General features: G+C 57.9%; 1 protein-coding gene across 3 annotated transcripts; it reads right to left on the bottom strand.

Annotated features, from left to right (window-relative positions):
* Positions 1-1373: 1373 nt before the first annotated feature.
* ADGRB2 (adhesion G protein-coupled receptor B2) lies at positions 1374-30332 on the bottom strand. 3 transcript variants are annotated; one of them, XM_065897800.1, is made up of 30 exons: positions 29534-30332; positions 18567-18650; positions 18150-18314; positions 16775-16939; positions 16005-16169; positions 15755-15922; positions 15579-15680; positions 15313-15419; positions 14309-14503; positions 14067-14135; positions 13881-13989; positions 13228-13558; positions 12758-12863; positions 12521-12564; positions 12119-12245; positions 11557-11660; positions 11339-11441; positions 10499-10649; positions 10254-10323; positions 9811-9877; positions 9595-9680; positions 9193-9291; positions 6924-7095; positions 6519-6614; positions 6136-6175; positions 4877-5496; positions 2490-2525; positions 2128-2223; positions 1972-2028; positions 1374-1559 (listed from the first exon to the last, which is right to left on the bottom strand). In XM_065897800.1, the coding sequence occupies exons 1-30, from the start codon at positions 30321-30323 to the stop codon at positions 1374-1376; spliced, it is 4710 nt and encodes a 1569-aa protein (XP_065753872.1). In that variant the 5' UTR covers positions 30324-30332. The 3 variants fall into 3 exon arrangements, with proteins under 3 accessions (XP_065753872.1, XP_065753866.1, XP_065753880.1); XM_065897794.1 differs by having other exon boundaries at positions 2128-2226; XM_065897808.1 differs by lacking the exon at positions 9193-9291.
* Positions 30333-63106: the final 32774 nt, after the last annotated feature.

Consider the following 63106-nt stretch of genomic DNA (forward strand, 5'->3'; position numbering starts at 1 on the left):
TCCCCCATCCAGGCTCCTATAGCACCTAACCCCTCCCTCTGACATGTCCACCTCCAGAGTCAGTCAGCTCTCCAGGGGCGTGCATCTGTGTCTCAGAGTCTCTGGGGAGGGGCCCAGAGGTGCCCATGCTGCTAAATGACCAGGCCGGCAGCTGCACCTGTGGCCTCTGCTCCCGTGGCTGCCTGACCACAGAAAAGCCGTGGCAACATGTCTCCACACTGATTCTACCCTTCTTTGCCTGGATTCCTGGGAACTGAGAAGGGTTCACTCACTCAGGCTTATACAGACTACGCCCTAGAAACTGCCCTCTGGCACCAAGCCAGCCCAGTCCCTCCACCCCACACCCACCCTGAGCCCTGGAACCTGAGCTCTCCCTATGCTCCTCTGCAGCCATGAAGGTCAGGTCCCTGGAAGCTGAGCTCCAGCTTCCAGTCCTACTAGGAGGGTACTGAAAAAGGTGAAGTCGCAGCCCTGTCTCTGACTGTGGCCTTGAGCAAGTCACTTCCCATCTCGGGCCTCATTTTCTTATCCATAAAATGGGCCACCTAAAACTTTCCTGCAAGGTTGCTGTGATGGGTCCAGGCCGAGGGTGTGGAGCTCCTAGCACAGAGCACAGCAGGAGACCAGGTGCCTTAGACAACAGGTAATACTAAAAGAGCTACTTCTGTGCCAGGCACTCACTCGCTAAGCTAACTTTACGTGTGTTAATCTGTTTCATCCTCGTAACAACCCTATGAGGTAGGTACTGTCACCATCCCCATTTCACAGATGGGGAACCTGAGGTCACTCTGCCTGGCCTCTGGGCCCCAGTGAAAGGCAGCCATGACCATCACAGCCCATGGGGCTCCACCCTACATTCCCAGTCTGCTTACCTCAGGCCCCAACAGGGGAAGGGTTGTGTCCAGGGTCACCCAGGGAGTCAGGGGCAAGGATGGAGTCAGAGCCTAGGCCACCCCCTCCCAGTTGGAGTCAGCCTGTCCCCATCACAATTTGACAAGACCAAGTGAGGCGAACCAAAGAGATGGAGGAACAAAGTTGGGGTCCCAGGGCTGGGCCTTCCCCTGGGGAAAGCAGGCAGCTCGGCAGCAATATCCACAGAGTGAAGTTTATTCCCAGGAAAGTCCCCCCCCTCCCCCTCCCCAGCCCGGGACAGGCACAGACAGCCTGGGGGTGAAGGTGGGGCTCCAGGGGCTGAGGGGCCTCTGAGAAACAAGGAAGGGCCCTGGTCCCCCGGCCCAGCTGAGTCCACTGTGCCTCCCTGCCCAGCCCTCGGGAGAGGGGAGGGGGCGCTGGCTCCTGGGTAGTTCCAAAGTGGAGTGTGAAAATAGAGAGATATATAATATTTATACGCAGTGGGCAGTCCGGAGTGGCACTCACACCTCTGTCTGGAAGTCGCCATCCGGTGGTTCTGTGGGCTCCCAGGCTGCTGCCCGGTGCAGGGCCAGCCGTTCTCGGGGCTTGGGGGGCAGCGAGCCCAGCGTCATAGACTTAAAGGTGCTCCAGCTCTGATGTCGCCGCTGTTGGGACAAGCCGGGACGCTCCCCTGGACTGGGCTTCTCCTGTGCGGGGGAGAGGGAAGGGCCCGTGGAGATGGGCCAATACCCTCATCCACTGTACAGAGAACCAACTGAGAAGGCCCGGGGAGGGCCAGTGATGCCCAAAGTTACCGAGCAATCGGGTGCCAAAGTGGGGCTCAAATCCAGACCCGCCTGGCTCCAGAGTGGGGTTCCTCATCCCTGTGCTCAGAGCGGCCCCCTGAGACCATGTCTCCTGCTGCCCACCCTCCTCAAGATCCTGATGGAGCTCCCACCAATACCCCCCATCTCCTAAAAACCCCAGACTACTGCTTATGCCATGGGCAGACCCTTGGTGAGGCAAGCTGAGGCTGCCCAGGCCGGGGAGGAGGGCAGGGAGGGAATGAGTACCTCGCGGCCCACCTCACCCCACCCCACCCCAGCCTGGGGCACTTACGCTGGACACGCTCCGTTCGGCTGCCCCACCTGAGGACACACTCCACCGCTTCTCCCTCTGCAACGGGGGCCACGGGTCAGGGTCTGACCCCAGGGGCCACTGTCCCAGGTTGGGCCCCGAGCTCCGGGCAGGGGTAGTCACAAGAGGAGCCCTCACCTTGGCCGTGGACTGGCTGCGGTAGCGGTCGAAAGTGTGGAATTTCTGGTTGAGCTCATGGTAGAGTTCCGAGTGCCGTTTCCGGGTGTGCATCACCTTCTGGGAGCCACAGGGCGTCAGGGCAGGTGCTCCCCACGGGATGCTCAGCATCCTGGGTCCCCACATCCCTGCCTGCTGCCGGCCCCTCTGGGACAAGGCCTGGCTCTTTCTTCACCCCAGAGCTATGGGCTTGGGCAGTTGAGGGACTGTCATGGGGTCAGGCTCTGCACTGGGGCTTGGGCTAATTGTAAGAAGGGACCCTCCAGGGACAAACCGCCCCCCACAATCCCAAACCCAACACACACATACACTGTAGCACTTACCTCAAAGTCCAGGTCTGAATACCGTAACTTCTTTCTCTGGGAAGGAGCAACAAGGAAGCAGTGAAAGAGAAAAAAACTTTTTACCATGTGCAGGGGGTTTAGAGTGAGGAAATCTGCTCCCCCGCAGGGTCTGCCCACTGTACCTGCCCCCAGCCCAGGCTCAGGAGCTAGGAACCCTTTAAAGGACAGCCCTAGAGGTTGTGGAAATGGGCTTAGGGCCTGGGAGATGAGCCTCCAAGGCGCTACCCCACCACAGGACTGCCAGGGGCACACACAGGCTGGCACACGCGTAGACATGCACCTGCACGTGGACCAGATGTCACAGCGCAGACTTCCAACACGGCGGGACACAGATCCCCACATGGGATCACAGAGCAGACCCTCCTTCCTCTGTGTCCTGGATTCCACCCCTCTGTCCTGCCCCATCTTGCCCCATCCTCTCTGCCACCAACGGGCTCCTCTCTCCCTGGAAACCTCCACTTGTCCTGCAAATACAGGACGCAGGGTTACAGAAATCTTCCTTTCACCGCACTTTGCCCCTTTTCCTGCCAAACTTGGCCCTGCCTCCCTGGCCTCCCTCCCTCATGCCTCTCCCGGCTCTCACTTGCCCAAGACCACCTTCAAGGCCCCAGTGGCCTACGCAGCATTCGGTGCCACTCAAGAAGGAGGCCTTAGAGTCTCAGAATGTTGGCACAGGAGCTCTCACGAGGCCAAGTCCAACCTTCTCAGGTTACACTGGGGAAACTGAGGTCCAGGGTGAAGGGACTTGCCCCACAGTCCTCAAGGACGCCACTAAAACTGCCATCTAGATCTCCCCAGTCCCAGGCCTGCAGACACGCTCACCACCACTGGCGTTGGTGACACCTCTCTCCTGGTCCTTCCACCTCCCTGCCTGCTCTTTCTTCGCCATCCACCCTGGCGTCTCCAACTCTCGGCCCCCGCACTCTGCCCTGCCCTTCACCCCCCCCCACACACACACACACACGTGTCCTCCCCGTTCCCAGCCACACTGCACTTTCTGGAGGCAGCAGGACTCCTCTCCCTGCTCCCTGACGCCCGCGGGCAAGGCACACGCGGCTGCGCCCAAGAGAATAAACTCTAAATCCCCCCGCCCCCAACACGCTCCTCCGCCCCATCGCAGTTGCCCGCACCAGAATTCTGCACGTCATCCTTGACCCCTCAAGACTCCGCCGTGTTTTCTGCTACCTCCCACACAAGGAGCCCAGGGCCGGCCCCTCCTCAGGGGCCCAAGCACGGACAGGTGTCCCCAGAACAAAACCTGCCACCATGCTGAGCGCTCCCCTCCCCAGTTCCCGTGTCAAGTTTTCTTTGTGACGCCTTCCTGTTTTTGCCATCTGCGGCAAGAGCAGGCACCAAATGTTCAAGAAACATTTTGGGAGAAAAACTAAACTTGCGAACCTTCTAGCTGCTAACTTCGTTTTCTCGTGGGGAGGATGGGGAGCCGGTTTCTGGGGCCGAACATGAGCAGCCAGTGGTGCCTGAGCCGTGATTCCCGACCCTGTCCTCATCCACACCCTCCTCATCCCTCCAACGAAAGTTCTAGAGTTCTACAGGGGGCCACTACCAACTGCTTGTGGTCAGTGATTCCCTGCAGGGAGCAGGCCTGAGGAGGTCAGAGAGAAGGTGGGGCAGCCACAGAAAACACACAGGCAGGGAAAGAGAGGGGCTGACATTTTCTCAGGAAGAGAGGGGCAATTACCACAGGCCTACGGGCAGTGCCTGAGGCTGATTTCAGGAATGATTCCAGTAGCAATCCCCAATCATCTAGCACTTTCTACCTGCTCCACACAGAGATAAATGTTTTATATCAATGAGTCCTCGCAACAACTCTTCCAAGAGGCTGCTCCTATGTTATCCCCACTTTACAAATGGGGAGACTGAGGCTCAGAGAGATTAAGGCGAAGAGCGATTACGTGAGCCTCAGGGAAAGATTATGCTCCGAATCTCACTGCTGATCAGCAGCGTCCAGATCTGAACTTGGGGACTCGGAGACCCAGGCTCTCAGCCCTTGTGACGTGGCTTCCCTAGCAATATAGCACCGGGCCTGAGCCACAGGCCCCTTAAAGGAGGGCCCATCCTAACTGGTCACCCCAAAACAGGCACTAAAGCAAGTGTGAGCACCTTCGAGAAGTGCACCCTCAGCGCGTGGCGTCCAAGCCCATCTGAGGAGCTCAGAGGAGCCAGGATTCCCCTGGAGCCGCCATGGGCACAAACGGAGGAGAAACGCACAGCAGATATACTCCCCAGGACTTTGTATGAGGAGGCTGCCGGCTGTCCCTTCCCGGCTGCTGCCAGACATAGTCACAGGCACCCGGGGTCAGGCCTCCCACCCCCCCACCCCCTGCCCGTGCCCAGCAGCCCCTCACCTCCAGGGAGCCCAGCTTCATGGTGGAGCCGGGCACGGTGCGGGGCATGGTCCGGCTGCGCTCCCCCGGCTCGGGCACTTGACGGGCGCTGGGTGTCGGCGGTGGTGGTTGGAAGGTCATCCCGTAGGGGTTCTGTAGCGACCCGTAGGCAGGGCCCAGCCCCAGTCCCGAGTGGTCCACAGACAGGAAGCTGGGGTAGCCTTCGGCATGGCCCAGGGCCTTGGCAGCCCGCCGGGGGGTGCCCTCGGGCCGGGCCCGCGGGGCATCCTCGCCACCTCCGCCCCCGCTGCCGGGCTGCAAGCTCAGAGTCCTCCGGGGCAGCACCATGTAGTCCCCGTCGGAGCCCGGCTCCGCAGGCTGCAGCCACGTGAGGTCCAGCTGCCGCAGGCCACCCTCCCCACACATGTACACGGGGTTGGCCTCCTGGGGGGGCGGTGGCTCCCCCAGCCCTGGTGCGGCTGCCATGGGCACCAGGAGATTGCCAGGCAGCGGTGAGAAGCTGAGGCTGCCCTCGGGACCCACGAGGCAGGACTTGGGCTCCTCGTCCTCGTCCAGGGACAGGCGGGACAGTGTGCCCGTGATGGTGGACGGGTTACAAGTGTTGACCTCCTTGAAAAGCACTGGGGGCAGGAGCGGAGGGAGGTAAGTCCGGGGGAGGAGGAGCCCCCAGATGCCCTTGCCCAGGCTGAGCAGGTACCAAGCCCCTGAGCTTGGACAGTGGGGGAAACTGAGTCCTGGTGTGATGGCTGGGTGGTTAACACAGGGGTTAAGAAGGTGTCTATCCCAGAGGCCCACAGCCAGGGAGGGCGAGGAACGAAGCCAAGGCCCAGCTCACACTGTGCCCGTTTGCGGGTCCTGACCTCTGACCCGACAGCCCCAAGGCTGTCAAAAGAGACTTGCTCCTCCCCGCCCCCTGGGCAGCTCCTCCCCAGGAGACGGAACTTGAAGGAGGTTCCGCTAAGAATCACGGACATGACACTTTGTGCCGAGCACCCAGCTAGGCACTTGACGTCCCCCAGCTCACGTAAGGCTCCCACCCACCCGGGAGGACAGGCTTCTCTCCGCTGTAGGTGTGGAAGCTGTTTGCCCGAGTCATACAGTGAGTGGCGTTCACAGCCTTGAATCCAGCTCAGGGTTGTCTGACTCAAAAGCTGGACCCCGCGGCCAGACACCTGTCAGGCCCTTCCTTGGTGCGGCAGGGGGCCCTCCCTTCCTGCCCCTCTCTGGGGCCATGCTCGGCTCTGCCCTGGCACACTCACCTGTCTGACAAGCCAGGTCCACGTCTTTTTCAAAGTCTGACTATAGGCAGAGAGGAAAAGAGCAGACAGGCAGAGAGAGGATCCATGTATCAGGGTTGGGGGGGGGGACGCAGGCCCCTCCCTACTCTCCCAGAGGGTCTGCCTCCGCTGGGCACACTGCCCAACAGAGCAGAGGGGCCCCAGGCGTGGTCTCCTCCAGCCGCACCTGACAGTGGGAAGACTGAAGGGGGGAAGGACTTGCCCAAGGCCACCCAGCTGTCAGTGGCTGAGCCTGAATCAAACCCAGTCTCTGTTCCCTCCCTGCCATAGATGAGGCAAGTGAGGGCTCTAGGGCAGGGGGCACTCAGAACCCACCTGTGCCCTGCCCGGGCCTCCTCACTCACCAGGATCTGCAGCTGCCCGTTCTTACACGAGTCGGGGGAGTCTTCGCTCTCATCGGCCCGGCACACGCCCATCTGGCACTTCACCACGTCCTGGACCTGGGGGCAGCAGGCGCCTGCTAGACCTGAGGCTGCCACAGGGCCCTCGGCCATGGCCGGCCGTGCCTCCCACCCCAGGCACCCAGGCGGGTGTGGAAGGAAAGAAGCGCATCCAGCCTAGGGGAGGGGGGAAAAGGAGCCCCCGGGGGCCGAGGCCAAGGCCAAGGCTGCCCAAGCTATCAGCGTGCACACCAAGGGCTGCCCAGCTGGGGACCTGGTCGGGCCTCAATCTTCCCCATCTGCGCCGTGGGGAGAAGCGAGAGACTGGCATGGTGTGGGGAGGACAGGGGCAGGAGAGGCCCAGCCCACCTCTCGGCGCAGAAAGCAGTGCACAGCCGTGATGACGAAGCCCTGCGCGGAGTTGAAGACAGCAAAGAGGGCCTGGAAGAGGACGGAGCGGCGGTCTGTCATGGCCAGGACGGCGGACATCCAGGTGAGCGCCAGCAGGGGCAGCACCACGCAGGAGCTCCAGAGCGAGGCCCTGAGGACAAGGCAGAGGGTCCGTCAGGGCAACACTCCAGGGGACAGGCTGGGCTGAGCCTGGGCCTGCACTCAGCCTGGGGCCCTTAAGCTGCCCAAGACTGGCAGGGCCCCAAATGCCAAGACCTCAGTAATGTCCCCAAGCAGGGAGGCTGAGGAGCCGGAGGCAGAGAAACAGAGCAAAGACCAAGAGCAGAAAACTGGGGGACAAGGAGAGGGAGAGGGACAGACACACAGACACAATGGGACTGAGCCTGAGGCAGCATCAGCGGACAGAGACAAAGAAGGTGGAAAGCAACAGTGGGAGAGAAGAGGACGAGGGAGACAGATACAGACGCTGTGAGTTTCAGCCACAATTTGCACAGAATCACAGGCCTGGGCCACATCCCCAGAGAGTCTGGGAGGGGAGGAGAGGAAGAGGGACAAAGAGAGACGACAGACATGGTGAGAGAGTGGATGAGACGGGCAGAGACACACAGGAAGGTTAAATCGGCAGAGAGGACGGAGGACATCACAGAGCACAAATCTTTGGGGAGAAGACATGGAGGGGGGAGGGCGGGGGGGACCAGGGCAGCAGAGGCTCCTCCCCTTCAGCTTCCCAAGGAGGAGGTGCCAGGCTCCCAGGGCCTGCTCAGAGCTGGGCAGAAAGATCATAGCTGGGGCTGGGGGTCAAAGCCAGGGTCAGGGCCAAACCCACACATCCCTGACCTCCTTGACAAGGGAGAGCAGAGAAAAAAGGCAGAGGGGCCCGGGCATCTGGGCACCAGTGCCAGCCCGCCCCCACCAGCAACAGCCCACGAGCGCACAGTAGGGCAGCCTTGCCCTACTGGGCCAGGTGCCACACCCTGCCCACTCTGCCTCATGAACACCGCCAGTGGGAGAGTCAGGCAGGGGTGGGCACAGCTCTGGACAAGGCAGAGAGATGGGCAGGCGGCCAAGACCTGCCCTAGGAAGAGCGGTCCAGGGCTGTTCAGCCCGGCAGGGGGCGGGCACAGTGGTCTCCACAGGCCCCGGGGGGCAGAGCCAAGACTAAAGAGAGGACCTAATCACAGCCACGAGGGCTACTGCTGATTAACCACCAATTCTCTGGCAGACCCTACACCAAATACTTTTCATACATTAATCACACTGTGACCAAAACAACTCCAGTAAACAGGCATGGGGATTATTATCCCAATTTACAGATGAGGAAACTGGAGTGTGCCCAGCTGGGCAGACAGAGACAGAGCCGGGATGCAAACCCCAAGTGGCGCCTCCGAAGCCCCAGCTTTTAACCACTAGTTCTGCGAGACTGGGTCAGAGAGGCAGATGGGAGCCCGAGAGAAAGGGCGCTTTCTGCTACACAGAGGTTCCCAGAGGTGGTGCCAGCCGCCTCCAGAGGCAGTGAGCTCCCTGATCCTGGAGGTGTGCAAGACAGAGCTGGGCCCCCACTGCTCAGGGAGGGTCAGCTGGATTTCTGGCCCTGAGTGGGAGGTGGGGCCTGAAGCCCTGAAGTTCATTCATTCATTCTACTCTTGTGCGGCTGGGATTTTAAGAGTCTCAGCAGCCCGAGGACAGCTCAGTGAAATAGTTCCCTACCTCCGAGATTCTCTGTCCTCCAACTGATTGTGAGATTCAGTGCCTCTGAAATTCTAAGTCTCAGATTCTATGACAGATGATAAGACTCTATGATTCACTCATTCGAACATTCTCAGCTTCTGATTGTCTTATTCTAAGATTCTACCATTCTAATTCTAAAGTTCTATGGGCTCAAAAATTCTAAGGGTGGAAGATTCTATGAGCCTCTGTAGGTTGGGGCTATAAGGAGGAGTGTGTGTCTGTGCCTGGATAAAATGTAAGCCGGGGCTGGGTGGGGGGCAGGGGCAGGGAGCAAGGGGTGGGCACGGGAATACGGCATTTTCTGGAAGGCACAGACATTCATTCCCGTGGCCTCTTTGCCATCACGGTGTCGAGCCCTTGAGAGTGCATGGCAGTTGGCGGGGCAGGGCAAGCTTTCCAGGGCACTGGGCTGATATCCCTCCTCCCCCCACCATGGGCACTGCCCCCCCTTCTTTTGCCCCCACCCACCCACCCCCTTTCCCACGGGGGCACAACTAACATGGCGTTCCTGGCCGAGGCCGAGCTGAGCAGGGGGCTGGGGACCACTCCACACGCTGAGCAGGGGAGGAGCAGGCTGGCCCAGGGGCACCGCTCCGACCTCGGGGGCGGCACAGACATGGGAGAAGGGGGGAGACACACAGGAAGTGGGAAGAGATGGGGCAGTGTGAGCCCCGAGTGGGGTGGGAGGGGGAGGGCAGATGAGAGAGAGAGAGGTGGGTTAGGGTGGGCGAGGGGCTGCAGCTGAGCAAACCGGATGCCCACCTTGCCTGCACCCTTGATGCACCAAGGTCAGGGAGCCCCGGTCGCATCATCAAGCCCTGAGTCTCCAAGAGTGGCTGTGGCCCACCCTCCCTATAGCATTTCCCACAAGGCCAAGTCCCAGCGGCCCCCCTCCCCTTACCCGGCCCTCTGCTTCTTGGACTTGTCTGAGATGCCATCCCGAGCCATGAGCTTGTTGAAGACGATGATTCCGATGAGCATGTTCACCTGGGGGCCCGGTGGAGCGGGGTAGGGGAAGACAGGATCACCAGATGCCCTCCTGGCAGGGAAATCCCCAGGTGGAGGAGGCAGACCCCCTTGGGCCATGCCCCTCCCAGGACGCTGCAGGGGCACATACCAGGACAATGACAGCTGCTGGGCCCACGAAGGCATAAAGCAGACCACCCTCCAGAGAGAGCCAGCAGCTGGGGAGGGGGGAAAGAGGGGGTATCAGACAACCAGTGGGCCCGCCCCCATGCTCAACCACCATCCCTCAGGGCTCCCTGAGCTGCCAGGTCACGTTACGCATGGGGCAGGGACCCAGACAGGGTGACAGTGAGCCACTGACTGTTGCTGAGCCCCTCTAACAAGGGTCCTGGGGCCACCAAGGCTGATCCCTGACCTAAATGGTTCTGAGATTATCCAATCCCCGCACAGCCTTTTATAGTCAGGGAAACAGGCTGAGACGGGAGAATTTGCCCAAAGTCCCACAGCAGGAGTGGGCCAGGATCACAGCCCGAGAAGTCTGGAGCCCTATCAGGTCCACTGACTCCCGCTTCCCACCCCAGGAGGCCCACGTACTAGCTGGATGTACCGTATCCTTTGGTGCGGGTAAAGCCGACCGACACGGCCACCACCAGGGCAGGCAGACCTGGGGGAGCGGGGGAGCCAGAGTGAGATGGCCGCCCGTCCTCAGGGTCCTTCACCCTCCCAGACCCCCAGCCCAGCTGACCCGTGTGCCCAGAGAGCAGGGCCGGGGCCGGTAGCTCTCTTGCTGCCCCTGTCCCCAAGGCCCAGTGACAGGGTCCAGCACGAGCCCTGCTCACCCCAGCCCAGGCAAAGGAAGCGCTTGCGGACGAGGCGGGTGCGCATCCGTCCGATGACAGCCAGGTAGGACTGCCAGGCCTCAGTGAGCACCCAGCAAAAGGACGAGAGGAAGAAGAAGTGCAGGAAGGCGGCTGTCATGGTGCACACACCCTGCAGGGAGAAGGAGAGGGAGGGAGTGGTCCTGAGCAGCCGCCAGGATGGGAAGCGCCGGGCTTCCCACGTCCGCTGCTGGGCGCTGCCACAGCCGCCCACCTGAGCTCCGCCTCCCACAGAACCCTGCCAGGCACCCCCGTCTTCCTGCACCCACACACAGCACGACACAGGCCCGGTGACACGCACACGGCACTCGGCATCCAGGAGGCGGGCGGGCAGGCTGCCCACGCACTGACGGGGCTGGCAGGGAGGGGGACAAACAGGAGTGCCTGCCACGTCATGGCCGGGTGGGCCCCGCGTCTGGCACCAGCAGGGCTGGCGCTGTGCAGAGAGGGCCGAGGGGGCATAAGGGACAGCCAACACAGATCAGACGCGGGCATGTGGTACAGGAGGCTCCGCTGGGGCTCCCACGTGCCCGCAGACACGCCCAACACACGTGCGCACAGGCACTCAGCTCACGTACACGTTCACAGATGTACACAGACATCCCTCACTGGAGTACACACACCCCCTCTCCAGCTCCCTCATGTACGCTCACACACACTATCTCCCACACACACCCTCACCCAACACCCAGCTCGAGTGTCTACACACATCCGGCACTTAGTTTCATACACACGAGCACATGCGCCATCCCCCCTTCGCCCCACTCTCACACCCCGGCCCCCCTGTGAGCCTGCACCTGCCTTGCTCAGCACCCGCGACTGGCCCACGAGGATCAGGATGTTGGATGCCAGGATGGACAGGCAGAAATTCAGCAGGATGATGGAGCGTTCCGATTTTATAAACCTGGTGGGGCACAGTGGGCAGAGACAGGGGAGCTAGCCGCCCTGCCCAACTCCGGGTGGCCGGCCACCTCCCGCCCCGCCCCCTCGTCCCCCCAACCCCCCACCGTCCCACCTACCTCCAGAAGGCGGCATAGATGGCAAGGAGGGTGAGCAGTGCCATGCAGGACACAGCACAGCCGATCACAAGGGGGACCGAGGGGGAGCCTGCCAGCTCCAGGGTCTGGGGCAGAGGGGCAGACCGTCAGATGGGTCACTGGGAGAGGGCAGCTACAGGGGTGCCATCGCCCTCCCCACCTCCTGTCTAGGACAGACTGGCACCTGCACCTGTGTCACACCCACACACATAAGGGGACTCACCACTGCCTCCACACGTGCACAGAGCAGACCCAGTCACGTACGTGGACGTGTATTTATGCTGTCACCCGCACTCTTCCACACACAACCAGACACACGTGTGTGTGTATACACATGCAATCACCCACCGCCACACACCCCTGGGCACGTGGCATCGGTGTGAGCACCATCCCAGGGGCACAGACTTCCACGTGCAATCCCACAAGTACACCCACGCAAACGCCACGTGGGATCACCCAGATCCCCGCCAGCATTGTCACAGATGGCCACTGGCACCCAGGAGCCTCTTCTCCGGCCCAGCCCAGGCACTTCCCTCCCACTCACCAGGTCCCTGGGCGGCTGGGCCAGCACAGCAAAGGTGGACAGGTGCTGGCACTGGCAGCGAGTGTGGGCTGCCTGGGTCTCCAGGGTCTGGCAGCTCTCAGTGTCCCAGTCCCCTGAGCTGGCATCTCTTGGGTGGAGGAAGAGGTGGAATGAGCCCCAGCCCAGCTCCACGGCCCCACCCCCAGTGCTGGCCACTGCCCAAGGACAGGTGAAACCCAGAGCAAGGCCACATCCAAGAGGCAGGCAGGCAGGCAGCGGGAGCCACAGGGTTTGCCCTTGATCCCTTAGGCCAAGGATGGTGCCAAGGCACCCTCCCTCTGGCCTTCCAGGCAGGACATCCCCTCGTGAGGGAGGAGTCCCAGGGCTGCAGCCTTCCCCACACAGAGTCCCTGCCCAACTCACGCTCTGGAGTAGTCCCAGCTGGCACAGTGGGGATCCGTGGTGCCCTGCGGAGCAGAAGACCTAAGTGCAGCGTGGGTGGGAAGCTGCCCACCCATGACCACCCCCATCCTGCCATGGCAGGCCCCACACAGGTCAGCGGTTCAGCCTGCCATCAAGGCAGACCACCTCCCCATCAGACAAGCCTTTGACTGCCCTGGCTGGGGCATACCCAGGGTCCCTGCCCAGGGCCCCACTCACGTTGATGATATAGGAGAGCTCCACGGTGATGAGGGGCTCAGCTAGTGGCTGGGTGGGGGGCCTCACAGTCACTGTCATCACCCTGGATGTGACGGCCAGCGGGGGCCTGGGGGCAGATGCTGAGGTCAGCTCCTGCCAGCAGGTGCCCAGACCAAGTCAGGAACCCTGAAGGTGCTTTGGATCGAGGGCAGGAGGCTACCATGGTGCCAAGGCCGGGGAAGGCCTAGAGTTCAGTGGGGCCCAGGACTTTGGGTGAGGTCTAGAGCTCAGTCCAGCACCCCCTGCACCCCCTCTGAAGCCTCTGGGAGCTGCATGGATGTCTTGGAGAAGCACCTGTGTCCAGAGCCAGGCGAGGGGTCCCTGAGGCTGCAAATGGATCTCTCTGTGGCCAGCATGGGCTCAGCCCTCCTTCCCTTACCTGGGTCTCCCTGGATCCACAGCAGTCCCATCCACCCCTCCCAGGGACTCACCTGGGGGGCGGCAGGATGAGGCCGAGGGTGCGGTAGAGCACAGCACCAATCACAAAGTAGGAGGAGGACTCCTCAGGGTCTGCTGGGAGGAGGCGCTGGTGGGAGTGGCCTGGGCCAGGGGGCACAGTTCCTGGGCCTCTCCCCCTGCCAAGGCTGCCTGCTGTCCCGGATGCGGCCGGCTTCCCTGGGGAGGAGAGGCTGAGCACCTCCTTGGGTAGGAAGAGGCGGTCCTCTGAGTACCGCACCCAGTCCTTCATGCCCCGGCGGCCACGCATGGGGAACGTGATGTCGCTGGACACAGCCGAGACGGGCTCTCGCTGAATGCTGATCACTGCAGAGGACAGACAGAGACAGAAACAGAGGGGAAGGTCACAGGGGAAGAGATGAATGTGGGGGAGACAGACAGCAGGAAGGCAGATGCAGACACCAAGGTTGGTACAAAGAGGCAGACATGTATACAAAGAAACAACAAAGAGACGGAGCATGGGAAGAAACGTGGAGACCGAGATACAAATAAGGGGTTAAACGAGGGAAAGGCAGGGCCCAGAGAAAGAGAGGAAGATAGGAAAAGCCCCCTCAGAAACCATCCCTCCCCCAGGGCGTCCTGGGTTTGGCCACATCCAGCACCCCCTCCCCTGCCTGCCTCCTTGTACCCAGGTTATCTGTGACAATCAGAGAGCTCTGAAAGGCCTTGAGAGCATCGCCCACCAGGTGAATGAAGTCCTCCACGACCCGGAGCAGGTGCACAGAGCCAGGGGACACCTGGGGACAGACAGGGCGTAAGGGACCAAGGCAGGGGTGGGCCATGGGGGAACAAGCCTGGAAGCCCAGCCCCTTACCTGCTGAGCATCATCCCACTTGTCCTTGTTCTCTGCATCCACCATGAAGCTCACCACCTGGAAGAAGCGCTGGGGAGAGAGCAGTGGGTGTTGGGAGGTCCCAGCCCCAGGGAGAGTAGCTTCCCCGCCACAGCCATACCTGCCACCCCCCCACAGACTCTGCTATAGGGGCCCGGCCTCCCCCTTCAATCTAGGGCTTCTGAACCTTCGGCCCTCCTTCCTCTTGACAGGGTAGAGGGTACCTGCACGTCATCAGCCGAGGGCACATAGGTGGCTCTCTTGAAGGTGTCAGTGACATTCCTCAGAATGTCCACGGAGAAAAGCAGGTCCCCACTGTAGTAGGTGCGCCGGGCCAGCAGCTCCTGCAGGCTCCGCACCACTTGTGACATGCCCTCGCCCGCCAGCATGCGCTGCCCCTTGGCCAGGTGCTCCCGAAGCTGCCAGTGACAGGTAGGCTGCTGTCACCAGAGTGTCAAGAGCTGGGACCCGCCCCTGGCCCATCCCACTCCAGTCCACCCACCACTTGCATCCAGAGGGGAAGGGTCAGATAGAGATGCTCAAAGAGATCATGGGGAGACAGAGTCTAAGAAAGAGACCCATAAAGAGAGAGAATCCCCAAACATACGTAAAGACTGAAATAGGAACAGCAAAAGAAAGAAGAAACTCAGATATACATATAAAAGACGATAAGCACAGTTGAGGGACAAGGCACCTCCCTAATCCAAAGAGGCCATCACAGGCTGGAGTGTAATTCGCTCTCTCTCGCTCTCTCTCTCTCTCTCTCTCTCTCAAATACGAGCTCCAAGCACAAACACAACAAATACCGGTTACAGTCAGACGAGTACACACAGACCACGCTCGCTAACAACATTCTTACCCCATGGCGGGCCCTGGGCTGGGCACTGGGGACATAAAAATAATTTCAACTTTGTCCCTGCCTTCAAGGAGCTCCCAGTCTCACAGGACACAGACATTGTGATGAGCACTCGTAACACCTAATGACTGAGAAGCTCAGGGGGCTGTAGGAGCACAGGGGGAGGCACTGGGGATAAGGGAAGACATCTGAGAATCAGGCCTTGAGGGATGAGTAGGAGTTTGTCAGACAAGGGGAGGCACAGCCAGGCAGAAGTGGGCACATCGTACGTACGCCAAGGCACATGGGCACGAGCAAGAATCGAGTTCCCTCCACGCCCCCCAGAGTCTGGGACAGATCCTGTGCCGCCCCAGCCCAGCAGGGTGCACTCACCGACAGATACAGGTAGCGGTACTCGTGGGAGATGCAGCGGGCAAAGCTGGGCAGTCCCCAGTAGGCCACGCCCTGGGCACTGAGGAGACAGCGGCGGCTGGCAGACCCTGCAGGGGGACAGGACAGAGGGATGGGTGTGGGGGCCGAGCTCTCACCCACTTCACTCCACACCTCAGGATGGAGGCTCAAAGAGGCTGGGGGCCTGGAAGGGAGCGGCAAGAATGGTGGGTGTGGGAGGCGTGCAGCGAGAGCCACCCGCCCCTTACCTGAGGCGTTGGGGGGGCACTTGTTGTAGATGATCTCTCCAGCAGCCGCCTTCTTCCACATCATCAGCATCACGTACTCGTCCCTGCACATCTCATGGAAGGCTGTTGGTACAGCGGAGGGGCTCAGCCAGGCCCAGGCACTTGCCCCCAAAGCCCCAGGGTCCAGCGGGCAATACCTGGACACCTCTTCTCACTGCAGGGCTTCACCTCCTCTCCGGTGCCCTCGCAGGGGTATCCCTGAGAGCCTGTGGCCTGGCACATGCGGAAACGGCGCTGCCAGCCTGTGTCACATGTCTTGGAGCACAGGCTCCACGCATTCCACGGCCCCCACTTGCCGTCTGTGGCTGCAGAGATGGGGGGCGTGAGCGGCCCCAGGCGCCCCCTGGGCCAGGGCCGCCACCTGCCGCCCCTGTGCCACGCACTCACCCGGGCACTCAAGGTTGCCGCACTCCCGGGTGTCAGTGAGGGCCCCGGTACACGTGGCCCAGGCTGGGCCCGCCACGCTGCATTTCCGGCTGCGCTGCTGGGTCCCATTGGCACAGGACATGGAGCACGGGCCCCAGGGACCCCATTCTAGCCACTGGCCTTCCACTGCATGGGGAGACACAAGCAGGGTTGGCTGTTGAGCAAGGGTGTGGGGATGCGTCAGGGCAGAGCACCGCAGGGAGATGGCATTCAGATTTGAATAAGGCCAGACCCACTGGAGAGGGGTGGAGGAAGTGGGGCTGGAGGGAGCTGGTGGTGCCTGGGCCTGGGCCTGCCTGCCTGCCACCAGCTCCAGGAACACAGGACTCCTCTCCACTCAGCACTGAGGCAATAGCTCTCTTCTGGCTAGGGAAACGGGCCCCAGGCCACCTTCTGATCTTTGCCCACATGTAAGCCCAGCTTTGTGTCCCCTCACAGCCCAGCTGGCCATGAGCACCAAAGTGCTATGAACAACAAGGGTAGTCCAGGGCTCAGGGGAAGGGGCACTGGCGAGCAGCCCCCTTTAGATGGAATCACAGGGTGCCAACTCCAAGTAGGCTGGGCCAGGTCACCTCCCACGCTGGCAGGTAGACTTTGCCAGTCTCCCCATGCTTGGTCAAAGTTCACTGGGGTTCCCCCAGGGGCAGGGCACTGGACCTGACTTCCTCCCCTTTCCCAACCCCCACCCCGGCTGGGCAGCGCCCGCCTGAAAGCCCACGGGTGCTACTGACCCGGGCAGGCGGCCATACTGCAGAGCTTAGTCTGCAGCTCGGGACCCTCGCAGGCCTTGCCGCCGTGCTGGGGGGGCACGCAGGTCCGCATCCGGCTCCGGGACCCCCGCCCGCAGCTGCGGGAGCACAGGCTCCAGGACCCCCACTCCTCCCACACGCCGTGCACTGCAAGGAAGCACGTGGCCGGTGGCTGGGCGGCACCTTGGCCCCGCCCACTGCCCACCCGCCCACCAATCAGGAGCTCCGGCAGCTCTGCCACCACTCCTCATTGGCTCTTCCCTGGGCCCCAGGATTCCGCCCTTTGGGGGTGGGGGGATGTGGAAGACACAGACTTCTAGTCCCAACTCACACAGGACACTGCCTGTGGACACCCGGACAGGGAGACTACAATCAACCCAGGAGGGGAGCCAGGGGTCCTCCTCTCCTGGGGGCACAGTAAAGTCCAGGAAAGGGCTCAATATCTACCCCACCTTACCCCATCCCCATCCCTCCCCACCCCAGATCCAGAGCAAGAATCCAACATGGCAGGCCTGGGGCAAGAGAATGCCCCTCCCCACCCCAAGCGCAGGGACACACAAATAGACACGACCCTCCACGTAGACACTGACACAAAAAGCTCACATTGGAACACGGCTTTGCCCCACCCCTTTGCAAGCTCCTGGCACACCCCCAGTTGCCAAGACCCCTTCCCAGGCAGCCCTACTTTAAGTTCCCAGCCAGGAGCTGATCTGGCCTAGGCACCACTTGGCTCCCTCAGGCGCAAGGGGCAGGACCCGCTGAAGCTGCCGAGCCCCTCCTGACCGACAGGCTGTCCCCACGGGCACATGCACATTTTCAACAGCTCCATGCTGAACTGAGGAAGGCTTCAGGGTCTAGGGGAGGCTCCCTGGGGAGTGGGATAGGGAGTCAGAGGAGGGAGGGGAAGGTCAGAGAGAGCTTCATTTTTTTTTTTTAAGTGGCATTTCTTTTAGATCTTGAAGGACAGGCTGAATTTTAATAGCCAAGGTAGAGGTGGAGGGGATAGGATGAGAATAGGCAAGTGCAGGGCGGTGGGAAAGTGCAAGAGGTGCCGGTGTGGCCAGAGCACAGGGAACACGGAAGGCGGTGAGGGTAAAAAGACAAGCCTTGATTACCAGGACGTAGGCATCAGGGGAGTGATGTGCCCAGAACCAAGCCTGCTGGTGCGGGCCTTGGTCTGATTCATCTGTGTCCCTGATGCCCTGTGTGGGGCTGGGCCCGGTGTGGGGGTTGGGGGGACAGTCAAGTTTGCTGAATGAAAGGAAGAGGCAACCAACCATCTTTGGAAGATGAACTTGCCCGAGTCCCAGGCAGGACCCGACCCTGCAGGCAGACTGGGCGGGGAGGACGGGCATACCTGGGCAGGTGGCTGAATTGTTGCAGGGCCGGGTCTCCCGCAGGGGCCCGCTGCACAGGGTCCCATAGGGGGAGGACACGCAGGAGCGGGTCCGCACCTGCAGGCCCTGCCCACACGTCAGGGAACACACGCTCCACGGGGACCACTCCTCAGCCGCTGGGTCGCCTACGAGAGAGGGACAGGGTCGGCGGCAGGGGGCATCTCCCAAGCACTGTCTCATAGGAATCCTCCTACCCTGACCCCAAGTGACAGGCTCTTCAGGAGGCAATCCAGCCCTGCCCACAGGCCTCACATGGCAGAGAGACACGACTGAGCTCCAGGACATAGACATAGACAGGCACACGCCAAGCACACATGCCACCAGACGCCACAGAGTCGGGCCCCCGCCACAGAGGAAGGGAGGCGGGCCCGAGTTACCTGTCTGCGCCATGTACAGCCCAGGCTCATCTGCAGACCTTGGCCACTGGGTTTTCACCTTCGGTTCCTCTTCCGGCTCCTCACCTGGAAAACGGAGGTTGTGGCAGGGGCTCAGCAGAGGCCAGCTCAGTCCCGCCAGGGTGGCACAGAGAGGGCAGCCTTGCTCACCCTCAGCCAGAGGGTCTGGAACCAACTGCAGGCGACGCTGAAAGAGCATCACGTCCTGCCCCCTGCCCCACCAACACCATTTTACAGATAAGGAAACTGAGGCTCAGAAGGCCACGCAGGGCTTGCCTACAGCCTCACGACTGTCTTTTCCTCCTGCCTCAGCCAAACTGGGGGAGACTGGAGAGGAGTGGCCGCTCATATTACTGAGCTCTGGGAGGCTTCTGTGCCAAGTGCTGTCCCTACCTATCTCCTTAACCCTCCCCTGGGAAGTAGGGACCATCACCTCCGTTTAAAGATGAGAAAACTGAGGCCGAGAGAGGGGAAGTGACTTGTCCAAGATCACACAGCTTGGAAAGCCTCAAGTCCAGTCTCTGTCCCCTCACAGGGCTGACCCTAAGGCAGACAAACAGCCAAGGTGAGCAGTTGTGACCACTCCGTAAGCTTGCCTCTGGGACACGATTCATGCCAAGCCAGGGGCTGGGCCTGGGGCCCAGATTCTGCTCCCCAAGCAGCGCTGGACTGTGACCTGGAGGCACAGGTCAGAAGGCCGCTCCTCTGAGACCTAAGGGCCTGGGGCAGGTGCCTCCATCCAGCAGACCCTACTCCCCCCCCGCCCTGTGGCGAGCGAGCAGCAGGCTCTCTGGGATCTGCTGCTGCTGCCTCGGCTCCCGCCTCACCGGGCTCTTGGCTGCCCGATTTCTGTGTCTGGTCTAGGCCTTGGAAGCACTGCCAGCCCTGGAGGAGAGGCTGGGAGCTCCCATTCTCCAAAGCCAGGCCCTCCTGCTCAGACGTGAGCTCATCAGGCCCTCTCCCACAGGCTGGGTAGCAGGGATGGTGGCAGACATGAGTACGGGGGAGAAAGACCCAGCTCACGTAGAGGCTGCTGGGCAGGTGGGATCGGAACAGTATTTTGGGACAGGGCTCAGCCTACGCTGTCCCCAGACTAGAAGGTATTCCTCTCCCCTACTCCCAGGCCCTCTCCTATTTCTGAACACCAGGTCAGCACCGAACAGGCACTCTGTGTTGGATGGAACCCAAGAAGGCTGTACTCTTCCTGCCCTCTGCCGCCCAGTCCAGGCTCTGCGTCTGAGAGAAAGCTCTTCCTCACCAGGCATGAAGAGTGGCCACTCTGAGCAAACCTGCTGTCCACAGGGCCCTGAGCTGCCACTCAGCCCAGCCTCTGGTCTCATCCACTCCCGGGCCCTTCCCTCCACTTCAGCCACCAGTCCCAGGACCTGGTCTTCATCATCCCCGAAACTGCTCCACCATCTCTGAAACCTGCATCTCCCCACCCCACAGGACACCTTCAGAGTCAGGCAACCCCGGTCCCAACTGGGGCGTGGACACTGACCAGCTGTGTGACCGTGGGCAAGTGTCTTTGCCTCTCTGACCCTGTTTTCTGACCTCTGTAGAACGATACTCAGAATACCCCCTACCCTGAGGGCTGACCTCAGGACTTCCTGACAGGAGATCACGAAGCCCTCAGCACCCTGCTTGGACATGGGGAGTGCTCAGAAGGCAGCAACCATCTGGTTTATTTTCACCATCTTCCCTTCCCTCAACACCTCCACCCCTTCAGCACCCTCACGTGCCACCACCCCTCAGCCCCCTGGGCCTCCTCCCTCTGAACAGCATCTGCCATGGCTCCTGGCCTCACTTTGGGCCCTGCCTCTATCAAGACCACAGAGAAGGTGCTGGAACCATGCCTGGCAGCTCCTGAATCCCCTCACCCAGCCTCTCCACCACACCCGCTCAGCCACTCCCCAGCCCTGGAGACTGTGACAAACCGCCTTCTCCACGCCCACCCCCAGGCTGCTAAAGAAATCTACAGCTGTGCCAACTGCCACGACAGATTCAGGGATGCACATCCGATGGCCGAGCAGGGCTCCCTGCCTTCCCCGTCCGCCGCCTCGGCGGGCTGTGCCAGACCTTGACCTCTCTGCTCAAGCCCATCTCCGCCCACTCCCTCTCTGCAACAAGCTCCTTTACAGAGAAAGCAGAAGCTATGACACAGGACCCCCCACCCACCCCGACTTCTTGCCTCACCCCTCCAACTCCCAACTTTCCTGAAGCCCTTCTCTTCACAAAGACCAGCCCCTCATCCCAGTGCTGCCTTCTATTCCTCCCGCCTACCTTCTCCGGAGGGCTCCACCCATCATCCCCTCTCATCAGCATTTCGTCAACATTCTCCGAGAGGCAGCCTGGGAACAGATCTAGGCCCTTTCCATTCTCAGAGGGGCCCTCCTCTGACCCTCCTGCCTTCTCTGGCTATTGCCCTCGGCTCCTCTTCACCATCAATGAGTGGTCCACAGATGGCACTCCAGTTTCTCACCTGCCACTCACGTCCTGGCTCAGATGTCACCTTGCCTGGTAAATCCACTGCAGTCTGGCTTCTGACCACATCTTCTGCTGAAACCGTTCTTGACAGAATCATCAGTGCCCTCCTTGTTGCTAAATCCTATGGGCTTTGCAGGCCTCATCCTGCCCCAGCCCTTGGCAGCATTTCGCCCTGCTGACTCTCCAGCCCTGAAACACTCCCCTCCCTGACTCGCCTGGCTTCCTGCTACCTCTGCCCTGCCTCTTTGGCCTGTCTGTTTTCCTGCTGCTTCCCACGTCTGGCATCCACACTTTGTCCTGTTTTCACAGGACAACACCGCCCCCCACCAGGCTTCATTAACCCCCTCTGAATGGCTGCTCCGAAGTCGTTGCGCCACCCACCGAACCTGTGCTTCACTCCCGTATAGCTTCCTGCCTCCTGGACAGGTCGCCTGATGGGGGGGGGGGGGGGGAGGGCCCTCAAACTCAGTGTGTCCACAATAGGATCATCATCTCCTCTCAAACCTCTCAAACCCACTTGTTCCCCACCTTCACCTGGAAAACTCCTACTTGACCTTCAAAACCCACCTCAAATGACCTCTTATAGGCAAAGTCTTCCTTATCCCTCACTCCCCTGCAGAGTTGGCTGCCCCCTCTTCTACGTGCCCACTCATCACAGATGATTCCATCTGCTGACTGTCTGAATTACCCGCCCGCATCCGAGAGCCCTTTGAAGAAAGGCTGTGTGAGCCATTTCCCTGACCACATGAACACCAGTACAGAATCCGGCCCAGAGAAACAGCAGTAAACACCAATGAACATGTTGCTCCTAGCTTCCCCCACCCCATGGGGGTCATTGGAAATGGTCGTTTGTCATCTTGAGTACCAGCTCTGACCTGCAGCCCGCCACCTAGACCACCCCAAGCTTGACATCCATTTATTAATAAGCGCTCTGGAGATGCCATTTGACCTGTTGCAAATCCAGCTCCTTTTTGGCATCTTGGCCATTACTGTTGTGGGTGGCAACCCCTCCCATCCCTGGCCTGGCATCCAGTAAGCCCATCAAATGCGGCCACATGAGAGACCAGCCTGACTTGCTTGTCGTGGACTCACACTGCTTCCTGTGGTGCCCCCGTCCTCTACTGACCACTCACCACCCGCTTGCTGGCCAGCCCCGCCATATAACCAGAGTGGTGGTTTCTAGAATCCACCCCATTTGAAAATCAGGACATGTCCCAGGTCCAGCTGTTGAGCCCCTCTCCTAGCCTCCTGGGCTGGACCAGAGAGGGGAAGGGACACGCCCAAGGCCACACAGCCGGGGCCTGTACTGACTGCCCTCCCCTCCCCACCCCCACCCAACCCCCCTCTGAGGAAAGCCAGTTCTCCCTGCGGGGGAAGAAGACAGATAAGACCAGAGGTGTCAGCCACTGAAACAAACGTGCAGGCCCCTGCCAGCTCCGGGCCCAGACCAGAGTAGGTGTGAGAGGAAAATGGGCCAAGAGGACAAGGAGGGGTCCAGGAAGGGGTGTGAGCACCCCCAGACCTCCTGAGCGTCCCACTCAGTGGGCGCCGTGAGCTGACTGGACCAGGGACTCTGATGCTCCCAGCCCTACCACCCGTCAGCTTTCCCACCTGGCTGCTTGCTGCCTGGGACCCGCTTCCCCGCTCAACCCTGGATGAACTCTAAACTGTTCTGTTTTGTTCTGAATAACCCCCTAGGAGATAATTTACTACACACCTCCTATGTGCCAGTCACTGCATGCTCTACATTACCTCATTTAATCCTCATTAGGGCAGGTTCTCCCATTTTACTAATGAGGTACTAATGAGGCTCCAAGGTCTCATCCTGGAGAGAGGCTGATGTGGGATTCGAACTCCAGCCTGCCTGATTCCAGAGGCCACTTTACGCTGAACTGCGCTGGCTCTGACAAAATGCAACTCAACTTGGACCTCCTCAGAGACGGCTTCCCTGATTCCCATGGCACCCCGAGTTACTCCCCCGCCTCCCCACAGCCCCCCACATACTTGCCTCTGTTCTCTTGTTTTCACACCTCTTCCTAATTGTTCCTTTGAGCATCTATGCCCCGCCTCTGCCAGGCGAGACTGATTCTCCCTTGTAGGCTCCAAAGTGGTCCTCTGGAAGCCCAGCCCCACATGCTTGCCTGCTGAGAAACCTTCAGTGGCTCCCCACTGCTACCACCACAGTAAACCTCTGAGCCTGGCATGCTCTGGTCCCTGCTGACGTGTCCAGTCCTGTTTCCCCCTCCCCACCAGGCAGCCAAACTGTGAGGCCCTGTGGGTCAGTGGGAAGGACGTAGATTTGGGAGCCAGACAAATGCAGTTCTGATCCCCAAGTCTGCATAGTCTTGCTGTGTGCCGTTGGACAAGTCGCCTCACCTCTCTGAGCTTAAAATTTTCCAACTGAGAATAGAGGTGACACTTCCTAATTCATCATGAGAATTAAATGATGAGAGATATGGGTCACCCGGAGCATAATAAACTCTCAATGAAAGGAGCTGCCACTCTCCTCTTGTTATCCCTTGAACATGCAAATGCTTTCCTCCTTCCACTCATCTGTTAATGGTGTTCCCTCCTCTTGGAACGCCCTTCCTCTACCTCAATCTGTCAAAATCTTCTAGATTTCAAATGCCACCTCCTCCAGGAAGCCTCCCTAGGATGACTACACAGAGGTCTGGGTGTGCAGGTCCCTTCTTCTGCTATAGCTCTGAGTATCCTGTGCTGATCCCTCTCCTGGCCCCTGAGGGAGTGTTTCAACCTCCCTTGACCTCTTGCACAGACGGCCCAGCTCTGAGCTGCCAGACACAAGACAGGCATTCAGCAAACACCAAATATCCCTGAGGGTTCCTCCACCCCAACCACACAGGACCACTCTGGTCTCACCCCTGACACTGGCAGGCAGGGTGGGCAAAGGCACTTTGCCATCTGAGCAGGACTGCACACACCTGCTACCTCATGCTCCGCAGACCCTGCCGCCCAAACTCCACATAGTCCAGCCCCCTCAGCCTCCTTTGTCATGAATGTGTTAAAAACAACCATGATAATCACCACTTCCATGGGGAGAGAGCAGTGCAATTTACAAAGCAGTCCTCCCTCCCCAGGGTCTCTGCATCCTCCCTGAGGCTGGCCCTACAGCCCCAAGTAGGCACCAACTGATCCCCCTGAAACACCGTTCTGTCATGTCCCTCCATGGCTCCCCAGCCCCAGCAGAACATCAGGACCCCAGGGGGGGCCAGGGCAGACGAAGGTGGCGCTTGTAAATTCTAGACTCTACTTGTGCAGTCCCATGCAACTGGGTACACCCAGCCAGAATGCCAGTCCCCTTCCAATGACTTCCTCCCCAGGCTGCTGGCCTATCTGTCCAGCCTCCCAACAGAGCTAGCTGGGGCTCTGCCACCTCCCCCACAGAGCCAGGAGCTCCTTGAGAGCAGGGACCGCGTCCCACTCATCCTTCTTCCCCCACGCCGCCCAACTTCTTGCTGCCTTGAAGCCCTCGGCCAACAGGGTGAGGTCCCAGTGTCTGGGTGCAGCAGTCAGAGCCTTGGCCCCATCTCCCACCACTGGGGCTACCGTCTGGTAAAGGCTGGTCTACTACAGCCCCCTGTCCCCAGCATGTTCACACGCCACGCCCTGGCACGGGCTGCTTCCTTCACCTTGAAAGCCCTTCCCCTTGCACCGGGAAATGACTTGGGGAGGCTCACAAATGTGCCATAAAATAACACTGGGTCATGGACTGAGGAAGTGATCCCCTTTCCAGGTCTCATTTTAGTAGAGTGACTATTTGCCAATCTGCCTGGGATAGTCTGGTTTAGGCCTATCACCCTGATGGAATTAATAGTACCCCCCTCCCCATTTATAACCTCGAAAATGTCCCGGCTCAGATGATAAATTATATGGCCAGCTCACTTTTAATCCTTCCAAGTGCATGAGAAAGAAGGTCTCCGTGCAGTCCGAGACTTTAACACATCCCCAGTACGTGCTAATTTCTCTTTCTAACAGATTGAGAGGAGGGATGAGCGTCTAGCTAGAATTTGTTGTTTCTCTGGTTATCTTCTATTTCAGATAAGTGATACTCTTTTTCCATTGATGATATGAAATTTCTTTTTAATGTATTAAATTTCAAAAGCAATTCGATTTAAAGAAAAAAATTCACAGGCTAGTGAATTCCTATTCACTCCTCAAAACCCAACTCAGAATCACCTTCTTTAGACCACCTTCCCACCCCTTTGTGGTTTAATCCCTCACTCTTCCTCCTCCCTTGACATCCAGCACATACATTCATACCTATTACACTAAGTTATGACAACACACAACTACTTACCAGGGATTTACCATGTGCCAGGCACTGTGCGAAGCATTAACCCAAACTCTCTTGCTTAATCCTCACCATTACTCTTTAGAATAACTCCACTATCCCCATTTTATAGGTGATGATATAGGGATGAGGAAACATGCCCGTCGTCACACAGCTAGTCAGTGGTGGTGTCAGGGGTTGAACCTGGGGCTGGGTGACCTCAGCCTGTGGCCCTGACCACCACTGTACACTAGTGGTCACTCTCCCCCACCAGAGGGCAGAAGGTGTGTCGGCTTCACCTCGGATCTCATTCACTCAGAGCCACTTCAAGGCCTGGCGTAAACTCCATTCTGATAAAGAAATGAAGACGTGTGTGATGGATGGGCTGGGACTCAGTCCCCTTTGAGATGTCTGGGGGTGGGGGGTGGGGTGGTCTGTGCCCCACTCCCCATCCCATGATGGAGCACACAGATTTCTGGCAGCAGAGATCTGGGCTGGAAGGATCCTCCAGGAATCGTACCACATGCGCTAGGTCTTCCCCCACCCCACTCTGAGAGAGGCCCTGCCTCCCCAATGTCCGCACCCCAAATAGTCAGGTAAGGTAGGGCCTCTCTTCCTGCCACCAGACCATGGTCAAGGAGAAAGCCAATCGAGGACTGGGTCAGGCAGGTGAGAGGCAGCTTCCTAGAGGAGACAGGGCTTGAGTTGTGCTTGGAAGGATGGGGCAAAGGATAACCCAGGGCAAAGGGCATTCCAGGTGAGGGAAACAGCCCAAGCAAAGGCAGAGAAGCCAGAAAGCAGGGGGTTCTGGGGCCAGTAGGAGCCCCAGTTGAAAGGGTGGGAGAGAACCAGAGGGAAAGCAGGTGGCAGCTGGGTCAGGGGCGGGACTGGAATGCCAGGCTGAGGAGTCTGGGCCACGTTGGGGAGTCCCTGGGGGCTGAATCAGGGAAGTGACATACAGAGAACGGGGGGTCCTGAGGTCCCAAGGGGGTAGCGCCTTGTCCAAGTCACACAGCAGCAGTGGCAGAGGGGAGATCTGAACCCATTCTTGCCTCCCAGGCCTGACACTCAGGGGACCGCAGGGTCACCTGGCGCCCATGCCTCTGGAATGGAGCCTGGATGATGGAGATGGTGGGCTAGTAGCCACCAGCCAAGGGTGGGACAGTGCCCCTGGGGGGAGGCAGGCAGTGTGGCAGAGGAGGGAGGGGGCTGCAAGAGTGAAGGACATTTTCTCCCAGATGTCACCCCGCACAGCCACATCTCAGGATCGGAGGGTCAGCAGGCAGGAACTGCAGGTTGGCGACCGGCTCCCTGTAGCTGGGCTCTGGAGCTGGTACCAATTCTACCACCTGCCTTCTGGCCCCGGCCTCGGCCAGCCTCCGTGCCTGTCCTCCGTGGAGCTCCTTCCTGCCTTCCTTCCCTTTCTTCCTCTCCCCCCACTTAACAGATTGCGGCAGCAAGATGGCACAAATTTATGGCTCAACTCACCAAAAATAACAAGAGATTTATCAAAGGCAGTTTGCGTGAAATTAACAGGCGTCTGTACCCTCTTGTCAAACGCACTCAGCTCTGAGGCGGGCCCAGGCCCTCCGCTCCCAGCCTCATGGCTCTTCCAGTACCAACCCAGCTCCACCCCGCTTGGCCTTGTGTTGATCCTACCTGGGACGCCCCAGAGAAGCCGAGCACAGCTCCCCTAGCCCAGTGCCTGGCAGAGGGCCTGGGATGAGGATCTCACCTCTTCACCACCATCCCACCAATCTTGTCCTCAAGCTGGCAGCTCCATGTGCCAGCCAGTTCTCCTGCAGCTGGTACGTGTCCAACTGGCCCAGTGGGAAGGAGGTGAAGGGAAGCATGGAGGTGAGGCCAAGGGCTTGGCCAAGGTGGTGCTGCCACCAGGCACAGAGTGCTCCAGGCCCTATGATGCCACTGGCCCTCAGATGCCCCCTGCTGCATGGAACAAACTGAGTCGTGTGCCCATCATCTCTTGCCCCAGAGAGGGTGGGCAGAAGGTAAGAGGTGGCAAAGAGGAAGAATCTCTTGCCTGCCAAGGGAGAGGAAGGGGCTGTGCCAGCCCAACTCTGGGCACCAGTGTGCCCTGTGAGCCAATGGCTGATGCCACTTCACCACCACCCCTGCCCCCCACAACTCCCTACAAGAGCCCTCCCTGCAGGCCATCCCATGGAGCAGCCTGGCAATATGCCAAGCAGGACAAGGGGCATGAGCTGGGAGCCCAGGGCTCCCTACTCAGAGAAGATACCAGGCTTCATGCCCAGGGACAACCAGGATCTAATCTCCACCCATCCTCAGTCCCAGAGGCCTCTGCAGAGGCTCTGATGATGGTGGGAACGATGGTGCCCTTCCCATCACGAGCCCACTCTGACCCCTAAAGACACCCCGGCTACCAACCAACTCCCGCTTCCGACTTCAGCCAAGCCCAGCTGGCTGCTCCTGGCTCTGTGCTCCACCTGGCAGCCTGCCCAGATGGTGCCTGCCCAGGAGGGCAGAGCCTCAGTCCATCCACTGTGGACCACTGGGCTGATGGACCGCAGAGAAAACCAGACAAAAGAACCCGCCCTCTGCCGAGCACAATAGGGGAGGCCCCCACAGAGTGACAGGCAGTGGCGGCCAGGCAGGAACAGCCATAAACCTCCTGATATACGCCTGGCGCTCTCCGCCGATGTTCCACAAAGAAGCAAAATTCAATTTCTTCCTGCAGGCACTAAATCCCAGGCCAGCCTCCAGGGCCCGTAGCCTGCCCAGGGCCTGGCTGTCACTCGGATGGCTTCATCGACTGCTGTGAGAGGCCAAGCTGGCCTAGGGGAGAGGCCAGAACAAGGCCACTGGGCACTTGCCATGGATGGGTGTGATGCCAGATGTCTCATGAGGGAGGCTGAGAAGCCTCTTCCCCAAAGCCTTGGGAGAGGCTACTGTCATGATAAACACCTCCTCTAATTAAACCAGGGCTATCTCCCCGTTTTACAGACAAAACAACTGATGCCAAAAAAAAGGATCTACTCAGTGTAACAAAGACAGTTCCCAGCTTTCGGGTTCTGTTTCCAAAGCAGGCATGGGAACAGATCATACCCCTCCAATACTCCTAGCAGCCCTCACACGAGAGCCCCTGTGTCCTTGTAAAAGCTCTCAGCCAGATCCAGATGCCCCTCTGACCCATCCCTGCGTGACAACCTCACAATGGTAGGCGAGCACGTGTTATCCCAAATGGGGAAACTGAGGCCCAGAGAGGGGCGGGAACTCCCTGTTAGTACCAGAGCTGGAAACCAGATCCCAAATCTGCCTCCCTCCCACCCCGATGTCCTGGGCCCCCTGGCCAGTCCCTGGCCCAGCCCTGTTTAGCAGACACTTAGGACCCAGCCAAGGATCTTGGGGCCTTGAAGCTGCAGGAAGGAGGGTTGGCAGAAGGTGGCCGTGGCTGAGGGAGCTGGGTGGGAGCGGAAGCAGGCAGGACTCAAGGGCTTGAAGAGCTTTTGCCCAGTCAGCAGGAAGCTCTAGCAGCTGGCGGCCTTGGTCCCATAAGACGTGGGCCCAGAGCGGGGGAGAGGGACGCTGGGAGCTGAGCCAGGCCAGCCCTCCAAGGCAGCCTCGAAGTTCAGTCCTCTTCACCCAGGCACATTCTTCTGTGCCTTCCTCTGCCCTGACCCTGGGGCCACAGCCAAAAACCACTGACCCATGTGGGCAGGAAGACGTCCCTGCGCCCTGCCTACTCCAGCCTCCAGGTAAACTTGTCAACATGCAGTGCCAGCGCCTGCCGCCGTCATTCCCAGCTTTGGGCCTTTATATACACTGCTCCCTCTGCCTGGAATGCCCTCACCACTCCTTTGGCTTGGCTTGCTTCTACTTGTCCTTCTGATCTCTGTTCCTGTATCACTTCCTTCAGGAAGCCTTCCCTGACTGCCCAGGTAGGAGGTCCCTCCCTGGGTTTATCACACTGCATTGTCTATGGGGGTCTATGCCCCCATTCATCCACCCAGACTGCAAACTCTTCAAGAGGGAGGTCTGACCCCAATCCACTTTGGTGACCCCAACACCGGGACAAGGCTGGACCCAGTGGAGACACTGGAGAACAACCACACGAATGGCCCAGCATCCGCCAAGATGGGCACCATCAGCCCTCCAGACACACCCACCTCACCTGGGCCCTGCTCAGACTCACCATATCTCATCTCTGTGGTGAACAGGTCATTGCTGCTCCCCGAATGCAAATCGGCCTCGGCAGGTGGGGCTGGGCCCCCAGGCACCAGAGCATTGGACAGGGTGTGGGCAGCAGGAGGACCCGGAGGCGTGGTGGTGGCGGGGCTGGCCCCTGTCTCACCAGGGCAGCTGCAGCCCGGCTGGGCAAAGCCACAGGCCCTGCCAGCCGCACGGCCGCACTCCTCGCTCCAGCGACACAGGACGCCGCAGGTGAACTGGCTGGAGTTATTGTTGTTGATGAGCAAGACCTCGACGAAGCGGAAGGCCAGGGCTGCGGGCGCCAGCAGGCGCGGGGCCTCCGAGGGCTCGGCCGACAGGCAGAGCTGCACGAAGTTCTTGTCGAAGTGCAGGAAGGTGAAGGGGCCCGAACCGCCGCACAGCTCCAACCCCGCAGCCTCCTCCTCCTCCTCTGGCCGCCCCAACTCCGCCCGGGCCTCCGCCTCGTCGGGGCTGGGCCGCAGGCAGGTAAAGTTGACCAGGTAGTGGTCCAGGGGCAGCAGGCGGGGGGCAAAGTGGGCGCACACCTGCTCCTGGCGGTTGAAGCGCAGGTAGAGGGAGTACTTGGTCGGGTCTGGGTTCTCCAGGGTCCAGGAGCAGCCCGAGGCGATGGTAGGAAAGAGGTCCTGCAGTGAGAAGGCCCCGTAGAGCACGCCCGAGGCCAGGGCAGAGCAGGCGCTGGGGGCGGGGTCGAAGGCGGCAGCCAGGCGCAGGGACAGAATCACAGATAGTAAGAGGGGACAGGCTGGGGTCATCCTATGTCCCTTGCCCTGTGGAGAGAGACAGTGGTCAGTGGCCCCGGGCGCAGCCAGCATGGGCTCTGAATCTCCCGTGGCTAGCTGCAGGTCGTGGGCCTTGTGGTGAAGACTATGTTCTTTTAAGTCACCCAGGTCCACTTATGTGATCTTAGACAAGGGACTTGACCTCTCTGAGCCCCTTACTTGAGAAATGAAGGCCCTCAGGAGAGCGTCTGCAATCTCGTAAACCCTTAAGAAACATGAGTTATGACTATTATTCCGTGGTTCCTCCATCGGTCCCATCAACCACCAGCATCTCGGCCTGACGTTCAGATCCGGCCCGGGCCCCACCACGCAACTCGTACCCTCCAGGACTGCTGCCCTCAGCCGCAATGTGTCGTGATCAGCTGTGAGGCGTGGCACACATAATCCAGAGGTAATTGTCGAAGTAGCGATGTTTGACAACGATTTGCTTTTTTATAAATCACACCAATTCAAGGTTATTCCCAGAACAATGTCATTCTCACTCACTTGCTTTACTGAGTGGGAGATAAAGGGGAGGAGTTACCGCTGGTGTGCTGGGGACTGAGCACAGCCTGAGCCATGCCCATGGGAGGGCATCGCAAGTGTGAACGTCATGGCTATCGCTGCTGTGGATTTCCTGCTGGAAACAAGGGGGAGAGGCATCTGCAAAATGGGTGCAGTTGTTCCCCTCTAACCCCTCTTCCCCTCCCACCGTGGTGTTATCCTCCAAGGCCTGGCGCAGGGCCTGCTACCCCTGGGGAGGCCACCAAGCCATTTCCCTCCTCTTAGCTCCCACAGCCCTTTCCTGAAAGTGTGCATCACCCAATCGTGACCACTAGCCCTTGCTATGTCGCCAGGGCTAGCTCACTCATCTCATGAGTCTTCAAGCTCCTAGGAGTGGAGACCAGCGTCCGTTGATTTCTAACTGCCCCCAAAGCACTGAGCTGAGCTCGCAGCAGCTGTGCATGTACTCCAGGTGTGGAAGGGCAACCAGGACCCAAGCTGACAGACACACAAAGCAGTCACGCCAGAGTGGACAAGGGATGGGGGTGGGGGTGGGGGGGGCGCTGCAGGTGCCTCGCACCTACCAGGCCAGGGCAGAGCCACTGCCCACAGCCTCCGCCCCAGCTGTCCAGGTAGCGGACGGTAGTGCCCAGGCTCAGCCCCGCTTCCAGCCCTGCCCCCAGGCGGGGTCCACGCTCCCTCCCTCCTCCATGCCCAAAGCATAGCTCACAGCACTGGATGGGCCCCCAGAGCCTGGTTGTTCCACATTAGAGGAGAAAAGATGAGGCTCTGAGAAGGGAGGCAATCATCTGCTCAAGATCACCTCAGAGAAGCCAGGCTGGGACTGGAGTCCAGGACCTGAGGCCCCAGCCCGGGCTCTCCCGCATCCACCCTTAGCTTCCTGCTCTGGCCCCTTCTCTGCTCCTCACGCTCTGGGAACTGAATCCCAAACACAGGATAATTCACAGGGTGTGGCTAGATTGTGCCAGGACACAGCTGCTCCCCAGGGACAGGTTTTCCCATGGCTGTTCAGGAGTCTAGAGTGGTCAGAGGTGGGGGGTGGGGGGTGGGGGGGAAAGGAATGAGAATCCCAGAATTCCAGTTCCTGTGCAGCATCCAGGGAACTCCTCGCTGGCCCAGATCCCACGTGCTGCCACTCTGAGCCAGGCCCAAGCCCCAAGCGCAAACACACATTTGCCCCTCCTGAGCCACAGCGGAGTGGGGAGGCAGGCTCTAGGCAGGCGCATTTACGAGGAAGGAGCCACACCACCCTCCTCCAAAGACCTGCCTGGAGTTTTCCAGCAGAAGCCAGTATAGGCTGTGTCTCCTCTGACCGGCACAGGGCTGGCAAAGGGACCAGACCCCTGGCCTTCCCACCCCACATCATGACTGTGCCAGACCGTTCAGCCTGCCCAGCCTGCTGCAGCGCCCGCGAAGCCAGCGGCTGATGATGAGTGACATCCAATCCCCCCGCTGCCCCCAATTATTTCTAAGCAGGCTGCAAAATTCAGGCCATGGCTGTAGCTCAGCGGAGGGGAGGTGGGGCCTCATTATAACTGGCCTTGTCTCCCCCACTTAGAGCAGGGCAGGGGATCTCCACGCACAAACACGCCAACACCCTGTGCCCTGCAGACATGCACACAAAAGCATGGATGCACAGACACGTGTGTAGCCAGGCATTCTGCCTGTGAAGAGATACACATGCACACAGACATGCACAGAGATCGGAGTAAACCACAGATGAGTGAACTCCATGCACACGAGGTGTGCACACTCACATGGACAAGGCTGTCAAGAGCCAGACACTCATATACACGTGCAGAGATGCATATATACTCTCTAGCGTGAACACACAGGTATTTGGGTGTTTGAAGCTCAGCATCAGGCAGGATCTGATCTGCTGCTCCTTCCTTGGTGTTCCTGAAACTGAGGGCTCAGGCCCCCAGCCCCATCTCCTGAGCCTCCCCTGCTCCCTAGTCCATAGCTCCAACCCATCAGGAAGCACTAGGTCCATATCCCTCAGAGCCACAGCCTGGCTTCTCCAGAACTGAGCCACCTCTAAACCCTGCCCAAGCCCCATCCTCCACTCCGTCTCCTTCAGACACCTCCCCTCACGTCAATTCCGGAATTACACCCTGGGTGTATATGACTCTCACTGTTCCTGCTGTGACATAAGACCTTCTAGGGGCCCCTTTTTTATATCAGTCTCCATCCACAAAATAAGGCAAGGAGCCCAATTCCAAGCCGAGTCAGAGACCGCCTCCCCTGGGAAGGGACCTAGAAGGATCCTGGCCTCACAGGCAGCTCAGGTGGTTATGAGCCGTGATTAGCCTCCCTGAGCCTGAGTTTCCCCCTCTGTGGAGTGGAGACACGATCCCTGCCCTCAGGACGGCATACACCTTCTCATTCAGCCACCTGGTGAGTTCCCAGCACAGAGCCTGCCATGGGGAGAGCGCTCACACCATCCTTTCCCCTTCCCCCTCCCTCTTCTCAGAACCTCACAGTCTCTCCTGTTTCCTGCTGAAGTTGAGGTCAGTACCTCTGAAGGCTCTTTGGCTTAAACCTCAGAGTAGCTTTGCCACCTGCAAGCCCAGGAAGACCACAGACCCTTCCACGCACAGAGCTAGACAGGAGGGGTATGGAGGTCACCTCCGAGCAAGAACTTCCTGGGTCAGGAGGCTGATGGAAAGGATAATCAGTAGGCCACCTCCCTAAGGACCTCTCTGGGAGGAGATGGGTGAGGAGCTCAATCTCAGTCTCAGGATCCCCCTCCTCCAGCCACAGGCCCCCTTCACCGCATGCCCCCCTGCCCCCCTCAAACCTGAGAATCCCACCCTCTCTCCAAACACATTCATGCCCCTTTCCTCCCAGATCCCACAGGCCTGGGCTTCCCTTCTGCACCAGTGAGGGATTCCGAGGCTTTCCAGCAGCTGGAAGGGCCAAAACAAGACTGGGGTGGGAGGAGGCATAGGACGTAGTGCGGCGGGGAGGGGCACCTCAGGGCAAGGGCTGGGTCTCCGGGATCCCTGGGATCGACCCCTAGCCTCCCGCTAGCTGAGAGCAGGGGCGCCGGGCGTCGGGAGCCGGGAGCCCCGGCCGCGGGCGGGGGAAGGGCGGTGGGTGGGGGAGGGGGCGCGTCGGTGCGCACATCCGTCGCGTTTATCCACCTGGCAGCCCCAATTCGCCTGCCCGTCACTCACCCTCCGCCTCCCGGGCGCTCGCAGCGCGGCGGAGCCCAGACCGACACGCGGGCGGGGACCCCCGGGCCTCGAGGTCCCCTGCCCTTGCATCGGCCGGGGACGGGGTCCTCAAGCACCCCTCTCCCGGAGCTCTGCCACCCAGGAAGGCACACACCCTCCATCCAGCCTTGGGAGCTGGTGGGCCGGACCGAGGGGAGGGGGCGAACCTCCCCAGTGCAGCCCCTCCCTCTCCGGCTGGCAGAGTGTCTCTCCGTCTGGCGAGGGGGGCAGGGGCCTCCGACACACCACTAGGATGCGGGCCCCCAGCCCCCCGCGGGGAGGGGGGGGCGGTGCCGTGCGCGCGGGCGGCGGGGGAGGGGTCGGTGACTCAGCCGCCCTCCGCCCGCCTCCCCGGAACTTTGCAGCAGCTGGAGCCGCCGTTGCTACAGGAACCGAAAGCTTTTGTTCCCCAATGTCAGGGCTGCCCCGGCAGGCGGGAGGCTGGGAGGCTACCACTCCCCGGTGAGACCCAGGCCCAGCCACACTGCCCAGAGGGCTTCCAGGCCAGCAGAACGTCACGAATTCGAGGCTCCTCTCTCCCCCTTGCCCGCCAAAGCCAGGTTTCTTCAAACTCTCGGGGCCCTCTGGCCAGGTCGCCGCCTAACTCTGACCCGGAGCGCTAACTGCCCTGGAAAGTTCCTGCTGGCGTCTCTCCTCATGGGGTAGGTAGAGGTTCTTCTGGGCCCCATGTGCTCCTCTGTGACTGATTTCCCACGTGGGCTGCCCCCCCGCAAGAAGCAGCCTACCTTTGGGGACCTTGACTTGGTTCCTCCACTTCCCCAGCTTCTACACTTGAACCATTACCTCAGAGGCCTTGGCCTTTCACTGATGCCCCTCTGATCCCGGAGGAATCTAGTGGGGTGTTGAAGGATGGGTGAGGGAGGGGAGAGACTAACGGTCACAGGCTCCCTGGACCCATTCTGGACCTGAAGCTATTCTCTGGCTTTATTATCTTGGAGGTTGGAGCGATGTCACTAGAACTTATTCTGCATTTCTACTCTGGGATTAGGAGTGGAGTGGAGAGGGGCCTGACCTTGGCCTTGAAGAGAAACAGCCCAACACACCTATCATTGTTGAGCATTACTGGGTGCCAGACACTCTATACAAACAACCTAATATCATTTCTTCTAGCAACTATATGAGGCAGTTATCACTGACCCATTTTATGGAGGGCCAGTTGAGGCTCAAAAAGGTTATATAGCTTGCCCAGGTCACACAGCTTTTGAACCCAGGTCATCCAACCAAAAGCTGAGTTCCTAACTACTCAGCTCCATTACCTGGGGGTTAGGGGGGAGGGAAGAGGGCAGAGACTAGCTGGGACCTCACTCTAGGTTACAGAAATGCCTACTGCACACACCCACCCCAGGCTGGACCTCTTTCCTTCTGAAGAGTGATGGGGGAGGGAGAGAGAAAAGGGGAGCAGAAGGAGAAGAGAAGGCAGAGAAGGGAAGAAGAGGGGGGAAATATCTCTGTCAATCTTGGTCCAGAGAAGACCCTCCCTCATGCCCCCCCCTCCCCTGCAAACCAGGGCATGCCCTGCAGAGTCCATACTGACCCTCACCCCTGTGGCAGCGCATGGGATGCTCCCCAGGTCCCTGCTCTGTCTCAGGGCCAAGTGGACTCCCCCACTTCCTAATCCATGCCCAAGCCAGGCAGAGACCACCTTTGCCCCACCACCTAGTGGGTACTGCCATGGGGTAGACAGACAGAGGCTTCCTGGGGACACCTGCCCAAGCCCAAACAAGCCCAACCAGAGCACCTCAAATCCAGGGGCCAATCCTGCTGGTCTGTGCCCTGAATTGCTGCTGGGATAAGCCCTCCACCCCACCCCACACCTCATCCCCAGAGCATAAGGCCAGACAACCAGGGCTGTTCTGGCACGGCTAGCAAGAGAGGGCACCGGGCCTCGCCCACCAGCCTCCTCTCCCCAGGGACTTCCCGGCGCCCCGCAGCCACCACTGCTGCTCGGGCTGCGGAAATCTAGGGTTGCCCGCGGGAGGAAAAGGGGAAGGTGGGTCCAGGGCTGCGGGCAGGGGGCGCCAGAGGACGCCCAGGGGCCCGGCCGGCAGCTGGCGAGGCGGGCAGGCGGGCAGGCGGGCAGCATCTCTTGGCCCGGGAGCCCCTCCCCCCGAGGGCACCAGACCCTTCGCCAGCTCTGCACTGGCCGTGGCGCGGAGGACTTCCCTCGGAAAGAGCTGACTGCGGGAGTGGCCGCCAACTTCACGGCCTACAACCCGCCCTCCCCCACCCCCGCATCATGCCAGCCCCCGGGGCTGCGGGAGGGTGCGTTTGGTGCCCAGCTCTATGCCCTGGGGGTGGGAGGAGAGGGATGGGGGATGGACAGAGATACTCCGACCAAAGATGGACAAGGGAGGCAGGGATGCGAGGCCAGTCGAGTTCCCAGGCTGGAGAGGAGCTCCAGCCGGGGCTCCGAGCAGACATGGGGAGCACGGCCCCAAGTCCAGGCTGAGGGGGAGGGGACTTGCAGCAGAGACTGACGAGGGATAGCGGGACTCCGGGTAGATATGGGGGAGGGGGCGATCAGGACAGAAATAAGAGGGGAAGCATGGTTGGGTTACTGGCGCTGGGAAAGGCAGTAACTATAGGCAGGCATGGATGGGGACAGGAAGGACTCTGTGCAGAGATAAAGTGGAGGGGAGTAGCAGGGTCCGGCTCCAGACGAGGAGGGGGAATTAAGGGGGGAGGCACAGGCGAGCTGCAGGTTGGAGACAGGGGCTCTAATCAAGGGTGGGGGGCGCACCCCTGGATCCAGACTTAGATAGGGAGAGACTCGAGACAGCTATGGGGATAGGTGTGGGTAAGGACTGGCGGCGGGGGCGAGGGGCTTTGGCAGAGATGGGTAAGGAGGAGGGGGACAGAAAAGGGACTCACCAGAGATGAAGGGGACCTCGGCCCCAGGCTTGTTAGTTCCCAGAGAGACGAGAGTGGGTAAATAGACGCTGAACGAACTCAGTTGGGGCGGGGGAGAATTCAGCAGAGGTGGGTTGGGGGAGCGCCCCCAGTCCGGGCCGGTGCGGAAATCGGGACCGCGACAGGAGGGCTCGGTGCGGGGCCGGGTCGGGGTCTGGGGCCGAGCACTCACCTGGACGCCGTCAGAAGCAGGAGCGGGGGCCGGCGCTGGCGGAGGCGGCCACGGGGCGCAAGTTTGCCATCCCTAAGGCGGGGGCTTGGCGGGGCGCGGGGCAGCTCGCTGCAGCCGCGCGGAGGGCCGAGGCTCCCGCTCCGCGGAGCGGCGGGTGCAGAAAAGGCGCCGCGGAGCAGCGCGGGGCGGGCGGGCGCCGGGCCGGGCGAGGGCTCCTGCCGCCGCCTCCTCGCCACGCCGCCCCCCACCCCCCCGCTCCCCACTCCCCCGCCCAGAGCACCGCCCGCGCTGCGCGCCGCCTCCTATTCGCGGGCGGCGGCCGCAGCCCCGGGCTCTGCAAACCGGCGCCGCATCCTCCTCGGTCTCCGAGCGCTGCTGCCGCTGCCGCTGCCGCCGCCGAACCGGCTTCCTCCGGCCGCTCCGGCCGGTGCCCGCAGCGCGCGCGGGGCCGAGTGACGGCCGAGATGGGACGCGGCGCCTGCGCCGGTCGGGCCCGGGAGGAGGCGCGCGCCGGGCTGGGCGCGAGGAGCCGCCGGAGAAGGGGCGGGGGGGGGGGGGGGGGGGCGACGCGCGCCGCCTCCTGTTAAAGGGGGAACAGCTCCAGCCGAGCCAAGCGCACCCTCCCCCTCCCCGCCCTGGGCCCCAGGCGCCGGCGCGGGAGAAGCCCCGGGTAAGACCCCGCCCCGCCCTCGGCCTCCTGGACCGCAGGCTGAGGCGATCCGCGACACCCCTCCAGCGATATCCCAGGCGTAAGGCATCTCGCGCAGCCAGGGTCTCGGGGCCCTGAGGGCTGAAACATTTGCCCCCCCTCCCCCATGTGCACTGCAGATTGCATATCCCAGTGCATGCAGGTGCCAGCCGTGTGAGCTGAACTTTGCATATGTTTATGCATACAGGTGCCCTAGGCGTGCACTGCAATGTTGCCTGACTGTGCACGCAACTGCCTCACACATGCACAGTGCGTTAACTTGTGTTCAGGTCCTGAATGCATGTTGCTTGTTCCTGTGGGTAGGGATGCTATATATGTGCAAGCTTACAAGTGCCACACGTGTGCTGAATGCTGTGCGTCACTTGTATGTAGGAACCACATATGTACACTGCAGTGTGGTATGTTTGGTGCATACTCTGGTGTCGGCTCGGCAATGTTGCATGTCCCTAGGCACGGGTATGCTACACGTGTGCAGCGTGTTACATGTTTTCCTGAGCGCCTGTCTATTCCCTCAAGTGCCTTTCCCTGTGCCAGGGGCGCCCCCATGTTGCATATGTTTGTGTAGAGGCAGCAGAAACCTACAGACCCGCCCCCTCCCCATCCCGGCAGTGCGCCCAGGAACAGTTGGTTGGGGCCAGAGCCCACATGGTAAAGGCGGTACTCAGGGAGATGCCCATGGCTCAGGACCCTGGTCCGGTGGTTTGTGGCCTGGGCATGTTGCCACCGGTAAGGTGGGCAGACCAGGGACACACCACTTCCGCCAAAGACAAGTAGGTTAATCCCACGGCTCTGGTCAGAGGAGTAGCCAGCAGGGGGCAGCTTTGCAATGAGGGTGGGACGGTTTCAGGGACTCTACTTTTTGAAGGTTCTCTGGCCAGGAGGGGGCCAAACCTAGAGAGCAAGGAAGTCCCCAGTCCACCCAATCCCAACCCCACCTCTCCACTGAAGCCCCTTGAGTTGCGCCTCCCGGGAGATGGAGCAGGATAAGACCACCTCTCCCCAGGGGCAGTACCAGAGAAAAAGCCCCCATTCCCTCCCTCTGTCTCTCACCTCACCTCCAGCAGTCTCAGTGACATTTGTTGTGAGTGATTGTGAGAGATTATCCACTTTAATGGAAGGAGGTAATAAGGAGTGATGAAGGAATCTCACCCATCACCTTAAGGGAATTTATGAGGCTGGATGAGGCAGGGAGGAGGGCTGGCACTTTTCCTTTCCCAGCAGGAGCCCAAGGAGGCCTGTGCCTTGGGCCTAGCACTGGCAGGCAGGGTCCTGGGTTCTTTCTGGGCACCCTCAGGCACACCCCGGGTCTCTGGGTTCGGAGGTTCAGCCGCTGCTGGGAAAGCCAAGCCAGGCGAGCCTTGCCGTCTGCATGGTGTGTTGAGAGCCACCCCAAGGACAGTGGGAGATCCCAGGCCTCCTTACTCGGGCGCTGGGAGGGGCAGTGGGGTTGCTGGGGTTGAGGTCCTAAGGAGGTGGGCAAAGGTGAGGAGAGTGGTCAGGACATGGGATACCCGCAAGGATGTAAGGACAGGCCCTCAGAAGTCTCCAGGACCCTGTCCTTCACAGCTCCAGCCCCTTCCACTCCTACAGGGAGCCTGCCTTCCTCTGTGTGAATATTCATGACATTAGCATACTAGAGACCCAGAGCCCAGAGAAAGCCGGGCAGGTCTCTTGCAGATGTGATGCAGCTGGATCCCTGAGGCTTTCCCCCTCCCCTCAGGATCCAGCTGGGTTCAGGGTAATGGGAGGGCTGGCTCCGGAGAGATGGCAGGGTTTTGTCTGTTTCTCTGTGCTTTGGAAGCCCTCAGAGTTCTCGACCCCATTCTTTCAGCCACAAAAACGTATGCCCTAGGAAAAACAGGTGGTCAGACAGAGTGAGGGACTGACAGAGATGGTACCCCATACCTGGGGGCTCATCGGGGCAGGGTGGGGAGATCAGTAAGGCAGGAGGGGCTGTGGGAGCTGGGTGGAGAGAGCTGGACCTCCCAGGGGTTGTGCAGGAGCAGGCTAGATTAGGTCAAACCTCTGGAAGGCTCTCCCCCGAGGTGCCTCCCTGCACTGGGGCTTCCCCACCTCCTTTCCCATGAGCCCCTGCCCTTCTAGACTCACTCTGGTGATAATGCCGCCCGAGAGAACTTGGAGTAATTACAAATCGTTTCCATATTCAAATCCAGGTGGTTGAAGAGAAATTACTTCTCCGACAGCCCTGGCAGGGGGTGGGAAGAGCAAGCCATAGCCCCAGGAGGGCCTCCAGGGAGCCTGGGGCAAAACCTGGGCAAGGTAAGGGGCACCGGCCAGAGCCTGAGCAGAGAGCTTGTGCAGAGTGAAGAAACAGCTCCCAGCAGCTCCCCACCACACAGACTGGACAATGACAATGACTCCAGCTCTTTATCCCCACTGGGTCCCCTTCTGGGACCTCTGGATGGCGGGGACCAGTCCCACAAGGGCAACTAGAAGTCAGGCTGTCCGCTTGCTCTCATGCTGCCGTGCCAGGGCACCTCGAGAAAATCCCTTCAGCTTCCTGAGCCGGTTTCCGTATCTGCGAAGTGGTATAAACGATCTCACCTGCACTCCAGTAAGATAAAGATACGGATTAGCAAGAGTTATGCCCCTGAAAAGGGCCTTTTAAAAATAATTGTTTGATTACCAATTAATTTCTATTTTTGTTAACAGTAACCACCACCAGTAGCCCAGTCGGGAGGCAGCCCAGCCCTTAGTGGGGCAGCGCAGGAGAAGATGGCGGGTCGAGGAGGGGAGCAACCCCAGCCTTGCCCGTCTGGCCTCAGCTCTGCCTCTCGCTGGGCCAGCCACCGCTATGCTTCATTGCCCTTTAAACAGATGAGAAAATCTTCTTCCCTTCGCAATGATTTATTTGGCCCAGAGCCTGGGCAGGTTTCCTTCCAGCCGGTGGGACCTAGGAGCACCCCTCCCTCAGCCCCTGCCCTCCATGGCCACCCAGCCAGGCACCTACAGCAACCCAAAGCTCTGGGTACCAAGGTCTCCCTCCAGATCCCCACCCCCACTGCAGACACCTATCAGGAGATCATAACATGGCCCCAAAGACGCCCAAATCCATGTGACCGTCTTCTACCAGGGTCTGCCCCAGAGCTCAGTGCTCTGGCTGCCAGGGCGGGATACACTGGAAAAGATGGACTGGTGGGCCCTCTCTGCCTGCAGGAAGTCCTGCGTGTCTAGCTTCCTGCTGCAGATGCCAAATGGGTTAGGAACCTGGGGCAACCCAGGCTGGATGTTTGTCATTTTCTTGGTGCTATAAATTAGGGAGAAAAGGGAGGATTAGTTGCTTCCTAGCTAAGTCTTCCCAGAAGGGCAATGCCTGGTTTGTGTACAGCCCTCAGGGCAGTGCCTGCATTCTCCGGCCCCTGGGGCAGAGGATAGAGAACTTTAGGGTCCTGGGTGATTTTTACATACATGTCTTATACTGGAGGATGTGCACAAGACACAAGATGCCTGCACTCATTCATTCAACAAATATCTATTAAACGTTTACTGTGTTCTAGGCACCAGGGTACAGACCATCAGCAAGTCCCACGGCTTCTACCTCCCAGAATATCCCAAATCTATTAAACGTTTACTATGTTCTAGGCACCAGGGTACAGACCATCAGCGAGTCCCACGGCTTCTACCTCCCAGAATATCCCAAATCTATTAAACGTTTACTGTGTTCTAGGCACCAGGATACAGACCATCAGCAAGTCCCACGGCTTCTACCTCCCAGAATATCCCAAATCTATTAAACGTTTACTATGTTCTAGGCACCAGGGTACAGACCATCAGCAAGTCCCACGGCTTCTACCTCCCAGAATATCCCAAATCTATTAAACGTTTACTATGTTCTAGGCACCAGGATACAGACCATCAGCAAGTCCCACGGCTTCTACCTCCCAGAATATCCCAAATCTATTAAACGTTTACTGTGTTCTAGGCACCAGGATACAGACCATCAGCAAGTCCCACGGCTTCTACCTCCCAGAATATCCCAAATCTATTAAACGTTTACTGTGTTCTAGGCACCAGGATACAGACCATCAGCAAGTCCCACGGCTTCTACCTCCCAGAATATCCCAAATCTATTAAACGTTTACTATGTTCTAGGCACCAGGATACAGACCATCAGCAAGTCCCACGGCTTCTACCTCCCAGAATATCCCAAATCTATTAAACGTTTACTATGTTCTAGGCACCAGGGTACAGACCATCAGCAAGTCCCACGGCTTCTACCTCCCAGAATATCCCAAACCTATTCACTCTTCACATCCCCACTGCCAACACCAGGATCCAAGCCACCGACATCTGGTGCCCGAACTCTCCCTTATTTAATCTCCGGGTTCCCACTTCTACTTCTCCATCCCAACCCATTCTTTGGAGCCCACTGAGCCATCTTTTTAACATGTAAATTGGAGCACCCCTTCTTAAGGCCTCCAATGGCTTCCCACTGCATTTAACACCATGACCTTCCAGGCCCTGCATGACCAGGCCCTTACCAACCTCTCCAGGGCCATTACCCCACCCACACTATGCTCAAGTAGCACAGGTCTCCTTGCTGTTCTTGTAAGACTCCAAACCCTCCTCCTCCCAGCACTTTGCATGGCTGACTCCTTCTCAGCAGGAAGATCTCAGTTCCAATATCGCCTCCTCCTGCAGGCCTCCCTGATGACACTTCTAAAGCAGCTTCCCCCCTCCCCGCCCCACATGCACCGCTCCAGTCGCTCCATCCCATTGCCTTGTTGTATTTTCTTCCTAGCACACATTACTCTGAAAATATGTTGTCTATTTACACCCATGTCATCTGTTTCCCCCACTGGACCATGAGTTCTATAAAGGCAAGGACCTTGTCCATCCATCCACCATTGGGTCCCCTGGCACAAAGCACGATGCCAAGTACACGGTAGGTGCTCAGCAAATGTTGAGGGAGTGTATGGTGAAAGGACAAGCACAGACCCTGCCCTCAAAGAGCTTCCAGTCTGCAATCTTCGATCAATGTTTGTCCAATAAAATTGTGTTTTACAGTTTCCCACGTGATGAACTGGAAAGAGTTCAGGCCCTGGGATCACACAGATCTGGACTCCTGCTTCTGTTCCTCACTGGTTGTGTGACCTTGGACAAGTCACTTATGCTCTCCAAGCCTCAGTTTTCTCTTCTGTAAAATGGAAGTAATGATCCCAACCTAACAGAGCTGATGTGAGTCACATGAGACGATAAAGATGAAGTGCCTCACGCAGTGTCAGACACAGGGAGGTGTCATCTGCATGAATGTGGGCCCCTTTCAGACTTACTCAGGGCTGCAGGCTGTTCTAGGTTCTGGGGGTCATGGAGATGACTCAGAATGGGACCCTGACCTTGAGGCCTTCCCAGTGCCCCCTTCCTGAGCCCCGTACCAGCTGGAGTTCTCATCTGCTGAGATCATTGCAGCGAAGGAGGCAGTGGGAGCCAAGGTGTGACCAGAACAGTGTGCGCACGTGACCCCTGCAGAGAAACTGTATCCGGATCCACTTCTCTGCAGCACCTCCTCTCCTTATTTGGAAGCCCCTCTTCCTTTTCTGCCATCCTTGTCTGTGTAAACACACACAATACACACAGATGCATATACAGACAAACATATCCACACACTTTACACAGTCGCTGTCCCACAGACATACACTTGACTGGGGTACGCAGGTATATAATTAACCAACACACCCAACCCCAGGACACGATCCCCTCCATTTTTCTGGTGCAGCGGGGACCTGTCTGGCTTATGTATCAGTCCTGTCACCTCCTGCTCTATACTGAGGTCAAAGACAATCACTCCCAGTTGACAGGAGGCAGCCCAAGCACTCCCCTTGGTAAATTCTCCCACACTCCCCGCTGTTGCAGGCCTTAGAGGCTAGGAGCCCTGGCAACGACTCGTGGTCGGGTCGGGGGGATCCCTTGGGGAGGGCCTGGGACACTCGGCAGGCACAGGGCACACTGGCAGTCAGGGGGTCAATGTGTTCCCATCGTCTGAGATGCCCCAGGTTCTCTCCCTGCCCCCAGGTGGGCTCCGTGTCACCTGGATCCTGCTGAACTGGGCTTGTGTCAAGTTGGACCCCACAAGCATAGCAGGCAGGGTGGGGGTGACCTAGAGGTCTAGAGGGACCAGCTCATCCTGCAAAGCCCCTCTGTGGGCCTGACACTGTGCCAGCTGTTTTTAACTTATTGTCACAATTAGCCCCTGGAACGACCCTTTAAGTTGGTAGGGTCACTCCCATTTCACAGATGAAGAAACTGTGGCTTAGAGAGAGGCAGAGATAGAACCCATGCCTCCCCTCATTCAGTAAGGCCCTGCCTGAATCCTGCCTCATCCTTAGCCTCCTTGCTACCCCCCAGAGGACAGACCAAACGCCAACTGTGGAAAATAATTTATTTCAGGATTAGAGCTGATCTTCCAGAGAAGACCAGCTCCCTCAGGGTGAGAGATCGATCTGAGAGGAGTCTGACTCCCAGGGCCTCTTCCCTGAAGGGAGAGGCTGAAGCAGGACACCTAGATTTGGGGGAGACAACCAGAGTTGCTGAAGGTGTTGGGAAGGACATGGCACAGGCCTGCTGACACCTACACACTTGCCTGGCAAGTAGAACTGCCATTGCCACAGACACCACCGCATAGGGACTTACCCCAGGAGGACATCCCTCATGCTTAAGCATACACCACCTCGTGCTGGCAGGAGAGCAATCACTGCCAGGTGAGCAGCTGGGCCTACCTCACTGCCAACCCTGGCGACTCTGACCTCTGGGGTCTCAGGCTTGGAGGTGAGGCCTGTGGCTGAGGCAGGGGTTGGGGGTCAGGGGAGGAGGGGAAGGAAGGCTCCTGAGTGCTGTGGTTGGAAGGGAGAGGCCCTGGGATGCATCACTGAGCCAGTGTTCTGCATGTCAGAGTGGGAGTGAGCGGGGCTGAGCTTGGGTACACGTGTGGGTGGTTGTATGCGTCAATGCGTGGGGGGAGAGTCTCTGTGTGTATACGGTATGCCTGCCTGCAGGTTCTGTGTGTGTCTGCCTAGGCCTTGTACGTCAGAAGCCAGGGCCTGGCTCCGGGGATCTCTGCTCTATGTGTGTGTGTGTGTGTGTCTTTGCGTGCAGGGTGTGTGGTGTATTTGTGCACTGATTTTTCTGTTTGGGTATATGTGTGGTGTGGAATGCATACTTGTGTGTGACACTGGGATTTGTGCACCCCCTCAGTGTCTGGGTGAATGTGCCGGGTGTTGACAGGGCAGTGTTTGGTGTTGTTGGAGTTTGTGTGGAACCAGAGGGTGTGGTGTTTCTGTTTAGCGTGTGCTCGAGCCTGTATGTGTGTGTGTGTGTGTGTGTGTGTGTGTGTGTGTGTGTAGGAGAAAGTGCTTTCAGGCCTGTGCGTGTCTGTGTGTCAGTGTTTGGTACGTGTCTGTGCCAGCCTGCGGTGTGTGTTCCTGCATGCACTTGGAGCTGTGGGCAGGCCTTCAATTCCCCAGGGAGCCTGTGTGTGTGATACTATTTGGTGTGTGTCTGTGGGCAGTTGTGGGCCTGGGTGTTTTATATATATGTATACACCTAGATAAGGGATGTGCTTTAGTGTGTTGCGTGTGTCTGCTGATCTGTACTCATGACATGGTTATTCTTGTCATTGGGGATTTTTTGAACTAATTCTTGCCAGGAAGTCCCCCGGGGACACACAGCACTCCCAGCCTGAGACCTTGGCGATGCTCCCCACTCCCAACCAACTTGGTGAGCTCTGCGCCTGCCTTTTGGAGGCGGGGCCCTCCTGAGGCTACCCAGAAACTGCCGGCCACCGGGGCAAGGTCACATAGCTGGAGGAACACGGCCTCCCCGCACCCCTCCGCTCACAAAAGGCACTCCCGCTGAGGCTGCCGCGCACCCCGCGCCCCGCCCAGGTCTCCCCTGAAATGAATTTTCATTTCCGCTTGGGGCGGGCGGCGGTAAGGCGTCCGGAGCCCTCCGTGGAGGCCGGGGTGCCGGCCGCAGGGTCGCAAAGCCGCGGAAGGCAGCGCGGATTTGAATTTCAAAGGCAGCTGGGGCCCAAGTGCGTCTGCGTTGTGCGGTTGTGTGTGCGGCGCTGGTGTGTCCGCTCACGCGCCTGCGTGTGTGGCGTGTGTCTGGGTGGACGTGCTTTGTGACTGGGTCTCTGCGGGGACGGGGCGAGCCCGGCGTGGGCTGCGAGCCAGTAACTGGGAGCACGGGTGTCAGGGTCTCCATCACTGCGTGAACATCCACGGGGGCGTGTCGCGCGTCTGTGCGCACTGTGGGCAAACGTTTGCCTCTGCGAGCCTGTGTTTCCAGGACAAGTCCGCTCCAGTGTGTCTGTGTCTGCGTGTGTCCGTGTTCCCGGTCCTGCGTGTGTCTGCGAGTGTGCCAGTGCATCTGGGTGCTCACTGCCTATGTCACTGAGGGTGTGTCGGTGTGTCTGCGCTCACGTGTGGCTGAGCGTTTGCCCCAGTGAGCCTAGGGGGCGGGTGTTTGTAAGAAGGAGTCTGAGTGTGTCTGTCCGTGTGTGTCCGCGCCCAGCCCCTGCACAAAGCTAAGATCGTGTCCCTGCATTTGTGCACTTAGGTAGGTGTCTGTATCATAGTGCCTCCGCCGGCGTTGGCGCCCACGCGTGTCGGTGTGTCTGTGCAAGGGTGCAGGAGTGGGTGTCCGTGAGCGTGCGCTGGGGGCACAGCGCTCTGGGGAGCAGGCCCGACGCTCACAGCCGCCCATGCCCCCAGCGCTGTGTGTCCTCTACGCCACCACTGGGCCTCTCTGGGCACCCACGGGAGGCTGAGGGAACGGCCCTCTCCTCACAGGGACCCCGGGCCACCAGCCCCGGGCACGCCCCGGCCCTCTCCTCCCCCCAACCCCGGCCTCCCGGCTCGCCGACCCACGCGGCGCTCAATGGGCTCTCGGAGGCAATGGCCAGGGAGGATGAGCCATTAGCCCGAAGGGCGGAGTGGCGCCCGTTTCACGCTCGCACTTTTCTGAGGCGGTGGGGGGAGCTCATCCGTCTTGGGCAATGGGCTTGCGTGGCTCTGAGATCTTCGCCAACATGTGGCTGCACTGAGATTCAAGCTAGAGCGCAGGAAGGACCACCAGGGTACCAAGGCGGTGCCGCCTCCTAACAAGCACATGCGCACACGAGCCCTAACTCAGATGCGTCTGGGCACATTCCTAAGCACGCCTAACACAGCCAGGCGTGTGGGACAGGCCCCCGACACCGGGCTCAGAGACCGGCAAGTGTGTGTGCACGTTTCACTCACTGGAGCAGCCTCAACTCTCCCTGGGTTTTGGACCTTGTGGGGTGAAGAGCACCGTGGCTCAGAAGTGCTAGAGAAGAGCGGCAGCCTGAATCACTCCATGTTCCCTTTACTCTGTCAGGCCCTAGTTTGGGCCCTGACAGGGATGGTTCACTCTGCATCCTATCTCCCAGAAGCTGGGGGGAGGGGCACAAAGACCCCAAATCCAGTTATTCCTGGTCATTCCAATAATGTGCGGTCCCATAGCCAGAGGCAGACGAGAGCCAGTTGCTGCCTCCTCCTGGGGGCCCTCCAGAGGCCTTACTAGGGACAGGGAGGTGACATCAGATTGCCCAAAGGACAAGAGGAACTAGGGATGAGAAGATGATTTCAGGTCCTCCTTCCCTGACAGATGGGGAGCATTTTGAGGAGGGGAGGGGCCAACCCCTCCCAGTAAGCCTCAACAAGGGGCCTGGCGCCGAGGGGCTGCTCCAGAAACACTAGGGACAGAATGAAGAAAAGAAATAAATGAGTCAGAGAAAGCAGAGGACCACCTGAGGGCTGAGGGAGCCCTATACAAAGGCAGAAATAGTATATCCAGGCTCTGTACCTGTGTGTGTGTGTGTGTGTGTGTGTGCGTGCGTGTGTGTGTGTGTGTGCAGTTGTTTGGGGGAGGATGTGTGAAGCTGGAGATTAAGCTGGAAATATATCACTGAGGGTCTTGTAAGCTAAACTAGAGGTAGACTTTATTCTGAAAGCAAGAGATCTATGAAGAGCGTTGGACAGGAAACAATCATAGTCAAGTTTGTTTAAGGAAGGACACAGGGCAACTGGAAGGTGGATTTGAGGAGTCAGGATTGGAGAAGGCAACTGGTTAGAGGCTCATTCGATCATTCATTCATTCATTCATTCAACAAATATTTAGTGAGAGCTTACTAAAAATGTCTGGCACTGAGCGAGTGAAAAGGATACAACCTAGGATCTCAAGGAACTTCTAGAACCTGACAACCACATGACTGCTGTGGTTATGTGGAGTTTACCTTCCAGTGGGGGAGGGGAGCCAGACACAAAAGCATAAATACATGGCATGTGAGTGTTGCTAAGTACAAAGAAGGAAGACAGTGCTGGGTAAGGAGGCAGGAGAAGTAGAGGAGAATGGGGGTGATTTGGGGTAAGGTGGTCAGGGAAGGTGTCTCTGGGAAGGTGACATCCAAGCAGAAGGAGGTGAGGGGTATTTGGAGGAAGAGCTGTCCAAATAGGGGGAACTGCAAGTGCAAAGGCCCTAAGGGGGAGTGTGCTATTTACTCAGATGGGGAAGGATTTGTGGGAAGTCGATATTTTCTATTTCGGACACACTGCATTGAGGCGCCTTCAGGACATCCAGGGATGGTGACCAAGAAACAGGAGAGATTTGGGTAAAGATAGGGATTAGAGAGAATGGAACCTTGGGAGCTAATGCAGTAGGAGAGATTAAGGATCCACTGCAGGGAGGAGAATGGAGAGCAGCCTGAGGCGTGAGAGTCAATTTTGGAGTGACCGGCTGCTAGGGGTAGAGAGTGGGCGTGGGGACAAGGTGACTAAAATGGCATCCCCAGAATGGTCCTGGTACTAGCTGCCCCTCCTCCCAGTCCTGCCTGGGCCCACAGCCTCTCCTCTCTTGCCAAATTACCCTGCTGCCTGGGAGAGAGCCGGGGAAACAAGCTGGGCTGTTGACAGGAGCCCCTTTCGACATTACCTCCTGTGGTCCCCTGGGCTCCGTCTGCCCCATCCTGACCATCAGACCCAGCCTGTCCACCTTTAGTGCTTCCTTCCTCTCCCTTGAGGCTGAATCCTCAAGCAACTCTGCAGCCCTCTCAGATGTTATTGGTCCTGGGGAGTAGGGGAGCCCAGACTGAGGCTCTGGGGGGCCACAGACTAAGTCTTAGGTGGCTTCCGAGCCTCAGTTGTCCCTTGTGTTGGGATTTGTAGAGACCCTCCAGCCCTAACATGATTAGAATGTCTGAGGCTCTTGCATCACATTTCAGATGGTTTCAGTGGTGTGCTGGTAACTGTTTAACTGGCTCTGGGTAGGGAGTAGGGAGGTGTAGCCTTGATTTGTAGCATTTGTCAATTTCCATGGTGTAACGCCTCCCATGATGGTCAATTTCAACTACTAACATGAAGTCAACTGGTTGGCAAAAGTCCTAAACATTTACAATGGGCTCTCATAAGCTGGATGAGCTGGCTCCGGCACCTTTGCCAGACCCTTTCCAGAGAGATGGAAGAGGCAAAAAGCCTGGGGTGGGGCATGGGGGTGTGTGTGGTATCTGCCAGCAAGTGAGGAGGGAGAAAAGCTGGGCTTTCTAGCCTCCCCATCTTCCTCTCCACACCGAAGTCATTCCTCAGGGAGAGGCTCAGAGCCTCTTGTCTGCCCCCATTGCTCCTCCAACTTTAACCATTTGACATCCTTCCTAGGCTTTCTACCTACTGCATTTCCTACTCAGAAGGGGTCTGGTACCCACGACCTCTCCCACTTTCCCCTCCTCCCTCTCAAAGGGGCACCTTTACTTGGAAACAGAGGCCAGACAGCCACAGGCCATGTCATAAGGACCCGTAGTCAGGCCACAGCTGTGGTCACTGTAGACAGGTGACCCAGATATCTGGTCCAGCTCTGCCACCAGCTCCCAGGACGTTCCTCCCTCTACCTGTCCTCAGTTTCCCCATCTGAAAGATAGGTAGCAAGTGCTGGCCTCTCCAAAGGCTCTTTCAACTGTGAGATTCTGCAGTCTTTACCTTTCCTTGTCTCAGCCCTGATGGCAGCTCAGGGCCTCCTCTCTCAGACACATTTCCCCAGCCTCCTAGACCCTCCCTGCTCCAGTGGCCCCCCACTGCCTCTGGCTCCCCAGGCTCCCCGATAAGGGGCCCAACTAATTATATTAGAATTTCATGTCAATTAGCAAACAATTACACGGCAAAATTGGTGCCTAAATTGGAGCAATAACAGCAATTCCATTGGACATCTCCACTGGCCAAGGCGAGTTAGCTGCAGACAAGACTGCTCAGCAGGCCTGGCCCCATCAGAGCCCCTGCAGGATGGGAGCTGGCTCTTAGCCCTGACCTGAGCCCAAGACTACAGTTCTCCTTTAAGGATCTTTCTTTGAACAACTTTGTGCTGATGACATGGTCTGCCCAGGCCTTTGCTAAGTGACGGTTATAGAGGAAAGGAGGGAAAGTGGGCAGTGGGGACAGAGGGGAGCTGAGGCAGACAGGGCCTCCTTCACTGAGGAAGTGGGGAGGGTTTGGGGAGGCAGGGAGAAGGGGAGACATGGGGGGGGACACTAATTAACATGAGCAAAGGCTTGGATGCTGGAGTGGGTGATGTGAGCTCATGACTAATGGAGAAACCAGTTGGGCCAGAGCACAGTGGGTGGGAGGAGCTGAGGCCACAGAGGTAGGTAGGGTCAGACTGGGAATGCCATTCCAGGGGGTTGAAACATTCTCCTGGAGGCCTAGGGAGCCACTGGGGTCTCAGGGGAGGAGGAGGAGACGGTGCTGAGACTCATCTTGGCTTCCTGACCTTGGACCACCAGCAACTACCCATCTCACCCACAGCTGCTGTGGGGTCCCATCTGATCTCCCCTCTTAACATCTCTGGAACCCACTGCCTTTGTTCAGGACCACAGACATGTGACAGTAGCTATTAGTCTTGTCCCTCAGCCTCTGACAGTATTTTCCCCAAGTGATCACCCTGAAGGACAAATTCAACCATATTCCTCCTTTGCTTAAACCCCCACTGGCTCCCCAGTGCTCTCGGGATAAAGTTCAAACTCCTTACCTCAGCATTCACTGCCTTTTACCACCTTTACCCCTGTAGACCCCCCAGCTTTCCCTTTCTTCCTGCCTCCACATCCACCCCATGTCCCAGGATCTAGACCCCATTTTCTGATCGTACCAGCCTCTTTCTCACCTCCCAGACTTTGACCATGCCATTCCTTCTGCCTGGACTTCTCAGTGAATCTTTCCAGGCCCCCTCCTCTACCTCCCAGATTCCTCCAGAAAGCATCAGTTCTTCTCTCCTTTGGGCTCCCTTTGTAACCTCCTTCTGTGACACCGTAAACTCTGTTTCAGAGCTGTTAGCACCAGCCTGTGCTTGTCCCGCTGGACTCAGAGCTGCTCGTGGGCAGGACCTGGAGCTGATTTACTCCGGGTCTCCTTCCTCAGCACCGAAAGTGAACAGATAAGACAAAGGGATGGGAGAAAAACATTTCCCCCTGAGGGTGGTAGGGAAGCTGAGGCAGGGACTCAGAGAAATATTCATGAATCTGGTGATGCTTCACTTAGAAAGGAAAGCTGGGTCAGCTTTCAGCCCTCTGTCTGCTAGAGCCAAGCCCTGCCCCCATCCCTCCAGGTTTTTTTCCCAAACATCCTTACAAAGCCTGGAGTACCTCACTTCAATCCACTCTTACCCAGGTGTTTTCACCTTTGCTTTCAACATATGAGATAAAGAAAGCCCCTACTAAGCCAAGGATACCCACCCCTAAGAAAGGCAGTTCTCAGGAGGGCAATGGTACAGTAAACTGAATTGCAGCATGAAGGACTGTGGGCAGACTCAAGGAGGAACTTCCTGACCATCAGGGCTCAACCCCTAAAGTGATCCCTAAAGGAATGACAAAGGGAAAGGGGTGGGGGGCCTTGGCCTACCCAAGGGAGACCAAACAGACGCCAGGGATGGATACGCAGACCTTCCTGGAGGCAGGGGGATACCTGGCTGACTTTTCTGAGAGCTTGGTTCTCACTTTGGGGGGTTGCCACTCCATCTCAAGGCCCATCATTCACATTAATTACTGAGAAAAGGCTGATTTCTCCTCATTTCCAGACCTCAAATGACAGTATCATTAGGCTGGTAATGTTCAGAGAAATTGTGTGTGTCTGTCTTGGAAAGTTTCCTGAGCCAGAATGGGTGAGGGTGCCCCCAGCGAGGGCTTGTCTCTAAGACACTCCATGTGACAGAGGGCCAATCTCAGAAAGAGATGCTGTGCCACCAGGGCAGAGGTGCTCTCCCTCTCTGGTGATGGTGATTAAACCATACCAGGCAATGGTGTGGGTAACAGCTCACAACACAGAAACCCTGCCAGATGTGAACAGAGCCAGAAATTCCCCTCTGGGGCTTACACAAGGACACAGACGTCCTTGAGTCAGCTGAACTTGAACTCAGGCCTGACGGTTGCCACAGGCCTTCCCAGTCTTACCTGGACTCTGTGCTCTGAGCTCCCTGCCCACCTCTGGACCAAGAGGCATCTGGGCACCATCTTGTCTCTGGGAAGGGGGAGTTGGCCATTGCCACACATTCCTTCCTCCCTCGGCCCCCGTGTACATAAACATGAGCAGACCTCAGACAATACCTCACAGCCCTTTATATGCCTCTTCGCACTCTTCATCATGTTTAACCCTCACTCAGACCCACTTATCATATGTGGAAACTGAGGCCCAGAGAGGTGAAGTAATTTGCCCAAATTCAATCCTCCGAGCTAAAGCTTGACTCCAGGTCTTCCCAACGTCAAAGTTCAGGCTGAAGACAGAGTCTTCAGTGAAATCCATCCAGTACACTGGGAACACCTCCTCTGTCCCTGCTCCTGATACAGAGAATTGGACCCAAACAGGCTCTGCCCTCAAGAGCTGAGGTTGGTGAGGGAGAGGCAGGATGTAAAAATATAATTATAGCTCACTGTGATCTGTGCATGACACAAAAGAGGAGATACAAAAGCTTTATCCTCACCAGTAATCAAAGACATGCAAATTAAAACAATATGATGTAGTTTTACCTATTGAAATGAATAGTTTTTTTTAAAGATAGCACCAGTGTTGATGAGAACTGAAATCTGGGGCGCTCTCAGCCTCCATTGATGGAAGGGTAAAGGCCATCGGGCTGTGGTGTCAGGAGCTTTTAAAACAGACAGACCCCTTGGTGCTCTTAATCTACTTTTAGGAACTCAATCCAAGAAGTAACCAAAGATGTTGAAAAAGAACCACGCATAAGGATGCTTATTGCCATTATTTATAACTGTGAAAAGTCACAACCACCATAAATGTCTAGCAATAGAGGGTTGGTTAAATAACTTATGATATATCCATATATAAGAATACTATACAAACATTAAAAGTCATGTTCTTGAAGAATTTTTAATAACCTGGGGAAAAGCTCATTATATAATGATAAGTGAAACAAAGCAGGAAAAGAAACTGTACATATAGAATATTCTTAATTTTATAACGAAAATATTCAATCAATTCATTTAAAGAAAGTCTGGAAGGAAATAAACAGAGAGCTAAATCTGAAGAGAGGATTATCGGTGATTTTTTTGTTTCAATTAATACTTTTTTGTTTCTTCTAAATCTTCTACAAAATTTTTGGGGAAAAGTCATTAGAAATATGTGCAGTGTGTGTGCAGGGGAGGAAGGGGGCAGCCCAGGATGTCATGAGAACACAGAGGCTCCTAACCCAGCCTGGGCAGTCAGGGAAGGCTTCCTGCTGGAGGTGATGCCTATGCTGAGTCTCAGAATGTGAAAGTTTATCCAAAGGAGGGAGGATTGGCTAGTATAAATGGTAAGTATAATTTTGGATATCTGGGTAATTTCTAAGAAAGATTGGATGCTCAAACATTGGTCATGAGGTATAGTCTATATCTAGCTTTGCTACTTTTTTTTTTTTTTTTTGCGGTACGCGGGCCTCTCACTGTTGTGGTCTCTCCCGTTGCGGAGCACAGGTTCCGGACGCGCAGGCTCAGTGGCCATGGCTCACGGGCCCAGCCACTCTGCGGCATGTGGGATCTTCCCGGACCGGGGCATGAACCTGTGTCCCCTGCATCTGCAGGTGGACTCTCAACCACTGCGCCACCAGGGAAGCCCCGCTTCTTATTTTTATATGTTGTGAAGTAGTTAGATCTTTGTGTCAGTCAAACTGCCACTTAAGAAGGTGGGTTATTTCATGTGTCTTTATAAACTCTTTTGGTTTGTGTGAAATTGTGATTTATAATAAGAAATATATATTTTGTCTTCCTCTTGAAAAAAAAAAAGGAGGGAGGATTGGTCCCAGGCTAGGAAACATTATGTGCAAAAGCACAGAGGAAAGAGAGATCCTTACCTCTTCTGGCAACTCTTAGTAGCTGTGTAGCTGAGTGAAGGGGCAACAGGTAAACCCAGTCAGTGAGCAGAGACCTAGACCAGGTTGAGGAGCTAGTGCTTTGCTGTGAGAATAAAGTGGATGGTCCTCTGCAGGGGCTGTAACATAACAAGATCCAAGTTGTGTTTTAGAAAGATCGTTGTTGTGGCCACAGAATGGGGCATGGGAGACAGGATGAGGCCAGGAACTGGGGAGAGCCATTAGGACTCTGTTGCATCATCTGGGTGAGAGAGGGGGTTGGCCTGGGCTGGGCGGTGGTGACAGAGAGGAAGAGAGGAGGGGCAGGCTGGAGCATGAGGAGAGGGGCAGGTGATCATGAGGAGATTTGACAGGACTCGGTGATTAACGGGAGAGGGGAGGCAGGGTGGGGTAGGGGAGGCTCTGCCTCTGACACCGACCGTAGCGCGCACATGCAGGCACTCAGATTTAGATCGCACGACTTCAGGAGTGGCTTTCTCCCCCATTCTCCCAAAGGGGCAGATTTGGGGCTTAGTCAATATTTGGCTGCAGACCCTGGAAGAAGCTGACCTTGGCCCAGTCGCCACCTGACCTCTGGCTCACGCCGGGCACCCCTGTGGCCCTGTGTGTGCCCAGCCTGCTGCGCCAGAACATGGCGGTGGGCAGGGTTAAGGGGAAGCCCGCATGGAGGGGGACCGTGGGCAGGGGCGGGCACAGAAAGGCCAAGGCTAGGCCTTCCCTCATGACTCAGATACACACGGCCACACACATGGACCAGGATCCACAGAGAGAGGGCACAGTCGTCCACAGGGACTCTGAGAGTCACAGACAGCACAGGCAGAGAGGCACAGAGGCACAGCCTGATGTAGGCTGTCAGATGCGGGTCCTGTCGCGCACACAGCCGCATATCCACAGTCAGACAGCCTCCGACACGGTCAGCCCCAGACAGGGCTCACGCTCAGCCCACTGTGCTCAGCTGGAGCCCCCAAGGGCCTCCAGGTTATTCCACCCCCAGCCCTACCACCCCACCTCCCTCCCCAGGAGGATGGGACAGAGGGGCCAGCAGAGGGGACTGGCACAGAGGCCAGCAGCCAAACGGGGCAGCCGGGAGGGAGGCCTCTGAGAAGGGGTTGCCAAGGCAACAGGCTCCTGCAGAACCAACCAGGGGCTTAGATTCTTGACTCTTATTTTTAGAAGTTGGGCCTGGGCTGGTTGGACCAGCCAGCGGGCCAGGTTCCCCCAGGCAGTGCCTGATGGTATAGACACCAGCCTCAACCCTGTCTCCGGGGGTTCAGGTGGGCAGTGCTCCTGCTGAGACTTCCACACACCCCCAGCCTCCTTCCCAGGGACGTGCCCTGGGCAGGATCTTCTACTTCCTTCTGTCTTCATGCAGACCCAGGATCCTTCTACCGGCACTAGCATCTAACCTCCAGGCCCCAGGAATGGGAACAGAGCCTGCCCTCCTACCACAGCCTGTTGATGTCTATGGCTTAATTTCTGGTGTGCTGGGGAAAGAAAGGGTGGAGAGCTTGGCCAGATTTGTGTGGTGGTGTGTGTGACACCTGTGTGTGAATAGTGCATATGTGTGTACATCTTAAGGGTGACTCTCGCGCTCAACTCTGCATGCCTGTGTGTGTGTGTGTGTGTGTGTGTGTGTGTGTGTGTGTGTGAATTCTCTCTTCTGCAGGGGCAAGACAGAGTTCTCCCTCTCTCTCAGCCCCACTCACCGCCCCCCAACCTCCACCCCTGCCTGGATGTCTTAAGAGTGGGGAGAGGGCAGAGACCTCAGATGGAAAGGTCGTGGGGGGCCTGGGCCCTGGTGTCCCCTCTTGTCCAGACCCTCTCTGTGTCTGAGCAGATAGCTCCTGAGGGGGGAGAAAGAGTGGCGTCAAGGATGGGAGGGACCAGACACATCCAGGTGGACAGAGACTGGATGAGGGGAGCTCGGGGAAGCTCCAGTGAGCTGACTTCATGGCGACTCCTCCAGCTGCTGGGGATTTCTCTGTTAATCTGGGACTGCTCTGTTTGCATCTCATTTGCCTATATTTGCATAACAAGGACCTGGCTGGCACCAGAGATTGAAATTCCTAGCCTGGGTAATTATGTGAAAAAGCCTCTGGAGACCAGCAGGAATCCTGGGGCCAGGGAAACAGAGGCAGGGAGCTGGATGTGTTGATGTTACTGGTACCCATTCAATCCCAGAAGCCTCCACTCCTTCCCTAATCCCTGCTGCAGGAGGGGTGGGGATGTCAGTGAGAATGGGATGGGAGGGGCAACAAGACTGAGAATCAAGTCATCCTTGGGAGCCCCCGACCCCAGATGGAGCTGGGCACAGAGCATTCCCATGGGGGGGACGGCCTGAATTTGGTCAGGGCAGGGTTGGGAGTGGGGATGGAGAAGTAAAACTTAGCAACCTCTGCCCATCCCACCAGCCCCCTGCCCCCCTCAGCCCCCATCAGTCCGTTAAGAGCTGACTCTAGCCAGAGAGCCTGGGATCGTATGCTGGATCTGCCATTTACTAGCTCCAACATTTTCAGACCTGGGCAACCAAGGCCCTTGCCCTGGACCCCCCACTTTAGAGGACCCCACTTTGGCCCTCTTCTGCATGGGGTGAAGAATTTGAAGGTCCACAGTGCCACAGGGCTGTGCCCACCTGGAGCTCCAGCCCCCTTCTATACTATACTCCAACCCAGGATCCTGGAATTCCCTCCCCAAACAGCCCTAAACTGGCCGCCAGGGCCTGGTGCCCTCTTCCCATGTCCTTTCTCCTCAAGCTTGAAGGGTGGCAGAAGGGCGGCTCTTTGCCAGGCGTGTGGCAAGCAGGGTCTCGAGTGTCGGGGCGTCAACAGGCATGCACACAAGGCCCCTCATGCAGCCACAGGGAGCCCAGGGATGGGAGAGAAGGGAACCGGGTAGAGGGCTAGAGGCCTCCTTTTGTACTCTGCCCTAGGCTCTTCAAACAGTTGGGGTGGCTCTGACAAGCTGTTTGACCTTGGGCAAGTTACTTAACCTCCCTGTGCCCCTAAGTGGGGTTAATAATAGTAACAGCTTCATAGAGTTTTTATGAGGATGAACTGAGTTAATTCATGTAAAGCACTTAGAACAGTGCCTGGCACGGAGTAAGAGCCTGTAAGTGTTAGCCATTATTATCTATTATCCTGGGACTTGGCTTTTTTTCCTTCCAGCTGCAGAAGAAACAGCTTTTTTTTCACTTTGAGAGACTGAAGAAGAAGTAGGGGATGGGGGATACCCTTTCCACTCTTTCCCCTTCTCCCTCAGAGCCCAGACCCACCTTTTCTCCCTTCCCAGCAACTGCATCCCCAGGCCAGGAGGGCAGCCAGGTTATTAGCCTGAAAGGAATGATTTGTTTAACGTCCTTATTGGTTGAATGAGTGAGTGAACAAATGAACAAGTGAAAAACAAAGACTGAATGAATAGAAGTCAAACAGAAGGCTCGACTGACTGACAGAAGGAGAGACTGACAGGCGGATGCTTTGGCTTTGGGGGCCCTCAGATCTGTTTCCTGTCTGCTTTCATTATATGGTGGGAGGCCGAGGGGGAGTGAGGGGCCTGGCCAGGCGATCTGCAAGGTCAGCCCTGGCTTTGGCGAGTGGCTCATGCCTTGGGAAGAGGTGCCACTGACAGGCTGCTAAAGGGGGAGCGCCAGACACTGCCTGTGTCTGGGTCCTTTTGTGTCCTGTGGAGGTCTGCGTCTGTGTGGGTGGCTCCGTGTAAATCCCTATAAATGTGTGTCTCTGCTCAGAAGCTCCTCCCGGCCCAACAGTGAGAGGCCCTGGGGCAGGCCGCAACTGGGTCTTGGGGGGGGGATGGGGGATGTTGGTGAGCCTCATTACCCCCTTATTTACACCATGCCCCCCTCTGGCAGAGCCAGGCCTCAATGTGCCCGCCTGTCAGCCGGCGGGTTAGCAGTGAGGGAGAATTCTCCTGGGCCCTGGAGGCCTCCGCTGTCTGGCCAGACTAGTGTTGGGGGAAGTGGGGGGACCTGTCTCAGGACGACCCTCTGGGCCCTCGGGCTTGGCACTAGGCTCATCTCAGAGAGGGATGGGAGTGTGGGCACGTGGGAGTGCAGGTGTGTGTGGGCATCGCTGCGTGGGAGCCCGTGTGTGTGTGATTTTGTGTGTGAGGTGAGACTGTGCGTGGGCAGATAGGTCTGGGTGTGACTGTGAGTAGAATTTTATGTGTTTATATTCATGACTGTCTATGTTTGTGTGTCTGCATGACTGTATCCTTGTGGTCTGGGGTTTCTGTGTATGACGGCGTATGTCCCAGGCTGTGAGCTAAGTGCATGAGTCTTGGGTCTGGGGGTTTTCCATGGGAAGCTCCAAGGTGGAGGCTGGAGTGAGAAGGGCCCGGTGGGGACTGGAGCTGTGGCCTCGAGAGGATGGTGAGCATTCTCAGTGAACTCCTCACTTGGCTTTCAACCAGGAAAAATTAACCTCCAAGTCCATTCCTTTAGAAACTGTTCTCATTTCTCTCCTCCTACCTGGGTGAGGCCCAATGGTGTTGAGTCCCACTGTGAGGAAAACCAAGGAGTCCTAGAGGATGTTTGACAGTCTCTGAGCCTCGATCCCTGGAGGTAGACCCTGGGGTCAGCAGAAGTCACAGGTTCCCGGGGGAAGCATCCCATAGAGAATTCCCTCATCTGCCCCAGCACAGAGACAGGACACACATAAAGCCACTTTGAGGTACCGTCACACAGTTACCCAGACCTGGGCACTGACATAGCATCACACATGAACTGGAAACCCACGTGTGTAGTCACAGATACGCTGCACACAAGCACATGTACCCGTTCCCACGCACACATCACGACACGCAGACACTCGTACAGGCACTCAGATGTATAGGCACATGCATGCTTACACACAGGAACATGCCCATACATCGGTAAAACACACTCTTGCCAGGACATACATACTTAGACTTACATGCACACAGACATGCTTGCGTACATGTTCACAAATATTCTGTCCCTTCCTACCCGCACTCCAGTACTCTCGAACCAATGCCCAGCTGCAGCTCTCACCCACTATGCACGACCCTTTGCAAGGTGGGCATCAAAGGAGGACAGAGGCCATATGCATCTGGGACCCTAGGAGCATGGAGCTGTTTGTCTATATATCCAAATTGTATATGTGAGTGTCACTGTGTGTCTGGTTGTCTGTGTGGCTCTGTCTAAAACAGGGAAGTGTCTGTTTATGACACTGTGGGTATTTTCCTGTGTACGTCGGTGTGTATTTCCGAACGACCAATGTGTAGCTCTGTGTTGTGTGAATGTGAGTGTGGGTGACAGTACAGGATGTGTGTATCTGTGTGACTGCACTTTGCGGACTATCTCTGTGAGCATGTCTGTCTATGTATGTCTACATTTGTGTATATGCACATTTCCCATGTATATATGACTCTGTGGTCCTGAATCCACAGGCTGGCTGGCCTGACTCCCTCCCTGCAGAGGCTGCAGCCTGGGGCGGGGCCAGGAGAGACTGCACTGAATCCGTCAGCCATTGACAGTCGTATTTACAGAGCCCCGAGTAGGATGTAATTGCTTCTATTAATCTTTCTCCGGTTGTTAATTGCTCACTTATCGGGTTGTGTATTATGCCGACTGTTGCTCTTAATTCGCCTCCATAGCTGCAGGTGTTTGCTGCCTTATTAACTGTTAATCGGCGCGGCTAGAGATGGAGACTTAATTGGCCCCCAGAGCGGGACACAAGCAGGCCAACTGGGCACTGCCAGGCTCTCAGCCTGTCCCTAGAATCCTTACCTGTGGAGCACAGGTGGCTACGAGGGAAGGAAGTGGCTCACTGCCATCCGCTGGCAGACAGTAGTCCTGCATAGTGTCAGAGTGACAACGGCAGGGTATGGCCCCCAGGTAATTCTACCTCCTCCAGGAAGCCAACCAACCAATCGGAATCCAGCTTCTATACTCCCTCTTCGTCACCAATAACCTTCCTCTACCCAGGATAGGAGCCAATCTCATTTATTTTAATTATCTGAACCTAACTGAGAACTAAGAGACCAACACAGAGTGGAACTGATTCTTCTCCTTTAACACCTGCTCTGCCTCCCCTCTGACCCTAGCAGTCAAGGCTGTTAAGGTTACAGAGACACCAGCAAAAATGAGGGAGAGAAGGAGCTTCTGCCAGAGCAGGAAGGTAAAGTTAGACCCAGGCAGGACTTCCCAGCTTTTGAAGAGGCTATCTGGAACAATTAGAGTCCAAGTAAGAACAAGAACTTCCAGGATATCTACTGCTCCATCCCAGCCACGCTCAAGGGGCAGGGTACCTCGCAGCCTCTGCCCCAACAGAAAACTCACTTCCGCCATGGCACTGCTACAGAGCTGCAGCAGTGAGAGGGTTCTCCATACTGAGCCCTCCACCCCAAATCACAGCAGAGGAGTCCCAGTTGTCCACAATGGGGACCCTGAGGACCAGAAAGGGCAAAGGAGTGGCCCCAGGGTCCCCCAGTCCTCTCTGGTAAAGGCTCAGATATATGGCTCTTCAAGCAAAGTTTCTGACCTTAGCCTTCTGCTGGACCCTGCTCCATCCCAGACATCTCAGTCCTGGAGAGTACTTTCTCGATCACCTTAGCTCTGGTTCTTAAGTCTCTCAACCTCCCTGCTGCCGTTTTGAGACAGAAATGCAAGGTTTCTGGAAACAGTTGGCCGCTGAGAGAGACAAGGGTGTAAAGGTGTGTGTGGTAGTGGTGGTGACGGTGGGGTGGTGTCCGTGTTTCTCACCAACCTGGCCTCCAGCATCCAAGAAAGACAAACAGGCAAACTAATAGTCTTCATCCTGTGCCTCGAACCCAGTCTGCCCTGACATCTGGAAGTTCTTCCGGGTGTTTAGTTGTCATGACATGAGCTGCAAAGAAGTCAGTTTGCTTTGGCTGGGGCCTGAGAGGAGCTGGGCTCCATGGAGGGAGGCAGAGAGCTACCACTGAGTGGATACTGTATGCCAAGAGCAGCAAGAAATGCATATAAAAGTGGCATCCCATTGAACCCTCACATAACTCGATGAGTTAGGGATTAGTATCCCTAACCACAGAGAAGGAAACTGAGCCGTAGAGAGGACAACTAAACTTGCCCCAGGCCACACAGACAAGAAAGGGCAGAACTGGGATTCCAACCAGGCCTGGCATTGCCCGGTGGGACTGGGTCTTTGGTCAAGGGTACGTGGATTCATCCAAACAGCTCTATGAGGTGACTGCGGGGCCTGGGAACCGGTGGTCACTATTACAGTTCACCCGCCCACCCCAAATCTGGGAACATTAATAAGCAAAACACTCACGCATGCGCGGCCCACGTGCCCATCAGGCGGGATGAGAGAGAAACAAACGGAACTGTCCAGGGAGAGTTGCCCAAACAAGTTCCGGCTCCGCCTCTATGTTAATGTCATGCAGATATATGTAAATTTACACACGCAACCGCTCAAACCTTTGGGAGCAATGGGGTGACACTGGAGCGGTTGCTATGGAAACCCAAAAGCGACCCTCCCTCCCCCTACCGCACAAGCAAACGCGTAGACACGTGCACAAAGACCCAGGGTTCCTCGCTCCAGAGCCCAGAGGATAACGGAGTCTCGGAGGGTGTGACCGGAAGGACCCTCCGAGACGGCGTCCTGCCCAGGGGAAGCTGAAACCCGCAGAAAGTCGCGGGGAGAGCAGCGTCGACGGCCGCCTTCCATTAAAACCTAGGGAAGCTTAGCTGGCTCCTCGGGTCCCCTGATACGCCTACTCCGGCCCGGCAACGTGAGCCCCGCCCAGCGTTGCTTAGCAACCTGAACCCAGCAACCTCCGGTCACGCCCCCTAGCAACAGCTCGCCTAATCCGCGCTCCTGGCCTCCTCTGCCAAAAGAAAGGCAAGAGGCTTGTGGACCATCGCCAAAAGGTGGGTGGAGGTCATGCTGTCCAGCCCCCATCCTCGAAGCAGGCTGAGGATTTCGGGGTTCACCTATAGCCCTCTCTGCGGGGCGAGGTGCCAGAGGGCTGCACGATCACTCCCATCTACAGAGGGGAAAACTGACGCTCCGAAAGGAAGTCCCAGCCCAGAGTACGGAGCTTTTTTTCCCCTGAGTGCTTGGGAAGGCAGCAAACGGTCTCCCTGGGAGGAAGTCCTGGGCTTGGAGGGAGGGGGCGCATAGCCGTCCCCCAACTGCCCTGTGTTAAGAAAATGACCCAAGTTGCTGCCGACTTGAGTCAAGCCGCAGGTTGCAGGGTAATTTGGGTAATTTGCATATAGCACTGAGGCCCTCACAAGGCCCTCGGAGCTTCCCCCCCACCCGCGGTTCACCTGCCCAGTCCCCCCTCCTTGTCCCACCCCCGGCACCCCACCCCACCCACACACACGCGCCCAATCCCTACGGCTAAATTCCCACACTTCGCCCCGCCTCCAGCTTGGCCTCCAGTCCTGCCAGCCCCGACCTCCATCCCAAGGCCTAGGGCCCCCTCTGCTGTCGGCCGCGGGTAGGGCAGCAGCACAGCTCATGGGGCAGAGAAGTGGGACTCCCCCAACTATTGCCCCATCTTTCCCAGCCCAGGGCGAGGCTGGTACATGGGTCGACTTCAGAGAAGGGGTGGGAAGAGATACACCCCTTCAGGCCGGGGCAGGGGTGAACGGTGGGGTCCTGCCACAAGTTCTCTCCTCCAAGCCAGGCCCTGCTTCTGGACCCTGGGTTAGGTAGTGAGGAGACAGTTAGTTCCCATGGCAATGCCTAGACTCAGCTCTCCGGAGGTACACACACACGGAGATGCCTTCCAATTGTAGCTGCTGTTAAGAGCTCACTCCAGGCCCCAGGCAAAGCAGCACCATCCTGCCCTGTAACACCAGCCTCCAACCCCATCCTGAATG

This window comes from Phocoena phocoena, chromosome 1, assembly GCF_963924675.1.
Source record: "Phocoena phocoena chromosome 1, mPhoPho1.1, whole genome shotgun sequence".
NCBI lineage: Eukaryota > Metazoa > Chordata > Mammalia > Artiodactyla > Phocoenidae > Phocoena > Phocoena phocoena.

Bases quoted from the DNA above. Each gene is read 5' to 3' on its own strand.
- ADGRB2 (XM_065897794.1), bottom strand. From the start codon at position 30,323: ATGACCCCAGCCTGTCCCCTCTTACTATCTGTGATTCTGTCCCTGCGC. The intron at 9,681-9,810 runs GTATGTGCCCCT...CCGGGCCCCCAG, and splicing joins CAGCAGCTGTCATTGTCCTG to GTGAACATGCTCATCGGAAT. The intron at 2,526-4,876 runs GTGAGGGGCTGC...GCTCCTTCCCAG, and splicing joins TGAAGCTGGGCTCCCTGGAG to AGAAAGAAGTTACGGTATTC.